This window comes from Mytilus edulis, chromosome 8, assembly GCF_963676685.1.
Source record: "Mytilus edulis chromosome 8, xbMytEdul2.2, whole genome shotgun sequence".
NCBI classification, from domain to species: domain Eukaryota; kingdom Metazoa; phylum Mollusca; class Bivalvia; order Mytilida; family Mytilidae; genus Mytilus; species Mytilus edulis.
Window position 1 is genome coordinate 65,088,503 of NC_092351.1, and position 62,433 is coordinate 65,150,935.

General features: G+C 31.2%; 2 protein-coding genes across 2 annotated transcripts; both read left to right on the plus strand.

Annotated features, from left to right (window-relative positions):
* Positions 1-5,138: 5,138 nt before the first annotated feature.
* On the plus strand, positions 5,139-20,875 carry LOC139486085 (perlucin-like protein). Its single transcript, XM_071270784.1, has 6 exons — positions 5,139-5,346; positions 6,066-6,200; positions 11,130-11,221; positions 12,093-12,174; positions 15,110-15,330; positions 18,860-20,875. Exons 2-6 carry the CDS (start codon positions 6,068-6,070, stop codon positions 18,902-18,904), a joined length of 573 nt encoding a protein of 190 aa, XP_071126885.1. The 5' UTR covers positions 5,139-5,346; positions 6,066-6,067; the 3' UTR covers positions 18,905-20,875.
* Positions 20,876-47,158: 26,283 nt separating this feature from the next.
* On the plus strand, positions 47,159-57,503 carry LOC139486086 (perlucin-like protein). The gene is made up of 6 exons (XM_071270785.1): positions 47,159-47,312; positions 48,390-48,524; positions 50,684-50,775; positions 51,993-52,074; positions 53,941-54,161; positions 56,006-57,503. Exons 2-6 carry the CDS (start codon positions 48,392-48,394, stop codon positions 56,045-56,047), a joined length of 570 nt encoding a protein of 189 aa, XP_071126886.1. The 5' UTR covers positions 47,159-47,312; positions 48,390-48,391; the 3' UTR covers positions 56,048-57,503.
* Positions 57,504-62,433: the final 4,930 nt, after the last annotated feature.

The window sequence follows — 62,433 nt, forward strand, 5'->3', positions numbered from 1 at the left end:
CCTTCGAGTGTCAAGAAGAGGCCTTAAGCTGTGATGTGGTTTTGCTATGTTTGTTTACTATATGAATCTATATTCTGAATTGTTTTCAAAATGTGATGTTCGAATATCCGCAATATTCATACATTTATTTAAATAAGAATCATGAGGTTTTTTTTATCAGATCACACCCCTCCCCCCCCCCCAAACTGCTTCAATACGACGAAAGAGTGTCTTTTATGACCTCACGACCTCACGACGCTGTTTCCAATCTATATAAGATAAAGGATGATATTTTGCTTCTTTTTTTTTCAAAACGATTGTGACCTCTTGGTTCTGAAAGATTTTGAGGTCCCCCGTGATAACATGGCCATAGAGATCATATCTAAAATTCGACGATTTACAGTCTCAAGCTAGATGAGTATTATAATCTACATTGACGTCTTGTAACTACGATTCGTGTTTTATAAGTAAAAAATATTATCATGTAATCAAAACTGATAGTTAATGTAATTTTATCTATAAAAAGAGAAGATGTGGTATCATTAACAATTAATTATAATTACTTGTGTGTTAAGTGTATTTAGGCGTTTGAGTATGCAATACAGCTACATGTACATATCGGCTTTTAAAAACTATGTAGTTGCGCTATTGTTGTCATCAAAACACCACGTCCACTAGTATTTTTGTCCATCCGATGAGTTAAGCCTTATTCAACTGATTTTTATAGTTCGTTCTTATGTTGTACTGTTATACCACTGTCCCAGGTTAGGGGAGGGTTGGGATCCCGCTAACATGTTCAACCCCGCCACCTAATTTATGTATGTACCTGTCCAAAGTCAGGAGCCTGTAATTCAGTGGTTGTTGTTTGTTTATGTGTTACATATTTGTTTTTTGTTCATTTTTTTTTACATAAATAAGGCCGTTAGTTTTCTCGTTTGAATTGTTTTACATTGTCTTATCGGGGCCTTTTATAGCTAACTATGCGGTATGGGCTTTGCTCATTGTTGACGGCCGTACGGTGACCTATTGTTGTTAATGACTGTGTCATTTTGGTCTTTTGTGTATAGTTGTCTCATTGGCAATCATACCACATCTTCTTTTTTATATTAGCAAGACGCTTTACATGTACCTATTTAGCAGGTTTGCAATTTTCATTAGGTAACGACTGGGAGTATGCTAAATTACTTCTCTCATTCCTTATTAAATCGTCAAAAAGTACGATTGATACATAATATCCAAAAATACCTGCGACATTTCAAATGTACAAGCTTCCATCATACATAATCTTGTGTTGCTAATTGATATTTTCTGATTTTTCTGTCATTCTGTTTTGTTCTTTGTTTTTTGTTTTTCTTTCATTAATTTTGAAAAAAAGCAATATGAAACAAGATAACTACGTGCATTTGGTTAATCCTTAAATAAAATAAACCGCTTCTATTTTACCTTGTTGTCTCTTCAGACTTATTTCCTGTTATAATCTTATTTTTGTGATATTCTTGCATCTATTTTTTTCCTTATCCGTTCATATGTTCACCACTATTTTAAACTTTTTCATATTTTCCAGTCCATTTTGTGAAACATTATTTTTTTAATTTTTACAAACAACAATATCCGTAAATATGAAATTTCAATCCTGGTATCTATGATGAGTTTATTTACAACCACTGGGTCGATGCCACTGCTGGTGGAGATTTATGTCCCCGAAGGTGTCACTAGCCCAGTAGTCAGCACTTGACTTGAGTTATCATTGATATGTTCATAATTATAAATTAACTGTTAACAAAGTTTTGAATTTTTGAAATACTAAGGCTTTTCTACCCCAGGAATAGATTACCTTAGCTGTATTTGGCAAAACTTTTAGGAATTTTTGGTCCTCAATGCACTTCAACTTGGTACTTTATTTGGCCTTTTTAACTTATTTTGATTCGAGCGTCACTGATGAGTCTTTTGTAGACGAAACGCGCGTCTGGCGTAAATATGAAATTCCAATCCTGGTAGCTATGATGGGATTATTTACAACGACTGGGTCGATGCCACTTCTGGTGGAGATTTATTTCCCCGAGGGTATCACCAGCCCAGTAGTAAGCACTTCTGTGATGACTTGAGTTATCATTGATATGTTCATAATTATAAATTAATTAACTTATTTTGATTTGAGCGTCACTGATGAGTCTTTTGTAGACAACACGCGCGTTTGGCGTAAATATGAAATTTCAATCCCGGTATCTATGATGAGTTTATTAATTATTTGTAAAATCATCTTTTCAATCTCACTTTCAGTAGAATGAAATACGATTAATACTGACTCTTATCAGTACACAAGCATGTGTCAGGGATAAACTAGTGTTATAAAAAATAAATTAAAAAAGGTTAATGAATATTTAGTCTTTTAACAAACTAAGTCTGCAGACACTATCTTTAATCAGACAAAAACGTGATGTGAATACTGGTCCACGCAACATCTAAGCATACTTGAAGCAGATGGTCGAAAGAACGACATTTTCCAAAATGACTATAACCATTACATAAATTGAATAATTTTAAATCAAATAATTATATAATTCTAGGAACACAACTATTGAATGTTTTTTTGGTTGAGTGACCTTTTTACCCGCAATTTTCAGCACGATGCGGGAAACAATGTTTGATTAATGACATTGGGAATCAAATACTTAACTTTACGAGCTGTTGCTTCGTCAGTAATTACTTTCTCCGATGACATTATATTTATCTTTATTGAAAACACAAATGGACCATTGACCATTGACTTTCAAACAAACTAACACAAATGACGAAAATACATACAAATCTTATTATTATATGTCTATTAAATATTCAAGTGAATTTAATACAATCAATTGAAATCTTGCTGTATCAGCTATCCATGATGATATTGATAGCCGTCACAATAGTAAGGCTTTAACAAAACCGTATCTGTACAACATCTGTATTATGTCATCTCTCGGGGAAAAAACTTTAACTCTAGGTATATAAATAAGTGATAAATGATATCACTTTTTAAATATCACATTCTCAAACAATATCATACCAAGAGCAGATCTCATTTTATTGTTTTGAAGTCTTTGAATGATACAAGTGACATATTGAAAAAATCATCCGATATTATCTATTTATATGTACGTGAGATATATCTACGTATATTTTCAAGACTTCCTAAACTAATTCTTAGTGATATGAAAAAATATAATATGTTGCCATGATGTTTTGTTTCAGGAAACGAAGTTGTTTCAGTTGATGCAAATAATCAGTGGTAACTTGGAGCCAACAGTTGTAGAACGTGGGTGTTCTTAAGACATGATATATTTACAATGATAAATTAATAAACTAATTTGATATCCTGCAAAAATACTAGACGCAGGATGTTGATATTTTCCTCAAATCTGATTAAATAGAACAATGTTAAAGATGGATGAATGGATGGCCTTTTAACCTCCAGTTCCAAATTAAATAAATATTCAGAACTTGGTAATAGTGATATGACCATGAATCATTCTTTGTACCTAGAAGAAATCCATGGATTTGATAGAATAAAACTAGACAAACTAACGGTGACCTGACAAAATATCAACTTTAGATATAGGAAAGATAGTTTTAATTAATGCATGGATGACTTCCCCGAAAATAAAACAAAAATATGACCACGATCTAGCTCAGAATGCTGGCAGTAGCGGTAAATACAAATTAAACATTCAATCAAGTCATCATACATGTACCAAATGGAGTTTACACAGAAATGATAAAAATGATTTTATGGTCAATTTTACATTTGAAATGACATTTCGTAAAAAAAAAAAAAACTAGCAGTTAATCATCCAAAGTTCGATAGAAAATATTTATTAATGTTTTAGTAAATGAATCTAATTGGTATAAATGATTTCTATAAAAAGCCATGCTCATTTACTAATTTTACTTTTCCATTCAGAAACTGTGTCGTCCATCTGCACCCACTACACCCAATACACACGAATGTCAGCAGGTTAATCTTTCGTACGATACTCCTTATCACTTAATTATCAGTTGTCAATAATAGCTATTTGACGAAATCCATAGATCGTTAATTAAATCAAAATCTGCTGATGACGCTATAGGTTAATTACGATTTTACTATATTTGAAATATATAAACACATCCTATTTGGATTGGCATTCCTGTGTCTTCATGAACGTTATTAAATCTTAACAAACTAGAAAATATTTGTACATCAGAAGCCATATACATTTACAATTTGAAATCGACTAATGTTTCGAACAAATTGTTGCTTAAAGAACAGAAATCTCTCAGGTCTGTCATATTATATCAAATAAATTATATATAGGGCTTTTGCTTTTCTTTCTTTAAATACGCGTGGAGCTTTGTTATGGTTTTAAGTTGCAGTTTGATAAGGATAAACGTAAACCCAGATATTCACCTCTCACATTATTTGCTTTTTAGTGTGCAACTATGATTTACTAGTTATTTTAATATCTGAACATATCGATAGAAACTGCTTTGAAAAACAACACCTACACTTATTCTTATCTCATCAAGTGATTTTAACTTTTAATGACAACAAAGTTTGAATTTAAAAGTTGATTCCGTAAACATAACACGTGGATGATGCATCTGAGATTCAACAGGTCGAAACTATCTCATGATATTTTCTAAATTTATAAGCTAATCAAACATAACAATAATCTCGTGTTGAAAACGATCAGTGGCATATACACGCCACCAAATTGACAAGTCAAATTAAAGCTTTCTTCAATGAATAGTAGTAAGAAAACACTTAAATATACGACAGCAAATATGTATGTTTAAGATAAACAAAAACTGTCAATCCGTCGTTTTCCTCTCATAATTTATGTGATTCCCTCAGTTTTGGATTTTGACCCGGATTTTTTTTTACCTATATCGATTGATGACTTTTTAACAACGGTTTACTAATGTTTCCTTTATTTTAATTGATTAATATACTTTTATAGAAGTCAAACAGTATTAAACTTGGATTGCCTTGAAGTTGAAACAGATTTACTGTCTTTGGTTTAATGATGCTTACGTTGTTCTAAACACAGGTGAGCTTGAAAGGTTTAAGTTAACATCGATTCATTTTTTTGTTCGAATTCGCTTAAGAGAAATATAAGAACACGGCGTTATAAATCATAATTGAAGTGAACAATATAGACACAGGTCATTTCCGAAATATTTACGCATTAAATATTCACAGACATTGACATGTAGTTGTTCAATTCGTCTTCCGCTAAACAAATGCGCAGTTAATATTGAACAAAATACGAGTACATATAATACAGCATTTCTTTTTGTATATTGAAAATAGTGCTTTAACCAAGCGGTTTAATTTTGGTACAGGTAAAGTTTATATTACAGACGTACTATATTTTTTAATGCTTTTGTATTAGTTTATTATTCACGAATATGTTAATGCTACAGTACAGTCGAATATGATTGTCAAAAAATACCATTTGAGTTTTAAATTATATTTATATCTTCATGTGTATCATATATGGAAATGACACTAATGGAGCTTAACTGCATTGTTGGTCGCTTAAACGGTTTTCAACACACTATTCAAAAGAAGACTATTTTTATTTTAAAAAAAAGAGTGACTATGTAAAAGCAGTAAAGACTTATTTCGGAGGTGTGAGACAAAATATTAAGGAAGTCATAAAAAATAATTCATTCATGTATAATCATTTCAGTGGACAGGACGCACACGATTGAAATACGACTCACTCCTATAAAAAATATTAATTCTATGGTTCAAGCTGTGCCTACAAAGATCTGACACCACTCATATTACTTTCTTTACTGATAAATGTAACATCGGTCAATGAAATTTCAGCCTTCAAATTCTTTAAGGTTGGTGTTAATTCGACAAAAAAAAAGAATCCCGAATATTCATGTAAACAGAAGGTAGAATGGAAAGTTTTCAGAGCCTTTTTTCAAAGTTTTGACACAGAATCTGAATTTTAATTAGATTGGATACGAATAAACAACAGTTGATTTTAGATAATTCATTGTTTGTTACTTTGCTACTTTACATTTGCTCTGCTTTTTTGTTATTTCAGAGATGCTTTTTAACGTTATAGTGTTGTGTTTTGGCCTATCTGTTATCTCAGCTCAATCATGCATTGGACATGAAGAGCAAGTTTTATTGAATGGTATAAAATCTGCATTACAAACTTTGGAAACAAAATTGAAGGGTAAACTATATTTTATAATGTTAAATTTCTACAAAAAGAATCATGAAATCATAGAGAAAATTATTCTATCTTCAACATTGAATTGATTTTACAACAATGAAAATGAGATAAGGATATTCGTCCATTAGAGCTAACCGCAGACCTATAATAATCAAACGACATTCACATTTACAAGGATTAATATGTGATTAAGTTTCGTTTTATTCTCACTGTTTCTCCTTTTAATCGTAATCAGTGGACATGATGCATAAAAAACAATCAGAAAAGGGAAACTGTCATGGTTCCGAGTCTTAACTGGAAAAGAACTTTTGATTTGTTCATTTAAAAGCCGTATCTGATATTATTCTCATATGTAATTATGTAATATCAAAGTGTCTTGAATATTAAAACAACAATAAAGTTGCAAAATTATAATATTTAAAAAAAGAGAGAGAATAAAATAAATTACAATTAATAGATAAACAACACAAATATATTTAATTGGTACGTGCTGACAAAATATTAAAATACAAAGACTTAATGTGTGTCTTGAATTTGAATAAATGCACAAATAGGGAAAGAATGAGATGCGGTATTATTCAAATGAGACGACAATCAACCATACTTCCCTTTATTCTCGATTATTGCACAAACAAAACGTGTCCGGTTGAAACTACTGACCATGTAATATATAAAACCTATCTTTAAATTGAAATACTATTATAATAACAATATTTTCCTCTGAACTTTAGGTGTCAAATTAGATAAATAACTTTTAGTATAATTCATTGAGAAAGTTGAAGAACATATATACAGTTCTGTAAAAAAAATGCGTGCAAAAAATGTACTGTAGTTGAATAGGGATATATACCACTTAAAGTACATTTCAAATATATAGCTAGCTTCATTGTCCTCCTCCAATGGGGGATTTGGTAATAAATTCCGAACATCCATTTGAACTTTTCAAAACCCAGAGACAGAAATATAGATACGATTATTTATTGTCACATTCTCTTTGCACTACCATACCTTTATTGTAATCAGTAAAATTGAGACTTTAACCTGTTTAAAAAGACCAGGTTAAAAAAGTTATGGAATTTTGACGGAATTAAACAGCAAAACTGTGTTTATACAGAACGCTTTCATACGTAAGTGGGTTATTATCCGTCATCTGTAGTTTGTACCGGTTTTTTATTGTGTTTTTTGTTTTCACAGGAGTTAAAGGTCACTTCTGTGCGTTCCAGTATTGCATACTGACAGAACAGGCGTCTTTTAGAAATGAAAAACGTACTTTGACCTATAATGGTTTACTTTTACAAATTATGACTTGGATGGAGTGTTGCACTACAAACTCCTCAGAGTCTGAATTGACCAGTTTTTGTGCTCGACCAGTAAAATCGAGCACACATTTTACTCGACTAGTCTCGACATTGTCTCGACTGTACTTAACTGTACTTAAGTGTACTCGACTAGGTCTCGACTTTACTTAATTAGTCTGATTCAGTACTTGATGATCTTTGTGTAGTCTGAAATGGTCTTGACCAAGGCTCGACCTGTCTCGACCTGTCTTGACTAGTCTCGACCTGTCTCGACTAGTCTCGACTCAGTCTCAACCAGTCTCGACCTGTCTCGACTGGTCTTGACCTTCAAATTTAGTTTTGACTGGTGTAAATCAGCCTATCTAACTAAATTAAATATTGATCTTAAAAAATTCAAGCTTATTAGGTAGTTTGATTTATTGCTGTGAAATGAAAGAATTTAATTTTACAATATGTAAAAAAAAAAAAATTATCATATAAAAATTCAGATAGTACACTTTATTTTTTTTAATAACTTTTTCAAATCAACTTGGATTTTCATCAAACTATGCAGCTATCTTACATATATATCAAGCTTACTGAATCCCATTTCATTTAGTTTTTTGTTGTATTGCTGTAAAATTTAAGAATTAAAGTAATCTTGGTATAAAAAGCTAGGATTTGCAATTCGGACAAAATAGAGATAGTACACTTTAATTTTTTTAATAACTTTTTCAAATCAACTTGGATTTGCATCAAACTATGCAGCTATCTTACATATATATCAAGCTTACTGAATCCCATTTTATTTAGTTTTTTTGTTGTATTGCTGTAAAATTTAAGAATTAAAGTAATCTTGGTATAAAAAGCTAGGATTTGCAATTCGGACAAAATAGAGATAGCACACTTTAATTTTTTTTATAACTTTTACAAATCAACTTGGATTTGCATCAAACTATGCAGCTATCTTACATTTATATCAAGCTTTCTGAATCCTATTTCATTTAGTTTTTTGTTGTATTGCTGTAAAATTTAAGAATTAAATTAATCTAGGTCAAAAAAGCTAGAATTTGCAGTTCGAACAAAATAGAGATAGCACACGTTAAGCTTTTTAATAACTTTTTCAAATCAACTTGGATTTTATTAAAACTATATATCTACCTTGGTGATCTTACCAAAGCCCAGGTTGTTATGAAGTTTTAAAATATATTTTTGTCAAATTTAATGACATGACACTATACATGATTTAGTTACATCAGTACACGTGAGTTTTACAGGTAAAAAGAAATCCCGACTTTTCTTAAACTCGTGTATTACTTATCTAGTGAATTAAAAGCCCTTCGATTTAGATTTAACAGGATGTTGCAACTTTGAATAAATGTTATTTAGAATTTAAAACTCTCTGGTAGATGTGATCTTTTTAATAAGTTTGCCCCAAGCAGAAGGTATTGCTTTATAAATCACCACAAATCAGAAGAACTATTTTAATAATTTCTAATGTTTCATCCCTTTTTGATATATTTATATAGTGTATATCAAAAGGAATAAAACATTAAAGGAATTATATTAATATTTTATGTATACTTTTTCCCAAATTATGAGAAAAGATATATTTCTAATATCGTAGCTTTTTGACCTAGGTTAATTAAATTCTTAAATTTGACAGAAATACACCAAACAAATTACAACCTATGATTCAGTAAGATCAATATATTGCAAAGATATTTGTAGAGTTTGAAGAAAATCTAAGTTGATTTGAAAAAGTTATGAACACAATTAAAGTGTACCATCTCTATTTTGTCAAAACTGCAAATCCTAGCTTTTTTTACCTAGATTAAATTAATTCTTAAATTTGACAGCAATACAACAAAAAACATAATGACCTGGGATTTAGTAAGCTTAGTATACATCACCAAGGTAGCTATATAGTTTCAATAAAATCCAAGTTGAATTTAAAAAGTTATAATAAAAATGAAAGTGTACTATTTCTATTTTGTTCAAACTGCAAATTCTAGCTTTTTTGACCTAGATTAATTTAATTCTTAAATTTGACAGCAATACAACAAAAAACATAATGACCTGGGATTTAGTAAGCTTAGTATACATTTAAGATAGCTGCATAGTTTGATGAAAATCCAAGTTGATTTGAAAAAGTTATAAAAAAAATTAAAGTGTACTATCTCTATTTTGTCCGAATTGCAAATCCTAGCTTTTTTTTACCAAGATTACTTTAATTCTTAAATTTTACAGCAATACAACAAAAAACTAAATGAAATGGGATTCAGTAAGCTTGATATATATGTAAGATAGCTGCATAGTTTGATGCAAATCCAGGTTGATTTGAAAAAGTTATTAAAAAAATTAAAGTGTACTATCTCTATTTTGTCCGAATTGCAAATCCTAGCTTTTTATACCAAGATTACTTTAATTCCTAAATTTTACAGCAATACAACAAAAAACTAAATGAAATGGGATTCAGTAAGCTTGATATATATGTAAGATAGCTGCATAGTTTGATGTAAATCCAAGTTGATTTGAAAAAGTTATTAAAAAAATTAAAGTGTACTATCTCTATTTTGTCCGAATTGCAAATCCTAGCTTTTTATACCAAGATTACTTTAATTCTTAAATTTTACAGCAATACAACAAAAAACTAAATGAAATGGGATTCAGTAAGCTTGATATATATGTAAGGTAGCTGCATAGTTTGATGCAAATCCAAGTTGATTTGAAAAAGTTATTAAAAAATAAAGTGTACTATCTCTATTTTGTCCGAATTGCAAATCCTAGCTTTTTTTACAAAAATTACTTTAATTCTTAAATTTTACACCAATACAACAAAAAACTAAATGAAATGGGATTCAGTAAGCTTGATATATATCTAAGATATCTGCATAGTTTGATGAAAATCCAAGTTGATTTGAAAAAGTTATAAAAAAAATTAAAGATGCCTATCTGAATTTTTATATAATAATTTTTTTTTACATATTGTAAAATTAAATTCTTTCATTTCACAGCAATAAATCAAACTACCTAATAAGCTTGAATTTTTTAAGATCAATATTTAATTTAGTTAGATGGGCTGATTTACACCAGTCAAAACTAAATTTGAAGGTCAAGACTAGTCGAGACAGGTCGAGACTGGTTGAGACTGAGTCGAGACTAGTCGAGACAGGTCGAGACAGGTCGAGCCTTGGTCAAGACCATTTCAGACTACACAAAGATCATCAAGTACTGAATCAGACTAATTAAGTAAAGTCGAGTACACTTAAGTACATTTAAGTACAGTCGAGACAATGTCGAGACTAGTCGAGTAAAATGTGTGCTCGATTTTACTGGTCGAGCACAAAAACTGGTCAATTCAGACTCTAAGGAGTTTGTAGTGTTGTCTCATTGGCACTCATACCACATCTTCTTATATCTATTTTGTCATCAATTAACAGAACGCTTTCGTACTTTTCAAGATGCTCCTGTTTTCATTGGACTATTTTTATAGGTTATTCATTATTCTTTAGTATACCAAAAACACACCTTGGGAACATATCTCCTTTGAAAGTTTGTTTGACAGAAAGTTTAATACTGGAAGTTTTGACTTTATCATAAAGGGACACTATGTAAGTCTCAAACGATGTTTTGTTTTGTTACACTTTAGCTAAGTCTGTACGATGTTTTCCTGGTTGGAAAGAATTCGAAAATCACTGCTACAACTTTATTCCAACCAAAGTGACGTGGAATGAAGCAGAGGTAAGCTGTTTTTTTTTCGATAATTTTTGATTATCTACATCCAAACCAATCAAATGTTGAAATTGTCAATGATTGGTAACCATTCATGTTTCTTTTAAGCATGAAATAAGACCATTAATGTTACTATGAAACCCACCAACAATATCTACTTGAAAAATATGCAAATATTGTACAGTAGAAGACCGTAAGGCATCCAATCGAGAGGGAAAAAAAAAAACAAAATAGAAAAAGCACAGCTTATACTTACCACGCGAACGGGGTTAATACAATATAGCTCAGTCTTAGAACAAGTATGTTATTCAAGAACGTCATATTGCATGTATTGAAGGACAAAAGTGCACTCAGATATTTTAAACCGTTTTGTACAAGTCACCTGTATAGTTACTTTTGTCGCAAATATGATTTATATTACACAGACTGGCAAGGGCCCTATATTGTATATATACACGTTCAGTAATTTCTGCATGATACAAGACCAAAGCTTAAATACACTTTTACAAGTATTCAACATATGTTCACTGACAAAATGTGTATTAATTATATCTCCTGATTTAGTTATCTTTTCAAAAAAACGTCATCATCTATAACTAACTCTGAACATTTAAGGGATTCATTTATAAACGATATTGACCCAAATCTCTATGTTTATTCAAAAGAAATCAATTAAAACCACTTATCCCTGTTTGTTCAGTTCATTTTCCAAAATATTATTTCTATTTCTAAAATCTAAACAAAAAATAACTATGAACAAATTTCTCGGGACAAAAGAAAATACTTCAAGATCCTGATTTTGCAAGCACCTTAATATAATGCAATTTCTGTAATGATATAAATTATATATACTTATCAACCTTCAACTATATTCTTACAGAGATCGTGTCGCAAGATCGGAGGTTATTTGGCAAAAGTGAATAATGAATCAGAAAGTACCTGGTTAAAGCAACAAGCGAGTGGTATGTTTTAGTAAATGATTACGGGTTTGCATATAAGGTTATTCATTTCTGTTAAGTCAAAACTATTTTAAAATTTGTCTTTTTTATAGATTTTTTTATCATTAGCATTTTCCCTCCCTTTTTTGCAAACTACTATACTTTCCGTAACAATATTCCAAATCATCATAGCATTGACGAGGCTGTTGATGATGTATATGCATATGTATATTCAGAATAAACAGGTATTTTATAGCACTTATAATCAACGATTGAATTGTTTAGTTACACATCTGTAAATAGAGAAAATGCAATTTCCCAAGATAGGAACTTCTGTAAAGTTTTGGCTTTCGAACCTTTTTTTTATCTGATCGTCACTAATTAGTCTTGTATAGACGAAACGCGCGTCTGGCGTATTAAATTATAAACCTGGTACCTTTTGATAACTATTATTTGTGTGTTTCTCTGTCCTATATGTTCTCCCATTTATTGTCGAGCCTTCGACTTTAGTGGAAAAAGCGAGACTAAGCGATTTTACATTCTGTCGTCGACGTGGTCGTCGTTGTCGGCGGCGGCGTCCACAAATATTCACTTTGTGGTTAAAGTTTTTGAAATTTTATAACTTTCTTAAACTATACTGAATTTCTACCAAACTTGGACAGAAGCTTGTTTATGATCATAACAAAGTATCCAGAAGTAAATTTTGTAAAAATAAAATTCCATTTTTTCCGTATTATACTTATAAATGGACTTAGTTTTTCTGCGAGGAAACATTACATTCACTCTGTGGTTAAAGTTTTTAAAATTTTAATAACTTTCATAGACTATCCTTGATTTGTACCAAACCTGGACAGAAGCTTGTTTATGATCATAAGATAGTATCAAGAAGAAAATTTTGTAAAAATAAATTTCCACTTTTCCGTATGTTACTTATAATTGGACTTATTTTTTTTTTTTTTGCCAGAAACAAAACATTCACTCTGTGGTTTAAGTTTTTACAATTTTTATAATGTTCTTAATCTATCCTGGATTTCTACTAAACTTGGACAACAGCTTGTTTCTGATCATAAGATATTATTCAGAAGTAAATTTTGTAAAAAAAAATCCACTTTTTCCGTATTTTACTTATAAATGGACTTAGTTTTTCTTCCAGTTAACATTACATACAGTCTGCAGTCAAAGTTTATAAAACATTTATTAAATTCATAAACTATCCTGGATTTTTACCAAACTTGGAAGCTTCTTTCAATCAAAAGGAAGTATCGAGAGGGAAATTTTTATTGATGTTTTTCCTCATTATTGTTGAGTCTGTGATTAACAGCAAAAGTAGGCGAGACACTGGGTTCCGCGGAACCCTTACGCATTTTTTGTATTGTACTCCTGTCATGCAATGTTGTCATTTTTATGTTATATTTAACATTGCCATAAAAGCGGGAGGTTTGGCTAGCCACAAAACCAACCAACCATTTTTCTTTAAAATGTCATGTACCTAGTCAGGAAAATGGCCATTGTTATATTATAGTTCGTTTCTCTGTGTGTGTTACATTCTAGTGTCGTAGTTCTCCTCTTATATTTGATGTGTTTCCCTCAGTTTTAGTTTGTAACCCGGATTTGTTTTTTTTCTTCTCAATCGATTTCTGTATTTCGAACAGCGGTATACTACTGTTGCCTTTATTCAAACTGTACGACTTTTACAATGAATTATATCCTTGCAATATTTAATGCAGTACTTTTTGTACAAAGGTTTAAACTTATACTTAAATTCTGTACTATCGCTCCTTTCACTCTGGGTCTTCCGCAGAATTCAATTTGGCCGCTATCCGTTCGTATTTATAATGGGGGCAAAATGTGTTCTTCTATGAGATGAAACATAGAGATCTTATCTGAGGGTGTGGATGAGAGTGTATAGAAAAGAGAAAAATAGACACAGAAACTAGAGAATTGTGTGGTTCTAAAATATAAAGAATGGAGAAAAATGTGCAAAAAGTAAAATATCATATAAATCCATAAAAGAGGCATGATGGTTTGTGAAACCGCTGTATTTACAAAGCGCAACCTATCGATGTACTATTTTTGTAACACAAGTTACAAATGTACCTAATGCAGGCAAATTGAAATGCTAGACCATGTTTATTTTTATACCATTACATGCAATTTTTAATTGTGTAGATGTATAGATGCAATAAATTTTAGATACGAATTAACTTATAGAACTATAATTTTAATATATTTCGTATAAAAAACTACCAATACAATAAAAAAAAACAACAGAAAAGACTTTCAACAAGCTGATAATTACTACTCCATCAATCGTCACATTTTGTCTCATCGGGTATGTCCTTGTGAGATTTTAGTATTCACTGGGAGTAGCATATGATACCGAAGGATGCAGGTAGTGCAAACTTGCTTTGATATGTTTTCAGACCTTTTCGACCTTTTGCATGCGTCTACTAGTAACTTAATTTATAACATTTAAAGTCACTCAAGGAGGCTCGAGGATACAAGAAATTCAGCAAAATTTAAAACGTTTTTTATTTCATTCCAAGTTTTATTTCTTATATTGTTAGTTGTCACTTTATGATGTCGTACAAAATCCAACCAAAAAATCGATTTGTTTTGGCCCCAGATGACTTTTAAAATTTTATATTTTTGAAAAAGCTCCAAATTATCTCCCTTTGGTGCAAAAGTGCAATTTTTGCATTAAAATTGAAATATCTTTTTTAACTCATCGGTGACCTATATTTTTTATCATTTTTTTTTTTCAAATAAGCTGTACTTAAACTAAAAAATTGTAAAATTTAAACCCCCTTAAAATACCAGTTGTGAAATGAACTAGATCCAATAAATGGTAAAGTATAAACACGTGAACAGCTTATAGCATTATTCTAATATAAAGATTTGTCAAAAGTTTTAATATCTGAGATATGGGTTTGCTCAATTTGTTTTCTATATTCCTTAGTTATAGGAAGTAGTTTATGGATAGGGGCTACTGTTTTCAGTGAAAGGAACTGGTTATGGATTGTTGATTTCTCAAACACAACGTCTACCGATTGGTATCCTGGGCAACCAAGTAACAGTGGAGGAAACCAGGACTGCCTTGAAATGAGGAAGTCACATAACTATCAATGGAATGATATTATGTGCAGCACAACCAATGGGTACATATGTGAAAGTGAAAAGGTAAATGTCAATTACCGATATGTTCAAAATAAAATAAAATATAAAATTGAGTGTTTTATCATTTTAAGTGACAGTGCAACTATTTAAAGTGATGAATGCGTAGCAAATATGAATATAAACAGTCTACAAAAACAACATAGACAACTAAAGACTGATCAACATGAACTGGATCAAAATTCAGAGGTGATCTCGCGTGTTCCAAAGAGTACATAGATTTAGATAGATATAGGAAGAAGATGTGGTATGAGTACCAATTGCAATGAGACAACTTTCCATTCAAGTCACCATTTTTTTTAAGTAAACCATTATAGATCAAAGTACGGCCTTCAACACGGAGTTTTGGCTCACACAGAACAGCAAGCTATAAAGGGCCCATTCAAACAGGAAAACAGGAAAAACCAGAAGTCTAATCTAAATAAAAAAACGAGAATCGAGAAACACTTATAAACCACATCGACAAATTACAACCACAAGTTCCTGGTTTAGGACAGGTGCAAAAAACTGCAGTGGGTTTAGCTCTACATGTGGCACCCGTCGTGTTGATCATTTAAGTAAAAACCTCGAAATAAATCTTGTTCGGTATGTAACTTTTGAAGTAAAGAGAACGGAATTAGAGTAACGACAATTGGAACGTATCATTCGTCATCTGTGAAACAGATATTCCATAACGGTTAACAATTTAATGGTGTACGTAAAATTTTCGGAAAGCTGACATCACATTCCCAACTTGGAACTATAGATTTCATTTGAATCTTCCTTGTAAAGTGCAAGCCTCTATCAAAGAAATCATGATAGAAAAAAGAAAGCTCTAGCATTTTGTATCAGCTGGGAGATATTTATTCCATATGTAGGCGATTCATGAATGTAGCTACATAAAAATGGAAAAGTAAAAATGTGGAAGCTAAATACATGCATGAGCGTGAAACTGCGACCTGAAAGTAAGGCTATAAAGAGGCCGAAGTCATGCTATGCAATGGGTCATATAGATACCAATTAATGAATTGTTACAACGACTTTTTACCGTAAAGAAAGCTTAGTATTCTTTTCACGAGATGGTGTAGTCAGATAACTATCAATGGAATAATGATAATGATATATGCAATACGGCATTGTCCGGCATGACTATACTTTTTGTCCGTTTTGGTGTATAAGCTCTTCCTTTTGTAAATGAATTTTAGATTTTCAAATATTTTGGCTTTGAGCATCATTGAAGAAATGCTTATCTGGTGCAGAAAATTTGGTCCCATTAACTTGTTAATTCTCGAGGCATCATATCTATTCCCGGAAGGACGTGACTGCATATTTTCCAGTCTAACAGCCAACAGTTAACTATTATTTTCTGACACATTCAATATGATTTGAAAAGCTCTTTAAAAAACAATCATAAGTTATTGAATCATTTTCAGTCTTTTAGTCAATTGTCAGATTTATTCATGCTGACAGTTTCTGTTCTGATAAGACAATTCGCTTGCAGTCAATTAAACTGTATTGGAAAAAAATTACTTGACAATACAATGTCAAATTTGAAATGAAATAAAAAAAACACTCCAAAATAAAAAGAACATTTGTTACCTAGAACATAAACAGTTAACTTTTAAATTATTTTCAAGCGATCACTGCTAAACAAGATATCTCGTAGATACATACTAATTTCCCAAGAGATAGGACTTTTAAAAGATTGAAAGTCATTTATGAAGAGGTTCGATTCGTTTTTTAATGTTATTTTAACGAACAAATAAAATATTTGTTTGAACCATACGTGAAAACAATATAGAAAACAATCAACTAAAATTATAACGTCTAAAACAAACTTGTGACAGGTTGCCAAGACATAAGGCTCCTTTTTGTTATCCTTTTATTTTTCAATTGTGTGTTGTCAATTTCTCATTAACCAATATGGTTATAAAGTGCTTTTTGACAGAGTAAAACAACTTTTCAAACAAAAACGTAAGAACAATTTGTTACCGTCTTTATTTAATGAAACACGTTTTTGTTTTTCGTTTGATGTTTTGTGCATAGCTCTATTCGTTGTTTTTTTTTTCATTTGTAAATTCGGGGCCTTTTATAGCTTACTATGCAGTATGGGTTATTTTCTTAAATAAGGGTTTACGGTGACCTATAGTTGTTAATTTCTATGGTATTTGGTTTTTAGTGGAGAGTTGTATCAATGGCAATCATCTACTAATTTGTATTTTTGTATCTGGAAATGTTTTTCTTCACTTGTCACGTTCAAACGTTGTGAAAAGATTGAGGTCTAGCCGAATTCTTAATGCAATATGAAAAACTATTTAAGTCTTTATCTTTTTTTTAAACTGATGTATTAGGACAAGTTAAATTATATAAATCTTCCGGACCATATGAGTATTTGGACATACGCGTATGGTCATGCCAATACGGGTATATACTTATATGGTCCGACCATACGCGTATGATCCGACTGTACGAGTATGGTCGAGGTAATTAATACTCTGTTACAGTTTACTTTTAATACTTCTTAACTCTTCATATGATATGACCGTTCATTACAAAGACGCTATCATATAGGTAATTTTATTATTATATTATAATAAAAAGATAAGCTAAATAAAAATAAAAAGTTTCACATAGTTAATCAGTTTACTTCCTTGTCAAAACTATAATAAACACATTGTATACCCATTGTTATTACCGATCGATGGTCATTACCAATTTGTTATAACGAGTGAATGGCAATATGTCGACTTAAAAAAAATAAATCAAAAAATTTCTTATTGAACTGTTACACAAGAAGTCACTAGAAAGTAACATAGCTTATTTAAGTTGTCTTGTGAATATGGTGTATTGAATTCATGTTACGATATTTGAGATCTAGAGCTTCTTAAAAACACCGTAGACATTTCGGAATGGCCCAACGGACCTCGGTATCACTGTACGAACCTACAAAAAGGCTAGCTTTTCATTCACAAACAAAAGGTGAAAATGAAAAGAATCGTGCACAACCAAGACTTGCAAATGCAAAGAAGCTATGATAACATGTGGAAATAAATGTCACCCCAAGCCTACGTGTTGAATTATAAAAATAATTGTCGTCAATGTAACCATCATTGTTTTTTTAGATAAAGTTTTTGTATTATTTTATGGAATTTAAAAAAAAAATGTCTAATTCGAATTAATTACGCTCGAATTCGAGGATCAGGAATTCAACAACTGCATTAAAAAAAACATTGAACGTATGGAGTTACAATAAAAAAAGAAAAAAAAAGAAGGACAAGGACGTTTTTTTTCAAACATATCATTTTGTTTTATTCCAAAAGGTGTGCTTTAATTGTTAAAACCGAAAATAATACTGTAGATTCAGAAATATTGGCGCGCATTCATTATTGCGATTTTTTGATGATTGAAAGAATGCGATATAAGTGATTGTAATTTCAGAAAAAGCTGATAAAATTGTGCAATAATCTTTAAATTCCCATTAACACAAAGACATTTTTAAATTTTCCCGAACAGGGCTGTGTGCTCTATGTTTATCTATTTTGCTTTCTTTTTTCAGGGTGGAGCATGTATCCCGTACTCAAAACAACTATTTCGGAAATAATATGTAGTCGATACCGGAATACAACCATTGCTATCAATATATGAACATATAAACTGACATGTCCGTCAAATCAATTATAGAATGAAGTAATGTATACCCTTTTGCAAAGTCTAACAAAGATGTAGAGCACATTTCCCTTGTGTTTTTTTCTGGTACGTTGCGTTTGCTCGAAATTGACTTACGTTTGCTAAAAAATACGCCACTAAGACAATACGTTTGCGTGACAAAAAGACAATACGTTTGCGCGACAAGAAAAACAATACGTTTGCGCGACAAGAAAAACAATACGTTTGCGCGACAAAAAGAAAATACGTTTTACATGATAAAAAGTTACACGTGTGCGCGGGTTAATTAGAAAATATTGAAAGATATATATATATATATATATATATATATATATATAGAGACAATTATAGGGAAAAGTCATTGATTTTTTTGAATATATAAAATATATAATAGAGGCATTTCTTGATATACCAAGGACTTGTATAGTACACCAATGCACACCAAAATGTGCGCAAATGTAGAATTTGGACTGAACGAGAATGTTAAGCGTTACTTGCAGGAACCGATGAACATAACTATGGTAGTGTTGAACGCAAATTAGAATTCATAACAAACTAAAAATGTAACAAAAGGCAACAGTAAGCAGTATACTGCCGTTCAATAGTAACACATCGATAAAGGGGAAACAAATCCGGGTCACAAACCAAAACTGAGGGAAACATTGATGTATGAATGCTTCTGACATTTCTAATAGTTCGTCGAAAATTATTCGCAAAGAACAAATGGTGAAAGTTAACTTCTGCCACAAAACTTATAGATGGTTCTCGGTAAAAACGACCAAAGACTTCTCCTATATATATTTATGAAATTGAAATTAAAGATTGTAATATGATTGACCAGGTGTGTTCATAACAATAACCGAAAAACAAATATGATAGACAACAACTATCGAAATAGCTCATTCTCTTAGAAAAGAAAAAAAACACAAACAAAAACTTAAATTCCGTTTTTTTCTAAAGATTAAATCCCAGGTAAAATCTCATGTAAATTTGCACAAACGTAATGTGATAATCAAATTCGAGCAAATGTAGATCGCCACTTTCATGACTTTCTTTCACCTATATCGTCATTTTCCAAAACTCGTTAAACTTAAATTGCTTGAATTTAGATTTAATATAGTCTGAATAGAAAAAAAAAATAAAAGATTTTATAATGACTTTACAATTATCAACAAAGACTTACTGTTATTCAGGATTAGCATTATGCATTGTTGTTGACAGTAAAGAAAAATACATAGAATGGCGTCCGTTTTTAATATGAACTTTTTACTTAAAATAGTAATATTATTTTGGTTTTTCTTAATTGAGTTTTTTTAATAATTTTTGGGATTCTTTTTCACTACCAATCTACCAAAACCGAACAAAGCTGCAGTTTTAAGCCATTTTTTTTTTTTGTATGTAATAAATTGAAGTCCCATTTTCAAATTCGTCGTTATATTGTCAGACTCTCAACAAAACAATAATTAAACAGTCGTAGAGTGCATTTTATTACGGAAGCGTATTAGCACCATCTTTTTATTTCAAATTGTCGACTTCAATCTTAAAATCTTCAACTTTAATCTTGGAATTATCAACATTAAACTTGAAAATTCCAACTATAATCTTGGAATTATCAACTTTAATCTCGGAAACTAGACCGGCCTTAATACGATTCTGTACTTTAGTGATGATCGGAAAATACTTGAAAAATAGCCCAAATGTGAAATTAATTCAGGATAAAAAGCCACGGTCACTTTTTAAATGTGTTTGCCTATTAGTCAAGAATATATTAATATATACATAAATAATCAGTGTGTTTTATTTATTTCATTTGTTTTTATTTTCATGAATGATTTTATGTATCCTTGATTGCTATTTGCTTGTTTTGTATGTTCATTTATTAAAATAAATATGTCATCGTTGCAAAACGTCTTCACATTTTATTTTAATTAAGGTGCATTGAATTTTCTCTTTGTTATCTTTTCATTAAAGCCTTTCTATTTAGGGTAGACACCTATGAATATAGAACTAGACTAAGTATAGATTTCGTTGAACTATGGGGGTGATTCTTCAAAATGAAAAATAATAAAAGCAACACAATAATCTTATGATTGGTACTGAACTGTTAATCCCTAAGGCCCAAGTATCATTATCTCAATGATCATTTCATCACAAAACATATATAGTTTATTGTTTTTTCCGTTGATTCCAACTCCTTCAAACAAAGTTGCCGTTTTGGTAGTTTCCGGTATTCTTCTATGGGTCATATAAAAATGATGTCATTTTTATCTCCCTTTATAATATTTAAGTATCCTGGACTATCCAATATTTGTTTTTGATTCTCCACGATAAATGTCATTTTTGTTATTGCTCTAGTATAAGCACAATACATTTATAATGGACAATAATACAATTGGTATATTACCATGTGTTTTGAGATTTTATGTTGAAAGGGAGATAATCCAATTTGGAAATATGTTGTAAAGATAAGGTACCGTACTTGCGATCAACTAGTTATAATAAGTGTTATGTCGCTTATGTAGACGTCTCTATTCATGAGCATTTATCTTTAAGAAGCATTATATGTGTATGTATTTTGTAATCATAAAAATGTTGTTTTTAGCTCACCTGGCCCAAAGAGCCAAGTGAGCTTTTCTCATCACTTGGCGTCCGTCGTCCGTCGTCCGTCGTCGTCGTCGTCGTCGTCCGTCGTTAACTTTTACAAAAATCTTCTCCTCTGAAACTACTGGGCCAAATTAGACCAAACTTGGCTACAATCATCATTGGGGTATCTAGTTTAAAAAATGTGTCCGATGACCCTGCCAACAAACCAAGATAGCCGCCATGGCTAAAAATATAACATACGGGTAAAATGCAGTTTTTGGCTTATAACTCAAAAACCAAAGCATTTAGGGGAAATCTGACATGGGGTAAAATTGTTTATCCGGTCAAGATCTATCTGCCCTCAAATTTTAAGATGAATCCGACAACCCGTTGTTGGGTTGCTGCCCCTGAATTGGTAATTTTAAGCAATTTTTGCTGTTTTTGGTTATTATTTTGAATATTATTATAGATAGAGATAAACTGTAAACAGCAATAATGTTAAGCAAAGTAAGATTTACAAATAAGTCACATGATCAAAATGGTCAGTTGACCCCTTTAGGAGTTATTGCCCTTTATAGTCATTTTTAACCATTTTTCGTAAATCTTTGTAATCTTTTACAAAAATCTTCTCCTCTGAAACTCTTGGGCCAAATTAATCCAAACTTGGCCACAATCATCTTTGGGGTATCTAGTTTAAAAAATGTGTGGCTAGACCCAGCCTACCAACCAATTTGGCCGCCATGGCTAAAAATAGAACATAGGGGTAAAATGCAGTTTTTGGCTTATAACTCAAAAACCAAAGCATTTAGAGCAAATCTGACATGGAATAAAAGTGTTTATCAGGTCAAAATTTATCTGTCCTGAAATTTTCAGATGAACCGGACAACCTGTTGTTGGGTTGCTGCCCCTGAATTGGTAATTTTAAGGAAATTTTGCTGTTTTTGAATATTATCTTGAATATTATTATAGATAGAGAAAAACTGTAAACAGCAATAATGTTCAGCAAAGTAAGATTTACAAATAAGTCAACACGACCGAAATGGTCAGTTGACCCCTTTAGGAGTTATTGCCCTTTATAGTCAATTTTTAACCATGTTTTCGTAAAACTTAGTAATCTTTTACAAAAATCTTCTCCTCTGAAACTACAGGGTCAAATTAAACCAATCTTGGCCACAATCATCATTGGGGTATTTAGTTTTAAAAATGTGTCCAGTGACCCTGTTAATCAACCAAGATGGCCGCCATGGCTAAAAATAGAACATAGTGGTAAAATGCAGTTTTTGGCTTATAACTCAAACACCAAAGCATTTAGAGCAAATCTGATATGGGGTAAAATTGTTTATCAGTTCAAGATCTATCTGCCCTGAAATTTTCAGATTAAACAGACAACCTGTTGTTGTGTTGTTGCCTCTGAATTGGTAATTTTAGGGAAATTTTGCTGTTTTTTGGTTATTATCTTGAATATCATTAAAGATAGAGATAAACTGTAAACAGCAATAATGTTCAGCAAAGTAAAATTTACAAAGAAGTCAGCACGACCGAAATGGTCAGTTGACCCCTTTAGGAGTTATTGCCCTTCATAGTCAATTTATAACAATTCTTTGGTAAATATTAGTAATCTTTTACACAAATCTTCTCCTCTGAAACTACTGGGCCAAATTAAACCAATCTTGGCCACAATTATCATTTGGGTATCTAGTTTTAAAATGTGTCCGGTGACCCTGCCATCCAACCAAAATGGCTGCTACGGCTAAAAAAAGAACATAGAGGTAAAATGCAGTTTTTTGCTTATAACTCAAAAACCGAAGCATTAAGAGAAAATCTGACAGGGTTAAATTGTTTATCCGGTCAAGATCTATCTGCCCTGATATTTTCACATGAATCGTACAACCCGTTGTTAGGTTACTGCCCTGAATTGGTAATTTTAAGGAAATTATGTCGTTTTTTGTTATTATCTTGAATATTATTATAGATAAAGATAAACTGTAAACAGCAATAACGTTCAGCAAAATAAGATCTACAAATAGGTTAACATGAACAAAATAGTCAATTGGCTCCTTAAGGAGTTATTGCCCTTTATAGTTAATTTTTAACATTTATAGTAAATTTTTGTAAATTTTTAGAAAATATTTTTTACTGTAATTACTGGGCCAAGTTCATTATATATAGAGATAATTGTAGCAACAAGAATGTTCAGTAAAGTAAGATCTACAAACACATCACCACACCAAAACACAATTGTGTCATGAATTTATCTGTGTCCATTGTTTAATATGCACATAGACCAAGGTGAGCGACACAGACTCTTGAGAGCCTCTAGTTTAGTGGGTGAGAGAAATGTTATTTTTTACAAATTTTCTATATATTGATAATGATTTGCTTTACTCTGCCGGTGTATTTGTCATTAGAGAAGTCCATGTGCCGTGGTTTTTGCTAGCAAGTAGTTCTTTGTGAAATGATTTTGTCATTGTTCAAGTTACAAATTCCGCGGAACCAAGTGTTTCGTCTGTGATTGCCTCCGTCAGTGTAAAAGTGCTATTTTGACTGCAAAAATCCAAATATATGTATCAGTTACATGTATGTACGATGAAAAACAAATAATATTAAAATAAGAAGACGTGGTATGATTGTCCATGAGACAACTTTACACAAGAGACAAAAACATAAACACATATAATCATGTACCGCTTTTAACAATGAGTAAAACCCGTACCACATAGGCAGGTATATTTAAAAGGCTTGAGATAAATGCAAAATAATTCAAACAAGAACACAAATGGCTTGATTTATTCACAAAATAATGAACGAAAAACAAATATAATATACAACATCAAACGACCACCACTGAATAGCAGGTTCATACATAATCTGATGAGGTTAAACTGGTTTGTTGTTGCCTAACCCGCCTTCTATCATGGGACAATAGTTCCGTAATGGTACAATAGCACAATACAGGTGTAATACCACCATTGATTTCCCCTATTAGTCTTTGTTAACAGTATTTAACTTTATTTCAACCAAAGAAATATTTTGCATGACTAAAGTTGAATCCTTTCCAGTGCTTCAGTGAAAATTTCACATTACATTTCATTGCATATTAGAAAGTAACCATCACCGGAAGTAAACAACCCAATTTTTACACTGTTATTTACTGGTTAGCTGCTTTGGTAACTATGTAACCTTAACTTTCCAAAATATTTTATAAGACTATCAAATAAAAAAAGAATGATGTTTTCAGACACCCAACATACATGTTTATGACTCGGAAAAAATTAAGTGTAGTGAAATGCAGAGTTAATTTTCTACAACTGTCAAATTCAAGGGAATATTTTTTTAGACCTACTTTCGTATACAACCGGATGTGACGTACTATGATTTGGTGGAATTACACCTACAAGAACAAACTATACAAAACATTAACCGAAAAACTATTAGTTAGTAACAGCAATAAACGACAATCACTAAATAAACTATAGTTACATATATCAAGATCATTTGGTTTATGATGGATAGTTATTCAAGACACAATAGTACCATATTCTCTTTTAATATAATATAGCAAACTGTGATTATAATTACGATATGCTTCAGCGTATACATGTTACTTTTAATATGACTGTTAAACTTCCACATAAATCTGGAATGACAAACTAGACAATATTCCAAATCGAAAGTCAACATTCGCCATTTTCAACAATCAAACTTGATCACATCATACAAAAGCTAGTGTGCGACATTTGGTGGAAATAGTATCAAATCTCACTGGTAGGTCATATGTATTTCTGTAGATGTACAAAAGAAAAAATAATAATGTCAAAAGATACAATTATTCGAATTGTGTGAAGTTTAGAGTAATCGATCCGATCATACTTAATTCAACTTTTAAATGTTTTACTCTATCAATTTGAATCCCGTAACTCCGAACCCAAAAGTACATAGCAATAGGAATTTGCATACTTGAAGAAAATTAGTACGAGGCATATTATTGATGTTTTGAAGCATCGAATTGAAAATTGTTTCAATTCATGTAAATAATGTAAACCTGGTCCGCTTCACAAATAAATGTGTCATTCTTGCAAAAACATCATGATGCTCTTCTTAGGTGGATACAAAGTGTGGCAGGTAATTTAATCGCGTGACAACTCAATCATCATGTTAACATTAAAAAGGCGTTGTCAGTTTATTATCGATTGATGAGTTTGACTATCCCTGTGGTATCTTTCGTCCCGCTTTTTTAACGTAGAACAGGTGTGTACCATCACAAAGTAAAAAATGTGAACATAAGTGATAACACATAGGTATTCCTTAGACATAATATGTTTACAATGACGGATCAATAAACATAACTGGCATCCTGCAAAATTTACTAGATGTAAGATTTGGTTATGTGCCCTAAATCAAACTTTAATAGAACAATATTAAAGATGTGTAAATGGATGGATGGCTTTTAACATCCAGTTGCAAATCAAATGTATATTCAGAACATGGTAGTGTAATATGATTATGAACCATTCTTTGTTACAGTAAGGAATCCATGGTATTGCGAAAACAAAACTTATCAAAATATCAACTTTAAATACAGCAACTCGTTTAATAAATGCATGGCTATAGATCACATCGGGCATTACGACTTCCCCGAAGATAAAACCAAAATGATGACCACGATCCATATAGCAAAAGAAGCTTGCAGTTGCGGTAAATATAAATTAAACATTCAATCAAATCATCATACAGAATGAAGTATACATAGAAATAATAAAAACGGAGTGTATGGTAAATTTTACATTTAAATGACATATATATAAAAAACATACAGTAATCGATTCAAAATTCGATAGAAATCAGGGTTGATAGTTATTGATGTTTAAGTAATCAATTAGTTATCATAAGGGTTTTCTATAAATAAAAAAAAACCTGATCTCTTGCTCCTTTTTTTCTTTTTCATTTAAAAACCGTGTCGTCCATATGCACCAAATCAACCCAATGTACACGAATGTATAAGGTTAATCATTCATATAGTTTTCCGTTATCACTAAATTTTCACTTTTCAATGATAGCCCATTTAACGAAATCCACAGATCGTAAATAAAATCACAATCTGCTGATGACGCTATAAAATTAATACAATCTTACTATATTTCAAATATATAAAAACGATCCTAATTAGATTTGCATTACTGTGTCTTCGTGAAGGTTATAAAATGCTATGAAACTAGAAAATATTCGTACTTAGGAAGCCATACACATCTACACGTTGATATTGACTAGTAATTTAATTGCTTAATGAGGAGAATTCTTACAGGTCTAGTACATGTATATTAAATAAAATGACTTAGATATAGGGCTTATACAAGCTTTAAATACGTGTGGAGGTTTGTTATGTTATAAAACTGCAGTTTTTGGAAAGGAAAAATGTTGAAACAGATGTGATGAAAATAACCCCTTCCATTTTAGTTAATAAGCACTCATATTGTTTGTTTTGTAATTTCTTTATATGATTAACTAGTTGTTTGGATTTTTTTTTCTCAATCGATTAATGACTTTCGAACAAAGGTATGCTTTGTTACGTTTATTTAAAACCGTTAAAGATTTCAAAATAGCTTTATTATCAGAAAAGTCTACCTGTAAAACAGTTTTATCGTTAGCCGTTGCTGTTGGCAGCTTTCATGTAAAATAAACATTTCCACATAATTTTGAAGCAGGAAATATAATCCGTACAAAAAGTAAAATCACAAAAATACTGAACTTAATCGGATATCCATAATCACATGGCAAAATCAAATAGCAAAACACATAAAAAACGAATGGACAAGAACATTTACAATGCCACCGGTAAATTACACCAACGTATTTGAATATGACAAAAAAAATCTTAACTTTTACTTTAACTATTATTTCTTATTTTTTTAATCGAGTTCTTTTAAATCATTTTGTTGGTTTTTCTTTTACGAAAAATTTACCAAAACTGCAGTGTAAAGCCCTTATTTCGTGTATGTCAGAGATTGAAGTTCCATTTTCGAAATCTTTAAAACAATATGTAATCAGTCGGCATTTGAACTTTAGTGGTGATTGGAAGAATACTTGACAAATGACCCTAGTTTGAAATGAATTGGGAATAGATACATGTAGGCCGTATCTAAATACACCTTTAAACATTAGCATTTTAAAATGAATGTGCCTAGCTATAGTACAAAATGTAGTCACAAATATATTGATATAAAGAAAAAAAAACATTTACATAATCAGCATGTTTATTTTATTATTTTCATTGTCATGTTTAATTTATTTTATCCTTGATGTCTATATATATCTGATTGCTTTGTTACATTTATTGAAATAAGTACTATGTTATTATTGTGGTACGTCATTTATTATTTTAACTTAGGTCCCTTGAATTTTCACTATTTTCATCTCTATATTGCAGTATGCGTTTCAGGGTAAAATCAATTAGACACTAGACTGGGTATATCTTTTTTTTTATTATGGAGTTCTTTCTCAAAAAATAAAATATTATGGGAAAAAAATAACATAACAACTTCATGTATGGCTACTGGATAATTAGCTTGCAAGGACTAAGTATCGTCAACTCAGTAATCAGTACCTCACGAATGATATATTATATAATATATCACATTTTCCGTTGATTGAACCAAAGATGCTGTGTTTGTGGTTTATGGCATTCTACTATAGTCCTTATTAGTCATAATTATCTTTCTTAGTATTTTTACATCCTGGACTCTCCAATATTTTCTTTTAATTCTTCCATATCAACTTTATTTTTCTATTGATCGAGCATGATGCATTTATAATGGACAATAATATAATTAGTGTATCTACATGTGTTGTTGTTTTAAGTTTTTCTGTAGAAAGGGAGATAATCCAATTTTGACTTTGTTCCATGAATATATATTGCAAAGATAATATACCATATTTCCAATCAATTGTCAGTGCTCCTTGAATATTAGCTACACGCATGTGAATTATGAAGATGTCTCCATGTATAAACATTTATTTATTTTTAAATAGAGAATGGTAGTTTACATTTTTCTGCGTTAATTTTGTATTAACTATTTAGAAATCATTTTGTGTATCAAATGCATACTATATTTGGAACGTTAAAACACAAAATGGTGTCGACAGTATAGTTTATCTCAACATCCAAATAACTTTTGCAAGGCAAATTACGTGACTGTACAATTTCAGTTTTAACTCATTTTCATTAATTGCTCACATTGAAAGCTACACCAAGACAAGTTGCTGCCACGTAGTTACTGCAAAACACAAAATATTTTGGTAACAACACAACAAACTTCTGTATCAAAGTCTGAAAAGTTTGAAAAAAAAACATCTGCACTCCATAGAAAATCAGCATCATCCACATCCCTTTCTGTGTTTACGATTACATGGATATTCCATGTGGAAGAGTTAAGCTCCTTCTGTATCTTGCTTTTTTTCCTATATAGAAAGCTACATATTTGTCATCATATTGGTCAACTTACAGGTTGTAATGACCTGAATGATTTGTAGGTTCGTGTGACGCCGGCAAATGGAACAGGTTACCATAGCAACAGATTTAAATTCACCTTATTTTTCGTTTACATTTAGATGAATTATAAGTTCGAACACTATTTGTTAATTGCCTTTTTCCCAATGCTTAACATAGAAATACGTCATAAAATCAAAATATCATTAAGTCACCTTCTTAAAGAATCTGAATATGCAGGAAAAATTGCAATTAAGTAATGAAGAAAGCAATAATCGATCACTCACCCGAATCTGCTAGACTAAAAAAATGAAGTATTTACTAATAGATGTAACTGACTATACTTGCTAGATGCAAGATTATTTTCAAATAGATAAATAAATAAAGAAGTTTATTGCATTTAATGGTATGTCATTAGAAGGGAAATTACAATGTACTTTCTTTTGCATAGGCCTCTATAAAAACCTTTTAAAATTCGATGATTTGTTATGTCGTGTACAAAATGTAATTATATAAACAGACTGTTGCCTTTCAATTTACCTAAGAGAGAAATGTGGATTCAATTCTTTTTTTGTTGTCTTATTGCATTCTGTAATTGTGAGAACAATGAAAGATTCTTTGACAATGATTGAATCAGACCAATTAAGTAAGAAATGTGGATTTCTATTGTACATTATTCCAAAACTGGATGCTATGCAAGCAGCACAAAAGAGTCAAACAGAAACAATCAACCATAAGAAGAAGCAAATATCAGATCTTGAAAAAAAAAAACAACGAGAATTGAAACACACTATAAATACATACCACCCGTTGTCAAAAGATGGTAAGTACGTAAATGCAGTAAGTACAGATATATGTTCGATACCTTTCAATAAATATGCACACGGTTTAGAATCATTTTCCATCACATGCAAATGATTTGTAAGGCTTATGTTAAACATGTTAAACTAGAAATTAGTTTATCATTATTTTTAGTTTATGACGATAACATGCACGGCAGTAAGACATTTAACGAAATCCACAGATCGTAAATAAAATCACAATCTGCTGATGACGCTATAAAATTAATACAATCTTACTATATTTCAAATATATAAAAACGATCCTAATTAGATTTGCATTACTGTGTCTTCGTGAAGGTTATAAAATGCTATGAAACTAGAAAATATTCGTACTTAGGAAGCCATACACATCTACACGTTGATATTGACTAGTAATTTAATTGCTTAATGAGGAGAATTCTTACAGGTCTAGAACATGTATATTAAATAAAATGACTTAGATATAGGGCTTATACAAGCTTTAAATACGTGTGGAGGTTTGTTATGTTATAAAACTGCAGTTTTTGGAAAGGAAAAATGTTGAAACAGATGTGATGAAAATAACCCCTTCCATTTTAGTTAATAAGCACTCATATTGTTTGTTTTGTAATTTCTTTATATGATTAACTAGTTGTTTGGATTTTTTTTTCTCAATCGATTAATGACTTTCGAACAAAGGTATGCTTTGTTACGTTTATTTAAAACCGTTAAAGATTTCAAAATAGCTTTATTATCAGAAAAGTCTACCTGTAAAACAGTTTTATCGTTAGCCGTTGCTGTTGGCAGCTTTCATGTAAAATAAACATTTCCACATAATTTTGAAGCAGGAAATATAATCCGTACAAAAAGTAAAATCACAAAAATACTGAACTTAATCGGATATCCATAATCACATGGCAAAATCAAATAGCAAAACACATAAAAAACGAATGGACAAGAACATTTACAATGCCACCGGTAAATTACACCAACGTATTTGAATATGACAAAAAAAATCTTAACTTTTACTTTAACTATTATTTCTTATTTTTTTAATCGAGTTCTTTTAAATCATTTTGTTGGTTTTTCTTTTACGAAAAATTTACCAAAACTGCAGTGTAAAGCCCTTATTTCGTGTATGTCAGAGATTGAAGTTCCATTTTCGAAATCTTTAAAACAATATGTAATCAGTCGGCATTTGAACTTTAGTGGTGATTGGAAGAATACTTGACAAATGACCCTAGTTTGAAATGAATTGGGAATAGATACATGTAGGCCGTATCTAAATACACCTTTAAACATTAGCATTTTAAAATGAATGTGCCTAGCTATAGTACAAAATGTAGTCACAAATATATTGATATAAAGAAAAAAAAACATTTACATAATCAGCATGTTTATTTTATTATTTTCATTGTCATGTTTAATTTATTTTATCCTTGATGTCTATATATATCTGATTGCTTTGTTACATTTATTGAAATAAGTACTATGTTATTATTGTGGTACGTCATTTATTATTTTAACTTAGGTCCCTTGAATTTTCACTATTTTCATCTCTATATTGCAGTATGCGTTTCAGGGTAAAATCAATTAGACACTAGACTGGGTATATCTTTTTTTTTATTATGGAGTTCTTTCTCAAAAAATAAAATATTATGGGAAAAAAATAACATAACAACTTCATGTATGGCTACTGGATAATTAGCTTGCAAGGACTAAGTATCGTCAACTCAGTAATCAGTACCTCACGAATGATATATTATATAATATATCACATTTTCCGTTGATTGAACCAAAGATGCTGTGTTTGTGGTTTATGGCATTCTACTATAGTCCTTATTAGTCATAATTATCTTTCTTAGTATTTTTACATCCTGGACTCTCCAATATTTTCTTTTAATTCTTCCATATCAACTTTATTTTTCTATTGATCGAGCATGATGCATTTATAATGGACAATAATATAATTAGTGTATCTACATGTGTTGTTGTTTTAAGTTTTTCTGTAGAAAGGGAGATAATCCAATTTTGACTTTGTTCCATGAATATATATTGCAAAGATAATATACCATATTTCCAATCAATTGTCAGTGCTCCTTGAATATTAGCTACACGCATGTGAATTATGAAGATGTCTCCATGTATAAACATTTATTTATTTTTAAATAGAGAATGGTAGTTTACATTTTTCTGCGTTAATTTTGTATTAACTATTTAGAAATCATTTTGTGTATCAAATGCATACTATATTTGGAACGTTAAAACACAAAATGGTGTCGACAGTATAGTTTATCTCAACATCCAAATAACTTTTGCAAGGCAAATTACGTGACTGTACAATTTCAGTTTTAACTCATTTTCATTAATTGCTCACATTGAAAGCTACACCAAGACAAGTTGCTGCCACGTAGTTACTGCAAAACACAAAATATTTTGGTAACAACACAACAAACTTCTGTATCAAAGTCTGAAAAGTTTGAAAAAAAAACATCTGCACTCCATAGAAAATCAGCATCATCCACATCCCTTTCTGTGTTTACGATTACATGGATATTCCATGTGGAAGAGTTAAGCTCCTTCTGTATCTTGCTTTTTTTCCTATATAGAAAGCTACATATTTGTCATCATATTGGTCAACTTACAGGTTGTAATGACCTGAATGATTTGTAGGTTCGTGTGACGCCGGCAAATGGAACAGGTTACCATAGCAACAGATTTAAATTCACCTTATTTTTCGTTTACATTTAGATGAATTATAAGTTCGAACACTATTTGTTAATTGCCTTTTTCCCAATGCTTAACATAGAAATACGTCATAAAATCAAAATATCATTAAGTCACCTTCTTAAAGAATCTGAATATGCAGGAAAAATTGCAATTAAGTAATGAAGAAAGCAATAATCGATCACTCACCCGAATCTGCTAGACTAAAAAAATGAAGTATTTACTAATAGATGTAACTGACTATACTTGCTAGATGCAAGATTATTTTCAAATAGATAAATAAATAAAGAAGTTTATTGCATTTAATGGTATGTCATTAGAAGGGAAATTACAATGTACTTTCTTTTGCATAGGCCTCTATAAAAACCTTTTAAAATTCGATGATTTGTTATGTCGTGTACAAAATGTAATTATATAAACAGACTGTTGCCTTTCAATTTACCTAAGAGAGAAATGTGGATTCAATTCTTTTTTTGTTGTCTTATTGCATTCTGTAATTGTGAGAACAATGAAAGATTCTTTGACAATGATTGAATCAGACCAATTAAGTAAGAAATGTGGATTTCTATTGTACATTATTCCAAAACTGGATGCTATGCAAGCAGCACAAAAGAGTCAAACAGAAACAATCAACCATAAGAAGAAGCAAATATCAGATCTTGAAAAAAAAAAACAACGAGAATTGAAACACACTATAAATACATACCACCCGTTGTCAAAAGATGGTAAGTACGTAAATGCAGTAAGTACAGATATATGTTCGATACCTTTCAATAAATATGCACACGGTTTAGAATCATTTTCCATCACATGCAAATGATTTGTAAGGCTTATGTTAAACATGTTAAACTAGAAATTAGTTTATCATTATTTTTAGTTTATGACGATAACATGCACGGCAGTAAGACATTTTTTTAACCAACAAAAATGAATGAACGTTTTGTTTCTTTGAGCTGTTCCAAGATATTATTGATTAAAAGCAAACGCGTTTTAAAAAACTGTAAACTGAGTATATTTAATATAAGGTATCTGGGCGTGTTCGATGTTATATTTACATGTGCAAAGCTGTATTTTGCAAAACTTTAAGAACTTTTTGTTCCTCATTGCTCTTCAACTTCGTACTTTATTTGGCCTGTTTTACTTTTTTTTATTTGAACATCATTGATGAGTATTATGAAGTCGAAACTAGGGTATGTTTCAAATACAAAATATCAATTCTGGTATATATGATGATTTTATTAGGTTCACTGTTTTAACTCTTTGACTAGATAACGAAGAGATATATGATTAATTTGTTTGAAACTCAACTTCAGGTTATAAGACGCAAGTATAAATAAAATTTAGAATTTTCCTTTTCAGGGTATATGGGTTGTTTCAAAGATCATGAAGATAGCGGAAACCGACATTTGAAACATAAGATTACACGCATTAGTAACACTACTCTCTGGAAGTGCAAACGACACTGTCATGGTTTCAAGTATGCAGGATTGCAGGTGAGTGTAGCACTTTAAATAATGCTCGTTGTTAGTTTTTTAGGAAACGCCTTTACTAAGTGAAGAATGCGCCAATTGTTTTTTTGCTATTGTTCTATTACGAGGATCGATAGCGTGATTGAGAACGAAATGCTGTGTATTCGATTATATATGTATCTCTTTGGGGATTTAATGATAACCAACGACTGTCCGAGTCTGCACATCATGTTGTTTGTATTTTTTCCTTTAGGAAAGAAGTAATAGATAATGTATTTGAGAATGAGAATATTTGAAACAACTCTCAATTTTTTTAGACTGATAATTAAGAAACTATAAATATATAAAGGCTATTTTTTACGTTTTCCCTCTTCCAGTAACTGGAATGATTTCAGTAATAGAGTATTCATAAATGTGAAGGATTATGTTAACTTAGTAAATGGTAAAAGTCTGACAAATAAACATGATAAAAACAGAATAAAAGAAAATACTTTTATTTCTTTGACATTGTTCTCTTTAGGACAGGCAGAGTGATAGTATAACTTTTTATTGGTTTGCAATAATAATATACAAGAATGAATATTATTTGGCTCTTTCATTAGATTTACATTTTTAATAGGACAGAACTGCCTGTCTTTGTGGAAATACGCTGATTAACCCTTCTTATCCACGTGTTCCAAACCATCAATGCAACATGCCTTGTCCAGGAGAATCCTTTCGTATGTGTGGAGCTGGATGGAGAAATTATATTTACAGAGGTAAAATCGTACAAAATTATAACTAAAATGAATGTATCTAAACACTATTTGATATATACTCGTCATATTTACCTGCACAAAAAAATAGAATAGAAAAGATAGAAGGGATCAGACGGAAAAGAGGGACGATAGATACCAGAGGGAGAGTCAAACTCATAGATAAAAAATAAACTGACAACACCATGGCTAAAAATAAAAAGACAAACAGACAAATAATCATGATAACAGTACAGAAGACACAACATAGAAAACTGAAGACTAAGCAACACGAACCCCACCAAAAACTAGGGATGATCGCAGGTGCTCATTTTATTTTTTATTATGTATCTTAGACTTAAAAAGTCTTATTCAGAAATTCAAAATGCTAAATATTATTCATTAAGAATACATTTAAATAAAATCATAGTTATATAGAAAAATAGTTTAACATACGATACAGGTTATAAAGGGAAATTTAAAGGGAAATAAAGAGAAAACATGTTTTGTTTCCATTTTAAATACTTAATAAAATGCTCGTTAATTTTTTGAGATTATTCCTCGTTGCTATGATGTATGAATGATGTGAATCTTATTCATATTTCGCCTTCGGTCTCAAGTAATGAATTAACTTCTCTATGAGGGGTAAAGCTTACATGTAATATCTCTGTTTAAAGAAACAAACTATAACCACCAGACCATAGCTGTCCAGTGACCTTGACCCTAGTATATAAGCACCTCTTCCATAATAACTTGTCATTATTTTTCTAGAGGGTGTGAAGTGAACACTTCACTTGAATTCTTTTTAGTTATTCTATTTTTATCTAAGATTTAGGGGAAAGTTACTAAAGTTACATTTAACTTGTCTACGATGTACGACAAGTTCTAATGTTATTTTGTTAATTAGAAATAATAATTCCTCAATTGTCTACGATGTATGACAAGTGTTGATGGAAATGAATTTAAAAATTTCTTGTCCAAGATGTATGACAAGTGTCGATGGAAATTAATTAAAATTTTTATTGTCTACGATGTATGACAATTTTATATATTCATTAAGTTTTTGCCTTAGTACGATTTAGAACATACTCACCCCTTCTCGTCCAATGAAAAGTCGGTTTTTTGCCCTCTAATTTTCATAGTACATGGTTTTCCATGCACTATGAAATGCTATACATGAATGACTTTTCATTGTCAGTTAATTAATTAGGAAAGTGAACTCTTAATAGCTGCACTAACGAAGTGTACAATCCCCTAAGGCATTTTCCTTGGGAAAATAGCCTACTGATTACAGATGAATGAGAAAAGATGAAAATAAAAACATTTTGAATTTTGCAAAATTTCATGCATTTTCTAATTGTACACATAATAGAATACACAAAAAAAATATGGCAAGGATAAATAAAATGATATTTCTTTAATTTATATACCTTACATTTGAGGGAATTATTTTTCTTTCCTTCAAAAAAACACAATGCCAGACTGCTGATATATAATGCAAAGGGTTGTTGTCGGAGAAACGCAATACATTTAAATTTATCAATAAAAAGTAAGCATTTAATGTTTAATGGTCTGAATTCAAATATTCATACAGAGAGTTTTATATCTATAAAAAAAAATCAAATTCCAAAAAGGGGATTTATATAACATTGTGTTGCTTTTTGAAATAAAAAAAATGTAAAGATGTATGAGTATTAAAATTTACCTGAAGCAGAAGAAACACAATTTATCCTTCACCAACTATGTCCGTGCTATTTCATTTCATTCATTGAAATGATCATTACTTATGCTTTATATTTAGTTCATTATAAAAAGTGAACTCTTATTTAGGTTTGAATATTACAATTGGAAAGAAAAATTTTGTAAGGTCACTCGAAAGTGTGAATATGTTCTAAATTGGTCAGACAATACTTGATCATGTTTTATGAAGATTTAAGCCCTCGGCTTCGCCTTGGGCTTAAATCATTATAAAACATGACCAAGTATTGTCTAACCTATAAGTACAGCACATTTGTTACTTAATTCATACTCCTGTTTGTTAAACAGGTAGATATTTAAAAGTATTTCTATTCACCTGAAGGTCGTGAGTACTCTTCAGAATTTACACGTGTTTTACCTGCACAGGTACACATTATTTTTTTACAATGGCTGAATTTGATTATGCAAATGTATTGCTTTTGCAAGATGTTTAGAATTATGTTTACACTTACAAGGGTGATGGCTATGATTTTCATCACCTCTGAGTTGTTTTAGAAATCAAAGATGATAAATTTAATAGGAAAACAAGAGGTATTTTGAATAAATCCTCTTCTTAAACAGTTATAAAACCTAGTAGTTTTATAAAAGATCATAATGGCATTGCAATTGGAAATAATTGACAAAGCAACAGAACGAGTCAAAAGTAAGTTTTAAAATCTAGTGCTACTTGTATAGCTTCAAAATCTCCTTGATATGTGATTTTTTCTCAAGATAGTGCTGTTGAGATTTAACATAGGCATGTATACATATTGATGCATTGACTCATTATTATTAATGTAGTAAAGAACATGTATGAATCATGAGGTTTGAGACAGTTTCTCTGCCTTCAACTCAAGCAGAGTTTGTAGAGAAACCTGCTGCTTTATTCGAATTTTGCCATTAGAGGCTTACTTTAATGAAGATTTAGTTCTAATTTTGATCTGAACTACTGTAATGATACTGTTTATGTACCTCCTTTTGGAGTTTGTGCCATGGCTGATGATAGTCCAGCCGGAACTGAATTTTGATACATCTTTTGATCCTGCATTAAGGTTTTCAGAAGCCTTTAAGGCTTCTCTTAGTGAGATTAATAGTCCATTATCTCATCCTGTTTGTTGAACAGTTTAATCATGATTTTGCTTGGAAAATCCCAAAATTGTTTAAAAAGGCAGAAAACTGTGTCTAAGTTTTCTTCTGGACTTTCTGTGACTGTTAATAATACTACCATGTCGGTAAATATCAAATCAGGAAAATATCAAGTTCATAGAGGAGTAATACTATCTCCCTGAGAACTGTGAGAATCCTAGTGTGTCTAGGATAAATAACAAGATTGAAATGGCACTGCCTAGACAGGCCCACTATGTGGTTTCAAAGATGCAGGAAACCCAGAGATACTTTATTAAGGGGTTGATCATCACCCCTATTGTTGAGGATTTTATTGTAACATTCTATTTGTTTGTTTGACCATGGGTTTCTATTTAAACGCATAGGAGATGCTCAGAAATATCTAGATGATAAAACTTATTTGTAATTCTGATGTGATAGTAAGTTGATTTATTACGTTTTTAGTTATGATTGCATGAAGCAAACTTAGTGATTATACAAAGATTCTAAAGCAAATTCAAGATTCCTTGGAAGAGGTTCCAGGTCTAGCAATTATTTTACTCCCAGTTGTTATGGGAAAGGCAATATCAGTCTTTTAACTGCGGAGGCTCTGTTGGTCAACAGGGCGTATACTAGTAGGCAATTCCCTTCATTGAGAGGGAGAGGTTTCCCAAAAGGGAACAGAGAATCTCAAAGAGGTCACATTTCTCAACCAGTTGCTATATACAGTAGATAACTTAAATATTATGATTTGGAAAATGTTACTTATGATCTATTGATATTAGATTTAATAAGAAATGGTTATAAAATTATTTTTAATGATGTACCACACATTTGAATAAAATACATTTCACCTTTCATAAGGATGAAATAATTTCAGAAGTCCAAAAATTGATAGCTAAGGGAGCTATTTAAGAGGTTGATCCATCATTGGAAAATCAGTTTATTTCCTATATTTTCTTAGTTCCTAAGAAAGATGGGTCTTCAAGGCCTGTTACCTATTTGAAAAATTCAAACAAACTTAGCTTGTGGCTAATCAGCATTTGGAGCAGGACCATTTTTCTTTTGTTTTGATGTAATTCTTAGGGATAATTATCTATATATATATAGAGAGAGAGAGAGCTAATACATCTATAGATCTCACAGATGCATATTTAAGTATCATTTATGATTATATCACAATTTCCTGATGCATGTGGAAAGGACATTGATATGATATTTATGTTCTTTGTTTTGGATTGGCTTCTCCATCAAGAGTTTTTACTAAGGTTTTAAAACCTGTCTACATGTATGTATTTTTATGAAATAATGTCACTTGAAGTATATACATGCTATAGTTTATACATTGATGATTTTTTTATTATGGATCAGAATTTATATGGTTGTATTGTGAATACAGAAGAAGTGGTGCAAATGCTTGATAAGCTGTGCTTCGGAATAAATTTTGAGAAGTTGATACTCATTCCTTGGAAGCATATTTATTTCCTTTGTCTCATTATTGATACTGAGCTATTTAAGTTTTTTCTGACAGATGATAAATGCTCCCTTGGGAAATTCTTCTTTAACAGAATTGTGTAACTGTATTATAGATGATTTGCATCATATATTGGTCTTGTGGCACATGCTTTTAATGCAGTATCTGTGGGAATGTTGCAGAAACATGGCGAGAAATAATGTTGAAACACTGTATAGTTGTTACAGTGTTTATTATCATCAATCTATAGGTGAAATTTTTAACGATTTAAATCAGAAATTAAGAATTGATTTTTAGACCCATCCAAATAAGTTTTTGGATTGGACCAGATGCCTCGTTAGAAGGATTTGGGAACCAAAATTTAAAGAAAATTTTTCTGTTAGTAGATGGAGATTCTTTAAGAACATGCGCTCACTTCATATAGATTTCTTAGAATTGTTGGCTATATTTTTCTTTTGGAGAGAAATTTTTAGTCACAGAGAGTTATACAATCAGAAAATACAATTTCAGTAGCATTTATTATACAATAGGAGGTATAACCTCTTTGTCACTTTTAAAACATGCTTACTACAAATATTTCATTATTTGGGCTTGGTGTTCAAGAAAGAACATTTGTATCACAGCTCTTTATATTCCTTGTTAGAAAATTTTGATGCTTATCGTATGTCTAAAAAATTTACAGATTCAACAGGATGGCAATTGAAAGAAAATATATTTGTTTTGTTGTTATCACGTTTTCATTTTCAAATCTGTAGATAATTGATTCGTTGTCTTTTGACCAACAAGCTCCTTTCAGAGATGTTTGTACTTTTCATGGTCAGATTTAAGACCTTATATTTTCCCATCTTTTTCATTGTTGGGGATAATTATAAAGAAAATTATTAGTGATAAAGTTCAGAAGGCTCTTTTGATTATTCCTTTTGGTCTGCTCAGAGTTGGTTTTCTTTGCTAAGACCAATTTTAATTTATTTGACAGTTAAAAGTTCTGCTAAACATAAAAGTTAGTAATGTTACATACTGAAGAATGCCTTTCCGTCAGGAAGAGATTTGATTTAACTGTGTATTGTAAAAAATATAAGTGAACCAACACCTGAAGGGTTGATTGTGCGGTAGGGTAAAAACGTGTGTATTATATTCAGAAATCACTTTAATATAAACAGGAGATTTCAGAATCATTTGTAAAATATATTTACACTTCATCTTGGAGATCATGCATCTATGATCGAGCATTATCAATATTTTTTCATAATTTGGTGTGTTCAAAGAGAACCAATTCCTTATCACCATCTAAAAAGGATGTTATTAATTATTAAAAACATTTGTAAAACACAAGCTTTTCATATTCAGCATGTTAAATGTGAATTTTACTTGTTTTATGTTGAAACAGACTTGATCCTTTAAGAAGTAGCTAGATGTTACTAAATTTGTTTGTTTACTACATGCATATGTGAAAGGTTGCTTAAGCCTTAATCTGCAATTGAAGAGTTAGATACTCTTTCACTGTGGAGATGAATTTAGTGCTATCTTTTTAAGTTCTTTATATTCATTAGAGGATTTTACATTGAAGACTGTCTTTTATACTTGTGTCTTTATTTGCCTTGACTACAACTGCCAAAGTACAATCTTTATCAGCTGTAGATTTACATTCTATGTCTTTCATTCAGAGACATGGCACTTTATTTTTTCATATACATGAGTTTTTGAAAATACTAGATCTGTTAGTTAGTCTACCTAATGAGGTGATCAAGGGTTTTGATAAACCAAAACTTTGTGTTGTTAAGACAATGATTTATCATGTTTTGTGTACAAAATATGTGAGAGAATTCATCTAAGTCTTTTCGTAAGTTTAGATAGTTAGAGAGAGTTCTAATTTTAGCCGAGGTTTTAAGGTTTACTCATTTAGAGGAACCTCTTCATAAGTGCATTTAGCTTCAGGATGTTCTATTAAAGACATTATGGCAACAGCTTAGTCTGGACATATGGTAAAACTTTTTATAAGTTCTATAAAAGGGAAAGTGAATAATATCAGTACTAAAGCACTTTTCTTCAGTTGTAGTTACTGGATGATCTTGTGATTTCTATGCTTTATTAAATGTTGGCATTTATAAAAATTGTTTTTAGTTTGTGTCTACACTTTTAACAAGCTAATTTATTACTTGAGACCGAAGGCGAAATATGAATAAGAATGTTCCTTCATCCAAGCATATCTTGGATGTGCAGGATGAAGGTCATTCTTAGAATATGAGCCTAAGGCTCGAAAGTAATTAATTCCCACCCTAGGGATTATCAGTCAGATCCACCCCTTTTTCCAATGGGTTTTCTATTTGGTGACACAAACTTGCTTTAAATTATGACAAGTTATTATGGAACAGGTGCTTATATACTAGGGTCAAGGTCACTGGCCAGCTATGGTCTGGTGGTTATAGTTTGTTTCTTTAAACAGATATATTACATGTAAGCTTTACCCCTAATAGAGAAGTTACGCTAATTTATTACTTTTGAGCCTCAGGCTCATATTCTAAGAATGACCTTCATCCTGCACATCCAAGATATGCTTGGATGAAGGAACATTTTTCTTCTTCTAATATAATACTTATTACTATAATAAGTGCCATTATTGTTATATTTGTTATCATCTTTATATTTATCATAGTCTGACTTTGTAATAGTATGATGATGGGAAGAAACAGAAAAAGTGGTATAAACAAGAAAGAAAACAGTTTGTTATTAAATGTTTAAAGCAGTACATAATATAGTTGTTTTCTATATATCTTGTGTTTAACTACATTGTAAAAACAAAGGCGAATATATGATGTTGAGATTGTCATATGAATGTATTATATCAGCTTTGCTCATGTTGCTGGTGGGTTATAACAACTTTCATCATATACGATGTATTGAAGGAATGACTGTTATATTTTTCTGCTTTTGAGGAAATAACATCAAAATGTGGTTCACACTAAATAACCTGCGTAGCGGGTTATATTAAAGTGTGCATCACATTTTATTATATTTTGAATAGACAGAATTTTTGTGTAGTCATTCCTTTTATTTTATTTCTAAATTTCATGTTTAGCCGGAGTAAATCATGAAATAAAACCGAGAACGTCACAGTCACATGTTATTGAGATGTCATTGAGATGATAGACAAAACACCGCCAGCCAATAGCACGAAACATAACATCCAAAATTGAATTTAATGAATCATCTTTATCTACATCTGGTCATGAACATTTTGTAATTCATTAAGCATATAGTCGCTGTATCACTCGTTCTTTTGGTTTTTCACTCTTTTTGAAAGGCAAAGGTACAACAATCATTTAATTTTATTATCAGAGTTTGAAAAATACCTTGATTGTATTTATTCTTGTAATTTATTATCCCTTTTCATCATTGTAACATGTAAACTGTCAGAAACCGCGAGTTGAAATTGAAGTTGATAGTACCTTTCTCGAAAAGTGTTGAGAAGGAATGCATAAAATGACACAAAGAATGCTGACCAAACGATACTGTATACAGGAATAAAACCTGACATTATTAAACACATGCACCTGTACATAATAAAACAATAATGATATGAAACCAGGTACATTGAGTATTTCAAAGAAGCATAATTTTAAAAGCAATGTTTAACCAATTGAATTGCAAAAATAATTCCTTTTATTTATTTTAAATTTAAGTGACAAAAGAACATGTTTTCTCACTCTTAAGGACAGATATGTCACATGTAATTACACAAAAGATATTGCCAAACATTATGTTTTACAAATATTGAACATTTTTGCACATAGTTTTTCTTTTGAACAAAATGAATATGAAGCAAGATAAAATTGAGAATGGAAATGGGGAATGTGTCAAAAAGACAACAACCCGACCAAATAAAAAACAACAGCAGAGGGTCACCAACAGGTCTTCAATGTAGCGAGAAATTCCCGCACCCGGAGGCGTCCCTCAGCTGGCCCCTAAACAAATATATACTAGTCCAGTGATAATGAACGCCATACTAATTTCCAAATTGTACACAAGAAACTAAAATTAAAATAATACAAGACTAACAAAGGCCAGAGGCTCCTGACTTGGGACAGGCGCAAAAATGCGGCGGGGTTAAACATGTTTGTGAGATCTCAACCCTCCCCCTATACCTCTAACCAATGTAGTAAAGTAAACGCATAACAATACACACATTAAAATTCAGTTCAAGAGAAATCCGAGTCTGATGTCAGAAGATGTAACCAAAGAAAATAAACAAAATGACAATAATACATAAATAACAACAGACTACTAGCAGTTAACTGACATGCCAGCTCCAGACTTCAATTAAACTGACTGAAAGATTATGATTTCATCATATGAACATCAGGCACAATCCTTCCCGTTAGGGGTTTAGTATCATACCATCATAACATATATGAGAAGAACATAACCCGTGTCATGCCAACAACTGTTTTTTTTAGAATAAATCTGTTTAGTTCCGATGCAAAGACCTTATCAGTGACTCAATATTAACGCCAAAATATGCAATCTTTAATGACTTGACAACAGTATCGTAATTATATCCCTTCTTAATAAGTCTATTCAAAGGTTTTGTAAGTTTCTGAGGTGAATACTGACACCTTTGTGCTTTATAAAGAATATTACCATAAAAAATTGGATGTGAAATACCTGAACGTATTAGAAGTCTGCATGTTGAGCTATATTTACGAATGATGTCTTTATACCGATGATAAAATTTAGTAAATGTTTTGACTAGTTTGTGATATCGAAAACCCTGGTGTAATAATTTTTCAGTAATACATAAATTTCTCTCGTTAAAATCTAAAACATTGTTACATACACGAGCGAATCGTACAAGTTGAGATATATAAACACCGTAAGATGGTGACAAGGGAACGTCACCATCTAAAAACGGATAATTAACGATAGGAAATGAAAAATCATCCCTTTTATCATAAATTTTAGTATTCAGCTTTCCATTAGTGATATAGATATCAAGATCGAGAAAAGGGCAGTGGTCATTGTTAGTATTAGCTTTATTTAAAGTAAGTTCAACAGGATAAATTTCATTAATATACATACTGAAGTCGTCATTATTGAGAGCCAAAATATCATCCAAATATCTAAAAGTATTATTAAATTTGTTTATCAGATGTTGTTTCGAAGGGTCTTTGCTTATTTTTGTCATAAATTGTAACTCATAACAATGCAAAAACAGGTCCGCAATAAGTGGTGCACAGTTAGTCCCCATTGGAATTCCGATAATCTGACGATATACGGAATCCCCAAAGCGAACAAAAATGTTATCTAGTAAAAATTCAAGGGCATATATAGTATCAAAGCATGTCCAATTAACATAGTTTTTTTGTTTATTGCTACTAAAAAATGACCTAAAAGAGTTTGAACATATATATTCACATTCTGATTTTTTGAATGCCCATTTAATTAGGTGTGTGAATTTTTTCTTAATGAGAATGTGAGGCAATGTGGTATACAGGGTAGAAAAATCAAAACTTTGAACAGATTCAAAATCACCAATATAAGCATGCAATTTATCAAGTACTTCCAACGAGTTCTTGGCACTCCAAAAGTAATTTATTCCACTATTTTCGAAGGCCTTATTTGAACAATTTGTTATCAGGTTTTTAATTTTACCAAGTGTGCTGGTAAGAAGAATAGACAATTTAGTAGTTGAACAATGGCTTGAAGACGAAATAAATCTATATTTGTAAGGGGTTTTGTGTAGCTTCGGAAGCCAATACATAGTTGGGACTTTCATTGTATTTGGCTCTGCTTGTAAAGCAGAGGCTAAAAGTTTATGTTTGTTACAGATTTCGTTTTCTGAAAATAGAGTCAGTTGGAATGTTGGTGAATTGGTGATTTCCTTTTTCAGAACCTCAATGTAAAATTTACGTCAAACAATAATAATATTATATATACTTTTACATACCAATTTATCTTTCTTGTAAAGGGCACTGACTCAAATGTTATTGACAAGATCTCAAAATGCGGTTGTCTTGATTTTCTGAAAGTCTTATGTATCATAGCTTTCTACGTACAGTCGAAACATTTATTTTGACACGCAAGGTTCATTCGAGCATTGTATGAAGTGTTTACACTAAACCCAGTAAATATGTGCTGATTGAAATTTTGTCGTTGATAAAATGTGCATTCCTTCATGACGTAGATCTGTACTTAATCATCACGTCATTGTGTGTATATAAACTCATCATAGATACCAGGACTAAATTTTGTATATACGCCAGACGCGCGTCTCGTCCACAAAATACTCACCAGTGACGCTCGAATCCAAAAAAGTCAAAAAGGCCACACAAAGTACGAAGTTGAAGAGCATTGAGGACCAAAATTTCTTAAAGTTTTGCCAAACACAGCTAAGGTTATCTATGCCTGATTTGTACATTGGTAAATTATTATGTATTTGCTTTTAAACTTTTAAATTTAATATGCTTTGTCTATATGCCTTTTTGTGTTTCTTTGTTACATATTTGTTTGTTTTATAGAGATTGAAGTTATACAACAACGTTCACTACTGTGTCCTCATTATTGGCATTGTTTCCATTTTATTTCTGTTTGTTTTGTTCACATATCGATGTCAATACATTGAAATGTTATGGAGCTGTCACACATGTACAAGTGAGAGATTAAGCTATTCGCAAAACCAGGTTCAATCCACTCTTTTCTACATAAGAAAATGTGATACACAAAACGACGTCAGCCAATCAGAAGACGCGTTACATCCAAAATTGAATTATAGACCACACGATCACCTGGGCTTTACAAAAATAAAGCTTTCGGTGGCCGTGTGTTACCTTTCCTCGTAAGATTTAATCTAGCATCGTACTACAGTACATGATATATAAGGTGGTCCTGTGGTCTAGCGGGACGGCTGCAGTGCAGGCGATTTGGTGTCACGATATCTCAGGAGCATAGGTTCGAATCCCGGCGAGGGAAGAGCAAAAAAAATTTGCGAAAGTAAATTTACAGATCTAACATTGTTGGGTTGATGTTTAGACGAGTTGTATATACATTAGGTACACAGTCATGTATCACCAGCACTGCTGGTGATCCGATGGATAAATCTGTTGTAGAGTTGTCACTGACTCAGATGTACTTATATATATATATATATATATAGAGAGAGAGAGAGAGAGAGAGAGAGAGAGAGAGAGAGAGAGAGAGAGAGAGAGAGAGAGAGAGAGAGAGAGAGAGAGAGTGTGTGTTAGCTACTGGATCCCTATCTTTGTCATGTTAACCAATCATTGGTGTTTATGTTACTCCCTATTTGTGTCAATAGTCAATATGACACCTGCCATACAGGAAAGATGGTTATCTACATTAACATCAGGTTAATCGGTTTTAGTTGACATGATTACATAGCTATAAATGTGTTTTTAGCTTTTGATATTGCCATTTGAATACAGACTTTCTAATTACAATATATCTTGTGGTTCGTTTTTTTTTTTTTGTTATTTTACTTTTCATTCATTCATAATAAATAACTCGAGATATGTGAATGTTTAGGTATAAAATTATTCAAAATCAAATTCTAAGTGAGTAACAACTTTTGTTATTTTAACAAATTAAAGTTTAGTGGACAGATGTTGTAATGATAAAAGTATGTCAATGACCCCTTGTATTTTCGATGAATAGCATTTATTTTGTTCATGTTTTCCCTGACAATACAAATATATTTGTTTTTGCTTTAAGCGTTCCTGATGAAGGTAAATCCAGAAAAGACCTTCGTACGCATTAAATTATCAAACGTGTTGTTTCCAATTTTTTTTTTTATCAAATATTGACATCATTTCAAAACAAAATTTTAACATATTCAAAATATACTTTGAAGTTATTCACTAAATTAGCATAAGACTAATGATATTTATATAAAAGTTGCTTTTAAACCAATGTGACTTAAACAAATGAAACGTGCATCTTACTACAGTAAATGTTGCTTAGACAAATTTTAATTTAATTATAACAACTTATAAATGTACAAAAGTGCATGGAAGTTTTTATTATACAATAACTTAATAACATGTTACTTCCGAAAACTGTTATCTACATTTGTTAACGGGAAAATCACATAACATTTTTGACAAATAAAACTTCCGTTTGACAAACTGCGACATTCATATTAAACCACATACGGGTAACTAGACTCCATCATCAACTTCTTAATCCATATTGGATAAACGTCTGACTCAAATATTTTTCAAGGTAAAGTAAATTATACAAATGATTGATTTTTGCCTGTAAGTTTTCTATCTATGGATATGCTAACGGTCAAGTGCATGCTTGAAGTACCAAGGAGTCTCTAGTCTTAGTTTGTTGTGAATGATTTTTGATTTTTGTTTCTTGTGTACAATTCTGCGATTTGTATGACGTCCATTATCACTGAAATAATTTACATATTAGTTTTAGGGCCAACTATGTGACGCCTCCGGTGCGGGAGTTTTTCGCTACGTTGATGTCCAATTGATGGTCTTCGGCTGGTGTTTGCTCTATGGTCGGGTTGTTGTCTCTTTCACACATTCCCTATTTCCAATCTTTTGTTGAAAACGATATTTAGAATAGAAATAGGTGTTCTTATTTATGAAATTGATCATTGTTTAACTTCTTTTATTTTTTTCTCTCTCTGGCAATAAAACGAAAAAGAGTAACTGACCAATTTTACTTTGATCGATATATATATAGAGAGAGATATAGGAAGATGTGGTGTGAGTGCCAATGAGACAACTCTCCATCCAAATAACAATTTAAAAAAAGTAAACCATTATAGGTCAATGTACGGCCTTCAACGCGAAGCCTTGGCTCACACCGAACAACAAGCTATAAAGGGCCCCAATATGTATATTGTGAAGTTTAAATACATTGTTGAGTTTGCCTTATAATATTTACAATACAACAGTCGATGAAGATAGCTTTTTGGAAGGTTGATCAGGTACTAATGTATTTATATAATCTATAATATACAAGATTTGAGGCAAAACATGACGTATTTCCCTTTCACAAATGTTTTAGTTTACACTGAAACTGGAAGGAGTTAAATAAAATGCACACTAAACTTGATATCGAAAAGTCATTTAAACTTAACAACTAGTTCGCCTTTGCCAAAACTTACACTTAGGACCACATAAACTGAACAATGTGCTGGTTACAATACAAACACGACATACATTTTTATTTAAAAGAAACACAACATTATTTTACTTGTAGAAAACTCTTTTTAGTGTAGGCAAATTAACCACTTTCTCGTCCTTGCTGTCTTTATTATTGTTGTTATTGTCATTTCAGATATGTTTGTGAACGTTATATTGTTGTCTTGTTGTCTTTCTCTTATCTCTGCTGAGTCATGTCTTGGAAGTCAGGAGGAATCTTTACTCAATGACATAAAAACTGCTATACAGAAGTTAGAAACAAGATTGAAAGGTATAGTCTTCAGTCTTAAAGCAATAATACTCTATCACTGAAAGCATGAGAAGAAAAGCAAGTTCAAATATTCAGAGCGTTTGTAATCATAGAAGTTTTCAATCGCAACGTAAAATATGAGAGAACATTTAGAACAACAAAACAAAAAATGCCCGCCTAACTATAGACAGGTGTTTTATTCCAAAAAGATTTTTCTCTGAATCGTAACAATGCATATGATATAAGATAAACAAATGTTCCTGCATATTGCAAAGACTTTATGAACATATAATCAAATTTGCATGGGTACTTATTTTATTTTATTTTTTAGATCTCAAATGACCTCTAATGTTATGTGCCTATATAAAATGCGGTTTCACAACTTGAAATACATTACATTTTAAAACATCAAACGAAATCCTGTGATATTTTACAAAGCTTTAAATTGAAAAAAGGTGGATATTTTTTACATATATAGATATATTTGTGACATCAACCTATATATGTGGCATAAATAGATATGATTGTAATAAAAATACATTTGTGTCTTAAATAAATATCAGTGACACAAATTTATGACTATGACATAGATATATTTGTCATAAATATATATGTAGGACTCTAAAGTGCGATGGTACTCTAAAGTGCGATGGTCACGCTAAAGTACGATGGACTACGCTAAAGTACGCGGGTGTCTCACGTTAAAGTGCAATGGTTGTTTGTTTGCTAAAGTACGATGGTAGATCACGCTAAAATGCGATGGACCAATAGGGTAAGGTTCTAGGGCTTTATAAAAAACGTTAAAGAACACTCAATGTAAAAATAGTCCTTTTGTATAATCTAGTATTTTAAGGTATACCATATGTAAAAGGCATTATAATTTAACAATAGTTTGAAGTGAATTATTCTAAAAGACCGACCACGTAATAGTTGCTAAAAATGTAATTTGGGTGGGCACAGAATACTATATTTCTTGTACTAGTCAATGATTTTTTTACACTTTGGACGTATTTACAAATATTGTGATAATTGGTGTAGCTTGTCGTTCACATGTAGTCTATCACTTATTGGAACACCCCCCCCCCCCCCTTCCCTTACAATCGTCCTTATAATTAATGATACAAAATGTAATTATTATCGGAATATGTAACATTTATTTGTTAAATTTAAATGAAAGATAAAGGCGATTGTTGCTGAGCTTAATTTACGCCTTTTTTGTAGCGACTACACATCCATGTTATATTATCCTGCAATGTGCATGCTAATGTTTTAGCCGACAATTTATAATTTATGCATGAAAACATGTCCCTTTATTTTGCCGACGTTGCTTTTTAATAAGAGCGACAACATTTTGACAGATACCGCACAATAAACTGCAACAAAAACAATGATTTAAATGCATCCGTTCGCTTCCAATAAAAGCAGGATACAGGATATCTATGCAAATACTACTTGTATCGCCAGGGACTATAATAAACCGGCCGAGAGCAGGATACAAGTTCTTTTTCAAGCCACCAAAATAAAACACCTTTGCTTTAGCCGACAAAGCACGGTTTGGTTTAAATGAAGTCATTAACCTTTGGTTTAAAAGTTGTTAATCAAATGTCTGTAGTTTATTTTCCGGCCTGTTCATTTTTAGTTTGTATAAACGACTGTTAACGTCATAATCCAACTACATTTCTTACGTCTTTACTTTCGCGGACCAACGCACTTTAGCGTATGGAAGCATCGCACTTTAGCGTATACCATCGCATTTTAGCGTGTCCATCGCACTTTAGCGTCCCCATCGCACTTTAGAGTCCTACATATATATGTAACATAACTAGATGTATGTGACAAAATAAGATAATTATACTAATAGCACAAACTTTTACTACGCTATAAACTTGATTAAATGATGTTCATAATAGTGTGCTTTTTGTCATCTAGTTGTTTGCATAAACTATTGTTCAACTGATTGAGATATCTTTATTATATATGCAACAGGTAAGACGTTATCAAAAGTACCAGGCTTACAATTTGATACGACAGATGCGCGCTTCGTCTTTATAAGACTCATCGGTAAAACTACATACTAGTATATTCCGTATTCTAATTCAAGCTTATCTTAATTTAATATCAAATTGAATGCCATAGCTGTATGTTTATCTTTAATTCAAATGTGTGTTTTGAACTTTTAGATAAATCTTTACGATGTTTACCTGGATGGAAAGAATACGCAAACCACTGCTACAATTTTGTCTCAACACAAGTAACGTGGAATGAAGCAGAGGTATATTGATTATTTGATTTGCTTATTTACTTTTATTGTGGGGTTTTTTCATGATTCTTTTTCATATTATAATGAAGGACTGAATAGCTTTTAGCCAAAATCAATACTGTATTGAAAGTAAATCGTCTTTCGTTTTGCACATGGTGTAATTAAAAGAGGGGCGAACAATACCAAAGGGACAGTCAACCTCATAGATCGAAGATAAACTGACAACGCCATGGCTAAAAAAGAAAAAAACATATACATACAAGTACACACATATGTCCAATGCTCAATCTTAAAACAAATATATATATATATATATATATGTGCTTTGATATTGTCAAATACAATGTAGTACTATAGAATTGGTTAAAACAAGAATCTAAAAAGCGTTGTTTGGATTTTAAGGGGACCGAAAAACTGAGATATTAACTCTTTAATCAGTTGATCGTTTAAATCATGTACTACTGTAAAGACAAATCATGCTTTTCAATGATAAACCGGAATTGATTCAATGAAATTATTCCTGATAACTAATATACAGTTCAAATACCTTAAATGCTACTGCTATTGTCAAAAAGTCATCGCAACTATTTTGCAAAAGATTATGAAAATCCCAGGTCTCCAATTTATTTTATAAAATGTCTTGGGTACCCTCTTGGTTTCAGAGTTCTTTTATAATCTACCTATTTATTTAAAAATAGAATGCATTCTTTTTTATTACTTATCAGTTTGGTTACCTTTAATTTCTATGTTCATACATGAAATACGATGTTAAACTTATCAAGGCATTTAATCAAGCGGATTTAGAAAATCGTCAATATACTATTGGCGTTCTTGTCTGTCTATTTATCACGTAATCATTTTTATATCCGGTCTTTTGATAATCGATAAACATTCAGATGGCGTATTGTCCAAAAATACTTACAAAATGCCAATCCATTATCATTTTATCCATGTGTTTGATATGTTTGAGTTTTGGTTTTAGGGAACTCTTTCCGTTCTTAATTTTCCTTGGAGTTATGTATTTTTCTGATTTTATTTTTTGTTACCATTCCTTGCACTGCTTAATTTTTCATATACAAAAGTGTGTATTTCTTTCAAAAATTTTAAGTATGTTTTGCATGAAATTAAGAGTTGAGTTAAAAGGATAGTAATTGATTTGGCATCTTATTCCCCGTTGAGGTTGTTTATGTAATGATATACATTGTTAACCATCGACTGCACTTTTACAGAGGGCTTGTAGAAAGATTGGAGGATACTTAGTTAAAGTTGATAATGAGTCTGAAAGTAACTGGTTAAAGCAACAGGCAAATGGTACGTCACAGTGAAAACTCTGGACTCTGGATCGGATGTCCTTGAAGTTCTAAATTTCTTTTACCTTTGGGCCACACCAATTTAATTTCTTGTTCTACGGATTTTTGGACTCCAAAATTTGGGGCGAGCGAGCGATTTGAAAATTTTAATAAAAAAATATTTAATTTGCAAATTTTTGAGGCGAAGCTTGAAAAGTAAAGGCGAGCGATTATAATTTTTTTTTGTAAACATAAAATAGTAGGTTTTGACAATATTAAAGCTTGATTTATCACTTGTACTTTGACATTTCTTTAATTTCCGAAGTATTTTTTCCCTGTTCACCAAGAAATAATTAAATCTGGTCTATGTATGTGTGACTGACAATGAGACAATTCTCCTTCCAAGTCATAATCAGTTTGGGGACAACCCCTTAATGTTATAAATATCCCTTTTACATGTTTTATGAGGGATCAATATAAGTTATAATATATTTGTTTGTACAAAAGGCTCATATTTTCTCAAAGAACTATATATCTATCTAGTATTAAATGGTCAAATCATGTCCAAGAATTTTGTAATATTCCTGGACTTTAACCATGTTAACACATTTACTTTAACAGTTTAATATTATTCAAAATAAGTGGACCTCTTTTAGAAAAGTTGTTTAAAATATGATGCAACTCTCCTCTTTTTGAGTACAAAATTCTAAGTTTAAAAGGTTTTGTATAGAAGAACTATACAAATCCTTGGTATTTCTATTTTCTTTTCTACATCAGTAAAATGACCCCTTGTCTGAGGGAGGGTTGTTCTCAACCTGATAATAACAAACACAGGTCAAAGTACGGCCTTTTACACAGGGCTTTGATACAGACCAAACAGCAGGCTATAAAGGACCCCAAAATTATTAGCGTACACAATTCGAAGAGGAAAACCAACGATCTAATTTATATATCATGTATATCCAAACGGGAAAATACCAATGAACAACATCAACAAACGATAACTGCTGAACGACAGGCCTCTGAATCAATCAGGACAGGTGCATAAACATGCAGCGGCTATGGATAGTTTTGTTTCGCCAGCATACAATATAATTGCAGTTGAAGGCAAATCCTTCAGAAGTTCTTTGTACTTTATTCTAAAAACGAACATTTTTTAATAGGGAATATAAGTAAGGGGGAAAGTAACCATCTTTTTGTTCTTTTTATAATATTTACAAAAAAAACGGTGCGGGAAATGGACATGATTACATTTCCGGATGCGGGAAGCGGGAATATAAAAAAAAATAAAAAAATTCTGTTTTGAAAAAAATAGGTGCGGGCGGGTCCGTCGAACAAGGAATCAAATTGGTGTGGCCTTGTTTCTAAATACATGTTCATCTATTCTTTATATATCACCTCCTCTCTCCTATTTTCATTATATAATATTGTTTATCCATTTGTATCCGCTCTTTATATTTTTGCGCACTATTCCATATTCTATATTCTGAAAAACAGTCTTTGTCTTCTAATCAACACATCGAACTGTTGTTAATGAAGTATATATTTATTAATGCATCAGTTTAACATCTAGAATACACAAACTAAATAATTCATCGAAGAAGTTCTCTTCGTTAGGCATCGAAGCATTATTAACTTAAATTGCTATACTACCGTTAGGGTTCTTAATCTGATTAATTAATATTATAATCCATGTGTATTATTTATACCATTGAGTACGCGTTCAAATGTGTTATGTATATTTCATAAGTGAAAAAAATACAAACCAACATAACATACAAACAACAACCAAACGCACATTCACATACAAACAACAATCATACATATATATATAAGAACAGATGAATTAATTAGATATTAAATTTCAATTTTTCTCCATATTTTTAAGTTGAAGAAAAAAGTTTCTGGGCCGGGGCTGCTGATTTCAACGAGGGTGACTGGAGATGGATCGTGGATTTTTCGAACGTGAACTATACAGATTGGAGTTCTAGGCAACCAGATAACGGTGGGGGAAAAGAGGACTGTCTTGAGATTAAGAAAGAATATAACTATCAATGGAATGATGCTGTATGCACTTACAAAATTGGATATATATGTGAAAGTGAAAAGGTAATTGTACATTTACAATATGTAAAAATAAAATGAGCGTCTGTCATTTAAAGGGAAAACGTCATAATTTATTGATGGTGAATTGGAACTATTGATTTTATTCAAAAATATGATTGTAAACAGCAACTCTATGTCAAAGAAATCATTAATAGGTAAAAAAGTTCAAGAATTTCGTGTCACCTGGAATACAGCTTCATAAAAATAAAAATCAAGAAGTTAAATGCATGAGTGAGCGTGAAACTGCCACCTGAAAAAAAAAGGTTTATAGAAATTGTGCTTTGCCACAGTTCATGCAAATACCAGTGTGTGACTTAATAAGAAAAAAAAACGTGGCATTCTTTACACGAGATGGCGAAGTTAGATAACTATTATTAGAATATTGATGTATTTGCAGTACAATTATCTCCTGCTTGAGTATATATAATGTCCTTGGATTTATCAGCCTTTCAATGTGTAAATATATTTAGATTTCCAAATATTTTTGCCTCAAGCATCATCGACAAAATACACATCTGGTACAGAAAAATTGTCCCGTTAACGTTTCTACAACTCGAGGCATTATATATAACACCGAAAGGCCGTGACTATGTATAAGCCATCATCACAGCCAACAGTAAACCATTATTTTCTGAAATAATCAAAATTATCTGCATAGTTCCTTATAGAAAAAAATACAATAAATCAATATTCTTTTAGTATTGTCAGATTTATCCATTCTGATGAAATAAGACTATTTGCTTGCAGTCAATTTAAACTGTATTGAAATTCACTAGATGATACACTTCCTTTACATTAGAAATTAAAACTCCAACAGTTTTTCAGAAATACAAATAAAAGATATAACTTTAACCCTTATTATTAGCCCAAAACCATGAACATGACGATTAACATTTCTTTTTAAAAAGCGATCGCTGGATTCAGGACACCTCCCGGAGAGAGAACACGTTTTAAAGATTGTTAATGCATTAAAATCAAGGTTCAATTAATTCTTATGGTTTTTTTTTTAATAAATGCATGAAACCAATACAGACAATTATTAAAGGAATCCGGTGACCTATTTTTGTTAAAATAAATTCTATAGCATTTGGTCATTTCCTATTTGTGTGAGAAATCGTGTTCAAACGTTGCGAAAAGTTTAAAGTCTAGGTAAATGTTTAATGCAATATGGAGAAAAACTATAAATCAGGTCAAAGAGTTTGTGTTCTGCATCATATAATAGTGTCAACACAAATCGTCTATGTCGTAGGGTAGGTCTGCGGAAATATGAAATTTCAGATAGATGTAATCAGACACAAAAACTTAATGACGATGTTAAACAAAATCCAGCAAATAAAGCTTATCTCATGTTATTCAACTGCATCTCAATAAACGTCAAATGAATGAAGTTAGAATAAAAAAACACAATTTTGAAAAAGAGGACAACGACGTTTTCTTTTCATTCAACGATATGTTTCTGTTTTCCTTCCAAAAAGATGAGGATGAAACATGAGATAAAACAAGCTCATATCTGATTTTGATCATTTTGGTTTATTCTAAAAAAAAAAAAAGTTCTTTTAACTAAACTTTTATTTATAATTCTCACAAAAAAAGTTTATCAGATTGCGATATTAATTAAACTGCTTACATTTTAACGACCGAAAAATAATACTGCTGATTCAGAACTAATGACGCATATTTTATTGCGATTGTTTGATGATTGATAAAATGAGATAAAGATGATTGTAATTTCATAAAATGCTTATACTTTTGCAATAGTTTCTGAATACACATTAATACAATAGATTGTGCCTTGCACAGCTGCTCTATCATGTCTATGTTTATCTACATTTGTTGTTTTTTTTTAGGGTGGAGCGTGTATCCCGTACTCAAAACTATTTCAAAAATAACTTGGATTCAAGACAGGATTACATCCATTGCTAACAATATATACACATATAAACTGACATGTTCGTCAAATCAATTTAAGATTAAAAAAGTGTATACCTTTTTACAAAATTTAATACAGATGTAGGCCCAATTTCTTCTGTTTTGATTTCAGACACGTTACATTTCGCAAATAGGTTCTATGTTTGCGAGAAAAATATAATAAGTTTGCGCAATTCGGATTAATTAAAAAAAACAGATCTATGAGACAACAAAAATGACGGGATACGTCCTTGACTTTTATGAATATACTTTTTGCAAAATATAAGTTTTAAATATAAAAATATTTCTTGGAAATGCCAACAAAAAAAATGCCGATTATACCACATCTTCTTATTTCTAGATATACTGTGTTTTATTTATGACTCTAAAAGGTTATTTGCTTGTATTTAAAAAAAACATTTGTTTTCATTATTGTGGTTCTTTTTAAAGATTATATCGATAAACAAAAACAAATATAATAGACAACAACCAACGAGATAACTCACTTTCCTTAAGAAAATGTAAAATTGGTGTTACTCGCATTCATCATTTCGTAAAAATGCGCAAAATAACGTTATGTGATATTCAACATTTGCGCAAATGTAGGCATATAGCGTCAAATCTCAAATATCGTTGAAAATCAACTCTATCGAATTCAAATGTTATATGGTCTGAAATTAAAAACGGTAAACATACCATAACGAATCACAATTATCAGCAAAGTCCACCTGTATTCATGATTATCGTTATGTATTGTTGTTGAAAGCTTTTATGTAAGATTGGACATTTCTTCGGGATGTTTGAAGTGGTAAAAATGCACAAAATGACATACATAACTAATATGAAACATAATGTGAATATCACAGAAAAAAACACCTTTCTTTTAATTTAGTTTCTGAATCGATTTGGTTTTAATCATTTTTGTGAATTTTCCTTACCAACAATCTACCAGAACCTAATACAACTCTAGTTTTAAATCATTCTTTCGTGTTTGCCATTAATTTCATTTGCATTTCGCCATAATGTTTCGATAGACCCTTTAAAACAATAATTAGACAGTCGGAATTTGAGCCTTAGTGTTGTTTGGAAGGATACTTTTAAAATGTCCCTTGTGTGAAATAAGTTGAGTATAAATAGGCCGCATGTAAAAAAAAATGCCAGCAATATACAGAATCAACGTTGTTTTTTTTTAGAATTTTCATGCATGATTTGTTTATTCCTGATTTCTTTCTGCTTACCTTGTATGTAAATTTATCAAAATAAATATGCCAGTATCGAGATTATTGCAGAACTTTTTTTTTGTATTAAATTTTTACTATTTTCATTGAAAAATTAACGTATTTTTTTTTTAGGTAGACATCTTGTCCTATAGCTCTAAACTAAGTATAGATTTTGATTTAATATTGAGTGAAAGATAATAAAAGCAGCATAAAAACTTTATGTATGGCTACTGAAATTTTCGCCCACAATGCCCAAGTATTGTAAGCACAGTGATTAGTACTCGCGAATGAAATATAATAAAAAGAAATTGTGTGACTTTTCAAACTACCTTTTTAAAGAAAAGTCGTCGCGTTAGTGGTTTTGGACTTTCTACTATAATCCCCATAAGTCGAAATTATCTCACTGTGGGCTCTTCAATATTGGGTTTTGATTCTACCACATAAACACGCACATAATGCATTTATATTGGATGATAGACACTTTTTATATCGTCATGTGTTGTTGTTTTATTTTTTATGTTAAAAGGGAGATAATTCAATTTGAACTTTGTTCCATAAAATGTATTGAAAATATAAGGTACCGCACTTGCGATCAAAAAGTTAAGTGTTCTGCCACTTATGTATACGTCTCTATTTGTGATTGTTTTGTATTTTTTTATGTATTTTTAAAATCATTCCACCGAAAGAAAGATGCTGTGTTTTGATTGGACGAGATAAATAGTATTTTCACAAACATGTTATATAATGCTAATTATTTGCTTTTCTCTGCCGGTGTATTTGTCATAAGAAAAGTTCATGTGCCGTGGAATTTGCTATCATTATCTAAAAATTTTAACCCAAACTGTATATAAAATGATAAAAAGAACCTACATATACATGCTAGTTGTCTCATTGGCACTCACGCCACATCTTCCTATATCTAAATACAGTTATTTGTGAAATACGAGAAGAAGATATGACAATCTTGAAGATTTTCCAAATCGATAGCGAGCCATTATACACCATTTCAACAAACATATTTGATCCAAGCCATGCGGAAGCTAGTTTGCGACTTTTGAAAGAAAAGACAAACCTGTCCAAAATCTTACGGGTAAAGTCCAATGTGTATATTCGTAGATGCAACAATCTAAACATTGCCTTAAATCTGACAGTTAAAAATTTGTAACTTTTAAACGGCAATATTAATATCGAAAAGTAGTTTTCTTTCTTCCATTCATATTATTAGTTTCAAAATGTTTGATCGACGCATTATAAATAAAGGCAACAGAAGTATACCGCTGTTCAAAATTCATTAATCGATAGAGAAAAAACAAATCCAGGTTATAAACTAAAACTGAGGGAAACGTATCAAATATAAGAGAACTACGACGCAACAGAGACACAACACCGAAAGATAAATAAACTCATCATAGATACCAGGACTAAATTTTATATATACGCCAGACGCGCGTTTCGTCTACAAAAGACTCATCAGTGACGCTCGAATCCAAAAAAGGTAAAAAGCCAAATAAAGTACGAAGTTGAAGAGCATTGAGATCAAAAATTCCTAAAAGTGTTGCCAAATACAGCTAAGGTAATCTATGCCTGAGGTAGAAAAGCCTTAGTATTTCAAAAAATTCAAAATTTTGTAAACAGTTAATTTATAAATATAACAATATCAATGATAATTCATGTCAGCACAAACGTGCTGACTACTGGGCTTGTGATACCCTCGGGGAAATAAATCTCCACCAGCAGTGGCATCGACCCAGTGGTTGTAAATAAAACACACAGAAACGAACTATAATGTAACAATGGCCTTTTCTTGCCTTGGTACAGGGCATTTGATGAAAAAATGGTGGGTTGAACCTAGTTTTGTGGCATGCCAAACCTCCCGCTTTAATGACAGTGTTAATAATAACATTAAAATGACAACATTACACGAAGTGGCTACAATAAATAAATGGGAGAAAATATAGGACAGAGAAACAAACGAATAATAGCCATCAAAAGGTAACAGGTAAAAAAATATTTTTATACGCCGGACGCTCGCTTAGTCCACACAAAACTTTGCTGAGATGAATAAAGTGTGAAAGCCATGACAACTACAAAGTTAAAGATCGCTAAGGACCAAAAGTTCCAAAACGTTGTGGGGCCAGGGTTATCCGCCTGGGACAAAAACATCATTATTATCAAGAATAATACATAGTTTTGCAAAACAGTTAATTTTATAAAATATCTAATAGTATATAATAGATATACATGATTCAACTGAGGTGGTATAAAGTTTTATACGACATGTGAATGAAAACGTCACGTAGGGATGACAGCCATATGAAAATGCACTAATCTGCTTGGATGTATTTGAAGTTAGCAACCGGTTCGTTATTTGATATTCGATATTCAATATCTATTCAAAATTTAGTTGAAAATCACAAAAAATCAATACTTGATACAACTAAAAGCACGATTTTCATAGTTAAAAGGACTAATAAGATACGTAGGAAATCTTTTAATGACCTAAGCTGTCGTAAATTCTCGTTGTCCTCGAATATAAACCCTTTTCGAAGTTGCATATATAATATTCTTAAAACATTTAAAAATGTAAATAGAAATGTTTATGGAAAGCCCAAAAAAGAAATACATGTTTATAGTGAAAACGTCGAGAGACCTTTTAAATGAGGATGAGACCCCCTTGGTCTTTCAATGTCAATAAAATTCAACTTAATCATAAACTTTGTATATATGTTCCGGACCATATGAGTATTTGGATCATACGCGTATGGTCATGACCATATGCATATACTCAAATGATCCCACCATACGCGTATGGTCCGACCGTACGGGTATAGTGGGATCATATGAGTATATAATCGTTTGGTTATCAACGGGCCGGACAATATGAGTATTTGGACCATATAGGTATTAATTTAATTAAGCATTTGAAACGTTTCAATAATACAATAAACTCTATCTTAAAAAAAAACCAATGGTATTTACATAGAAACGTATTAATTTCATTATTCAAAGCTATATATACATCAACAATAGATTCAACAGTCAGTTTCTCATAGTTTTCATCGCTAATTGTATTCTTGCAGGTAGGGTGACATTTTCTTCCACGTGGTACTATAGCTTTTCGGAAATCTGCACGTCTTGGTTTTGCACGGTCCTTTTCAGTTACACCTTTAAAAAGTAAGCCTTCTTTGCAGCTGAGTGCAGTGATACCGAGGTCTCGGGCTATTCCGATGTGTCTATGGTGCTTTAAAAAAATAAAGATCTTCAATATCGTAACATTACTGCGGTACACTAGTTCACAGGACAACTTATATAAACTGGTCCGTGCCGGTGATGTCATCTACATTTCACTATAAACGTTGTATATAAAATAAATAGACGCCCTGTCAACTATCCGGTATACATGTACGTAACGGTATCCGTAATGTATGAAAGCTTCCTTTTATAATATATGCATTTAATTTTGACATTTTCTTATTGTACTTACAAATAGTGAGTAGAATTAACAGTGAAACTTCCTAGTTTTGTTTAGAGTATTTTTCTTTTTATTATCAAAATATAATCAAATGACCTTTTTATCGAAGTGACAACTAGAAGGATCATACCTAATGAAATATTTAAAAGTAAACATGTTAATTACCCCAACCCTATGCGTACGGTTGGACCATATAAGTATTTACCCATATGGTCATGACCATACGCGTAAGGTCCAAATACTCATATGGTTCGTAACATATATATAAAGATTGTCTTAGAAGGAGTACTCACTTTTTAGCAAACAAATGTCAAACTTTTAGAACAAAGGGGACAGGGCAATGGTGAGAGCCCCCTGATCTCTCAATATTTCTAATATTATGCAGACATTTAGTTAATGGTAAATCCCTCCGTAGATATCGAAGATGACATTATTCTGGGAAATCCTTTTGATACAATCTTTATATATACAAAGTTTATGAATTCGTTCGAATTTTATGGATATTGAAACAACAGGGGGTCTCGCCGTCATTTAAGCGGTCTCGGGAAGGTTTTCATTATGTATTAATTTTGTGGAGGCTTTCCATATATATTTCTATTTCTATTTCTAATTTTTTCTAGAGTGATCGGTTTTTTTTTTATTGTTTTAAGAAAAATAAGATATAAAATTGCAGTTTTGATGTTGTTTTATTGAACCTATATTACATAAAGACAAACATGCAACTTACATAAGCATTGATAAGGGTTTATATTTGAGGACAATGAGAGTTTAAGACAACTTGAAGGGGTTTATAAAACGATTTCCTCGTAACTTTTAACTTCCCCACACTATACAATCATGCTTTTAAAGTTTTTAAATATTCCATTTTGTAATGATGTTCAACGAATATCGAATAACGAACCGCCTGCTAACTTCACATCCATATCCTGTTTGGTGACAGAGGTAAGCATATTTCAAATACCATAACATTTTTTTTTAAATCATATGTGATCGATAATTCTTAATTAAACGTTTAGCGTTGCATACCGTGTATATAATCTTTAATTTTGTTTCGTTTATAACTTTAAATGTTAAATGCCCGTTCACGGTCTTATCTGACTGCATATTGGTTCTTTATAAATTATCCCCCTTGATCGTTATTGTTCATAGATATAAACAAAACAAAAGACACATAAATATATACCAACTCCGCTACCAATTTGTTGGAGAAATCACGTGAAAGACATGAGCTACGTGTTTTTCTTCATTAATGCTATTGTTGTTGCACTAATGGCTATATATGTCTACGAGAATGAAAGAAAAATAGAGAAAATGTCAGCCAATCATGATCGAACAGGTAAAGCGATTTAAAACTATCCGAGAGCAAACTTTAAAGTGTACATAGTTTATTCAAATATCGTTAAGACTTCCTTGTTTATAGATAACCATACATGAAACGACCGAGAAGCAGTACATAATTTAACATCCGAAATATTAATTTCCTCAAATGTGTAATGGACAGATTGCCATGTATAATTTTGATTATTAAATTGTTATAATGTTTTATGTATACCTAATGTTTTTTAAATAAACTAGCGATATTTATACAATTCAGATTGTTTATAATTTAGAAACAAAATGCGCTGGTCTTTACTTCTTTGTTATTTTTATTTAATATTTTGGACTGCAACATTAG

Excerpts from the sequence above, each read along its gene's own strand:
- LOC139486085 (XM_071270784.1), top strand. The coding sequence starts at position 6,068 with ATGCTTTTTAACGTTATAGTGTTGTGTTTTGGCCTATCTGTTATCTCA. Across the intron at positions 6,201-11,129 it reads TTTGGAAACAAAATTGAAGG|CTAAGTCTGTACGATGTTTT; the intron begins GTAAACTATATT and ends GTTACACTTTAG. Across the intron at positions 15,331-18,859 it reads ACATATGTGAAAGTGAAAAG|GGTGGAGCATGTATCCCGTA; the intron begins GTAAATGTCAAT and ends TTCTTTTTTCAG.
- LOC139486086 (XM_071270785.1), top strand. The coding sequence starts at position 48,392 with ATGTTTGTGAACGTTATATTGTTGTCTTGTTGTCTTTCTCTTATCTCT. Across the intron at positions 48,525-50,683 it reads GTTAGAAACAAGATTGAAAG|ATAAATCTTTACGATGTTTA; the intron begins GTATAGTCTTCA and ends TTGAACTTTTAG. Across the intron at positions 50,776-51,992 it reads TAACGTGGAATGAAGCAGAG|AGGGCTTGTAGAAAGATTGG; the intron begins GTATATTGATTA and ends GCACTTTTACAG.